Genomic DNA, 71,590 nt, shown 5'->3' on the forward strand with positions numbered 1-71,590 from the left:
AACTTTCTGTGAAGCAAAAGTCCCACATTTCTTGGTGTGTTCCAGGAAGTCCAATTTTTAGACTTGGAGGATTTGGCCATGAAGGAGCTGACTGATGTGTTTGGTGGAGGTGAAGGGACCCCAGCCCAGGGAGAAGCGCCTCCCCGATCTGGGATCTGCTGGCCTCAATGACCCTCAGATGCCATCGAAGTGGGTGAACACAGCCTGGAAGCTCAGGAGGCCTGAATGGAGGGGAGGGAATAGCGCTGCTCTAAGCTCTGACCTGCTGGTGGGGACAGGACCCACAAGGCTCAGCTCTTTGCCTCTGGGCAGGTTTGGAAAAGGTCCTTGGGATGGAGTGACTCTTATGACCTCTTCTGGGGACTCCAGTGTTTTTAGCATCTCCTCCATTGCCTCTTCTTGTTTGGAGATTTTGGACCTCTCCTCTTGCAGTTCTTGAACCAGGGAAGTTAATTATTTCATCAGCATCTAGTTGATCCTCTTCATCTTTCTGTAAGCATCTGTAAGGCTGGTTTTTTTTTTTTTTTTTTTTTTTTTTGAGACAGAGTCTCGCTCTGTCACCCAGGCTGGAGTGCAGTGGTGTGATCTCAGCTTACTGCAACCTCTGCCTCCTGGGTTCAAGCAATTCTCTGCCTCAGCCTCCTGAGTAGCTGGGATTATAGGCACCCACCACCACGCCCAGCTAATTTTTGTATTTTTAGTAGAAACGGGGTTTCACCATCTTGGCCAGGCTGGTCTTGAACTCCTGATCTTGTGATCCACCCACCTCGGCCTCCCAAAGTGCTGGGATTACAGGTGTGAGCCACCGCGCCCAGCCAAGGCTGGGTATTTTTAGAGATGCCTTCTCTAGCCTGGCATTCTCCAAAGATGCCTCCCTCTCTGCATACTCTTTTTTGGCAGCACTTGAGCTTGGCAAGTGTTGGCATTTCTCCTCAATCTGAGCAGCCAGGGCTTCCGCAAGCTGCTTTTCATGTCTTCCATAAAGTTGACTCCTAACAGACTGAACAAGTCTCAATAAAAACAGGAGACATGGCCAGTCATGGTGGCTCATGCCTGTAATTCAGCACTTTGGGAGGCCGAGGTGGGCGGATCACAAGGTCAGGAGATCAAGACCATCCTAGCTATCAAGCTGAAACCCCATCTCTACTAAAAATACAAAAAATTAGCCGGGCATGGTGGCACATGTCTGTAGTCCCAGCTACTCGGGAGGCTGAGGCAGGAGAATCACTTGAACCCGGGAGACGGAGTTTGCAGTGAGCCAAGATCACGCCACTGCACTCCAGCCTGGGCGACAGAGCGAGACTCCATCTCAAAAACAAAACAAACACAACACAGGAGACCCACCAATAAGCTGATGAGATGTGGACACACCAGTGTCGCCCCCTTGAGGCTGTGGAAAGTGAGTTGCAGACTCAGGTCATGGGGTAGCAGCTCCACCACCACCTTGCCCAGGTTTGCAAGGGTCAGCCCAGAACCCAGCTCCACAGAGGATCACAGCCCCTCCATGGCACTGCAGCCACCACAGGACTCTACCCAGTAACCTTGGATCCCAGTATTACAACAAATTCCAGATAACCCTCAACATTCTGCCTGGAACCCAGCCAGCAACAGGCATCCCGGATTGGTCCGTTATACAGCTTTCACTGGGCAGTGGGATTTGTAAATGCAATGTGCCTGCCTCCATTGCTGTGTAATCATTCTTCTCCCCCTCTTTCTTGTTCTTAATATGAAATTAAAAGATAGTGAAATGAGGCTGGGCCGTGGTGGCTCACACTTGTAATCCCAGCACTTTGGGAGGCTGAGGCAGGTGGATCACTTGAGACCAGGAGTTCGAGACCAGCCTGGCCAACATAGCGAAACCCTGTCTCTACTAAAAATACAAAAAATTAGCCGGGTGTGGTGGCACGCACCTGTAATCCCAGCTACTCGGGAGGCTGAGACAGGAGAATTGTTTGAACCAGGGACGCAGAGGTTGCAGTGAGCCGAGATTGTGCCACTGCACTCCAGCCTGGGGGACACAGTGAGACACTATCTCAAAAATAAAAAAAATAAAAATAAGAAAAAAAAAGTGAAATGTGTCCATCAACTGCAGGGCTTTACAGCTTTTTAAAACTTTATATACCCTGCAGCATATAACAGCACTATCAAACTATCAGTTATGTCCATTAACTCAGGAATCAGCCCCTTGGTAACTTGTCAATTAACACTCACCCACCCCTCCAAAGGCCGTGTCTGTTTCAATTTGTATTAACAAATTAATATATCAGTTTGTCCAGTTCTTCAACTTCACAAAAGTTCTTTTTCTTATTTTTTTGAGAGGAAGTCTCACTCTGTTGCCCAAGCTGGAGTGCAGTGGCAAGATCTCAGCTCACTACAACCTCCACCTCCCAGGTTCAAGCGATTCTGCTGCTTCAGCCTCCTGAGTAGCTGGGACTACAGGCATGGGCCACCATGCCTGGCTATTTTTTTTTTTTTTTGTAGTTAGTAGATACAGGGTTTCACTATGTTGGCCAGGCTGGTCTCGAACTCCTGACCTTGTGATCCGCCCGCCTTGGCCTCCCAAAGTGGTAGGATTACAAGCATGAGCCACCGCGCCTGGCCTCTTTTTCTTATCTCTTTTGAGACTGGGTCTCACCCAGGCTGAGTGCAGTGGCAGGATCACTGCTCACTGCAGCCTTGACCTCCGGGGCTCAAATGATCCTCCTGCCTCAACATCCCGAGTATCTGGGACTATGGGTGTGCGCCACCATGCCCAGCTAATTTTTTTATTTGTTTATTTTTTTTTGAGATGGAGTCTCACTCTGTTGTCTAGGCTGGAGTGCAGTGGCACCATCTCGGCTCACTGCAACCTCCGCCTCCTGGGTTCAAGCGAGTCTCCTGCCTCAGCCTCCTGAGTAGCTGGGACTACAGGCGTTCGCCACCATACCTGGCTAATTTTTGTAGTTTTAGTTGAGATGGGGTTTAGTTGAGATGGGCCAGGCTGGTCTCAAACTCCGGACCTTGTGATCCGCCTACCTTGACCTCCCAAAGTGCTGGGATTACAGGCATGAGCCACCGGGCCTGGCCTTTTTTTTTTTTTTTTTTTTTTGAGATGCAGTTTCACTCCTGTTGCCTAGGCTGGAGCGCAATGGTGCAATCTCGGCTCACTGCAACCTCTGCCTCCTAGGTTTAAGTGATTCTCCTGTCTCAGCCTCCTGAGTAGCTAGGATTACAGGTGCCTGCCACCACGCCCAGCTAATTTTTGTATTTTTAGTAGAGACAGGGTTTCACCATGTTGGCCAGGCTGGTCTCTACTCCTGACCTCAAGTGATCCATCCACCTTGGCCACCCAAAGTGCTGGGATTACAGGCATGACCTACTGTGCCCGGCCCAGCTAAATTTTTTTTTTTTTTTTTTTTTTTGTAGAGATGGTCTCCTTTGCCCAGGCTGGTCTCCAACTCCTGGATGCAGGCGATCTTCCTGCCTTGACCTCGCAAAGTGCTGGGATTACAGGTGTGCACCTGGCATGGTTATGGTTTAACATTATGAATATAATTCATGCCACAGAATGGTGCACTTAAAATGGATAAAATAAAATTTTGTATGAAAAACCCTTTAGCTCTATGAAACACCCAGTTAGGCTGGGCACGGTGGCTCATGCCTGTAATCTCAGCACTTTGGACGGCTGAGGTGGGAGGATCATTTGAGGTCAGGAGTTCCAGCCTGGCCAACATGGTAAAACCCCATCTCTACTAAAAATACAAAAATTAGCCGGGTGTGGCGGGTGACTGTAATCCCAGCTACTTGGGAGGCTGAGGCAGGAGAATTGCTTCAACCCAGGAGGTGGAGGTTGCAATGAGCTGAGATCGTGCCACTGCACTCCAGCCTGGGAAACAGTGAGACTCTGTCTCACAAAAAAAAAAAAAAAAAAAAAAAAAAGGAAAAAAGAAACACCCAGTTAAGATGATGAAATAAGCTCCTGAGTGGGAAACTATTTTCAAACTACACATACAGCAAAGAACTAGTATCTCGAATATATAGAAAAAACTGTCACCCTTGTTTAGAAACACAGACATCTAACAGTGATGTCACCATATATAATAAAGGGATTCTAGGTTTGAGCCACCACTCCTGACTCTTAAAGAGAATTTTGAAATGTAAAAAGCCATGGTATCTCCAAGGCAATCAAATTCCTATTCTCACTGGTATATTTAAGAAAAACAGGCCACATGCATTTGCTCACATCTGTGATCCCAACACTTAGGGAGGCCGATCGCTTGAGCCCAGGAGTTCAAGACCAGCCTGGGAAACATAGTGAAATCCCATCTTTATTAAAAATAAAAAAATTAGCAGGGTGTGGTCACCTGCTTCTGTAGTCTCAGCTACTCAGGAGGCTAACGTGAGAGGATTGCTTGAGCCAGAAGGTGAAGGCTGCAGTGGGCTATGATTGAGCCATTGCACTCCAGCCTTGGGGACAGGGTGAGACTGTCACCAAAAAAAAAAAAAAAGGCTGGGTGTGGTGGCTCATGCCTGTAATCCCAGTACTTTGGGAGGCCGAGGTGGGCGGATCACTTGCGATCAGGAGTTTGAGACCAGCCTGGCCAATATATTTGTTGAAACCCTGCTTCTACTAAAAATACAAAAGTTAGCCGGGCGTGGTGGTGCATGTCTGTAATCCCAGCTACTCAGGAGGCTGAGGCAGGAGAATCGCTTGAACCCGGGAGGTGGAGATTGCAGTGAGCCGGGATTGTGCCACTACACTCCAGCCTGGGCAACACAGCGAGACTGTCTCAAAAAAAAAAAGAAAAGAAAAAAGAAAAACAAAAAAGGGGTATGTAAATTTGGCATAAACCTGGAAACTCAATACTGTTAACAAATTGGACCAAAACTCCTAATGAATTTACTTATTTCAACCACTTTATTCAAATATGCATATCCTACACAATACACCCAGTTAAAGTGTATAATTCATAGGTATAGTATATTCACAGATACATGCAATCATCACCACAGTGGATTTGCATCACCTCAAAGAGAAACCCCTGTACCCTTTAGGTATCCACTCCCCCCATCCTCCCATCTTTTTTCCTCAACACCCAGCCCTAGGCAGTGAGCAATTGACTTTCTTTCTCTGCAGATTTCTCTGCTCTGGACTTTCATGTGAATGAAATCATACCATACAGGGAATTTTTAACTGGGTTTCATTTACTATAGTTTTTTGAAGGGATATCCATGTTGTAGTATGGTCCTGTACATCATTTAGATTTATGATGGAATTATTAATATTTTCCATTGTCTGGCTATTACATATTTTATCCATGCATTCAATGATGGATTGGTTTCTACCTTTTGGCTGTCATGAATAACACCACTATAAACGTTCATGCTCAAGGTCTTGTGTGGACATGTTTCCATTTATTTCTACCTACAACAAAAACTGATGTCATATGGAAATTCTGTTTAGTAGTTTCTTTCAAATTTAAAAGGTTTGAAGATTATTTTTTTTTTGTGGCAAAAACTCTTAAGACTAAATATAACGGCTGGGAATGGTGGCTCACGTCTGTCCCAGCACTTCGGGAGGCCGAGGCAGGTGGGTCACCTGAGGTCAGGAGTTCGAGACCAGCCTGGTCAACATGGCGAAACCCCATCTCTACTAAAAATACAAAAATTAGTTGGGCATGGTGGTGTGTGCCTGTAATTCCAGCTACTTGGAAGGCTGAGGCATGAGAATTGCTTGAATCTGGGAGGCAGAGGTTGTAGTGAGCCAAGATCACGCCACTGCACTCCAGCCTGAGCAACAAGAGCAAAACTCTGTCTGAAAGAAAAATTAAATATACCAAGTTAACCCCAAGTGTATAGGTCAGCAGTGTTAAGTCTATTCACACTGTTGGGCAACAGATCTTTAGACCTTTTCAATCTTGCAAAACCTAAAATCTATATCCATTAAACACTACTTCCAACTGCCCACCACCCCAGCCCCATTCTACAGCCCCCATCCTCAGCAACAACCTTGCTGCACTGTTTCTGCATTTTGACTACTTCAGCTAGTCCATATGAACGGAATCCTACAGCATTTATTGTTTGATGACTGCCTCATTTCACTCAGCCTAATGTCCTCAGGGTTCATCGGTGTTGTACCAACTGACAAAGTTTCTTTCTCTTTCTCTTCTCTTTGAGATCTTGTTGTGAAATCTTTGGGATACACACCCAGAAGTGGAATTACTGGATCATATGGTCATACTATTTTTCTTTTTTTTTTAAATTTATTTTTAGATGGAGTCTCACTCTGTCGCCAAGCTGGAGTGCAGTGACATGATCTCGGCGCACTGCAACCTCCATCTCCCGGGTTCAAGCCATTCTCCTGCCTCAGCCTCCTGAGTAGCTGGGATTACAGGTGCGCACCACCACACCCAGCTAATTTTTGTATTTTTAGTAGAGATGGGGTTTCACCATGTTGGCCAGGATGGTCTCGATTTCCTGACCTAGTGATCCACCCGCCTCGGCCTCCTAAAGTGCTGGGATTACAGGTATGAGCCACCATGCCTGGCCTTCATTTTTTTTACAACCTGTTCTTCACAATGCTGTTTTTCATAATGGCTACACCACTTTACAATCCCACCATCAATGCATAAGCACTCCAATATCTCTATGTCTTCACGAACACTTTTTATTTATTTATTTATTATTTATTGAGATGGAGTCTTGCTCTGTCGCCCAGGCTGGAGTGCAGCGGCACGATCGCAGCTCACTGCAACTGCCGCCTCCTGGGTTCAAGTGATTCTCCTGCGTCAGCCCCCGGAGCAGCTGGGATTACAGGCACGTGCCACCACACCCAGCTAATTTTTGTTTCACCATGTTGGTCAGGCTGGTCTTGAACTCGTGACCTCGTGATCTGCCTGCCTCGGCCTCCCAAAGTGCTGGGATTACAGGCGTGAGCCACCGCACCTGGCCTGCTATTCTGATGTTGGCCATTCTAATTGGTGTGAGGAAATACCTCATTATGCACTTTTTTTTTTTTAAAGACCGAGTTTCTTGTTGCCCAGGCTGGAGTGCAGTGGCGTGATCTCAGCTCGCTGCAACCTACGCCTCCTGGTTCAAGCGATTCTCCTGCCTCAGCCTCCCAAGCAGCTAGGATTACAGGCATGCACCACCATGTCCAGCTAATTTTGTATTTTTAGTAGAGACAGGGTTTCACCATGTTGGTCAGGCTGGTTTCGAACTACTGACCTCAGGTGACCCACCCGCCTCGGCTTTCCAAAGTGCTGAGATTACAGGCGTCAGCCACCATGCCCGACCTCATTATGCTTTTAATTTGCACTTCTCTTATGATCTCTGATGGTGAGTGTGTGTGTACAGATATTTCAATGGCATCCTTTTGTATTTTGCAAAAACAGGGAGTATATATATACTATTTTTGCAAAATAGCAGTTGAAATTTTGGTGTAGATTTTATTAAATCTGTAGATGACTTTGGGTAGTGGAGACATCTTAACAATATTAAGTCATCTGGGCTGGATGCAGTGGCTCACGCCTGTAATCCCAGCACTTTGGGAGGCCAAGGCCGGTAGATCACTTGAGGCCAGTTTGAGACTAGCCTGGCCAACATGGCAAAACCCTGTCTCTACTAAAAATACAAAAATTAGCCAGATGTGGTGGTGCATGCCTGTAATCCCAGCTACTCGGGAGGCTGAGGCAGGAGAATTGGTTGAACCCAGGAGGCTGAGGTTGCAGTGAGCTGAGATTGCGCCACTGCACTCTAGCCTGGGAGACACAGTGAGACTCTGTCTCAAAAAACAAAAAAACAATATAAAGTCATCCGATCTATGAGCATGGAATTCTCTGAGAATACAGAAAAACACAATAGTTCTTTTTCTTATTCTCAAACAATAACATGCAACACTTCTGCGACCAGATGTGGGGGGTCTTTCCACACACACCAAGCAAGCAATTCTGCAGAGCATTCCTCTCCAGCAGACACCAGGAGGCTGCCCCCTAACTGAACTAAATTCTGATGCTAGTTGGAGATAGCATCAGATTCCACAGGTTCAGGTCCCAGTGCCATAAGACTGCCCTCACCTCACGTGCCAGTTAATTACTTAATTAATTTTTTTGAGATGGAGTCTCGCTCTGTCACCAGGCTGGAGTGCAGTGGTGCGACCTTGGCTCACTGCAACCTCCACCTCCCACGTTCAAGCCATTCTCCTGCCTCAGCCTCCTGAGTAGCTGGGACTACAGGTGCCTGCCACCATGCCTGGCTAATTTTTGTATTTTTAGTAGAGTTGGGGTTTCACTGTGTTGGCCAGGATGGTCTCGATCTCTTGACCTTCTGATATGCCTGCCTCGGCTGCCCAAAGTGCTGGGATTACAGGCGTGAGCCACCGCGCCTGGCCTGGAATTCTTAACAGGACCATTAGGATTAAACAAATTTTACTGGGGGTCTGAAGAAATGATGTAATCAAGCGCCTGGCTTGATTACATCATTGGATATTGGTGATAGACTTAAACTTCAGCACATCTCTCCTCCAGGTGAGGCAGGGAACTTAAGGCCAATTCACGCTGACTTCCTAAAGCTGGGTCAAAGGAAAACACCAAGGTCTGGGGGCAGAGAATCTAAGGCCAATTAACGCCAACTGCCTAAAGCTAAACCAAAAGGAAAAACCCCACCTCCCCAAGCCTGGAGCAGCAAAGGATCAAAGGCTACTTTTCCTCCAGCCCTCCCATTTCCACCACATCTCAGATGGAAAGTGCCCCAGAATGGCTGCGGGCCAAGCACGGCCCATCCCTTCATCTTCAGAGGGCACCAATTCACCTCAGCCTTTAGCCACCAGCCAAATCTTTCATCCAGATAAGGGGTAACTGATGGGGACCTCGAAAGGAGTACTTAAAACCCAGAACACTTTGTAACTGGTCCCTTGAGCTGCTTGCTCGGGCCCACTTCCACCCTGTAATGTGCTTTCTCCCTTTAATAAATCCCTGCTTTTGCGGCTTCGGTCCTGGGTTTTGTTCCTTTGTGTGTTTTGTTCAGTTCTTTGTTCAAAAACTCCAAGGACCTGGACAACTCACACTCACGGCCTTCCTTCCAGTAACACAGGGGAGTCAGGGGTGAAGCAGAGTATCCCAACCATCTAATCACATGGTTGCTTCCCCTGGCAACCACCCCATCCTGAGGCTATGCACGGCCCGCAGTCACTAGTCACCTCAACATCACTTTGATTCCAAGGCTTTTAGGAGCTGTAGGCCAAGGAAACAGGAACGAACCAAAATAAATATTTCATAATATCACAGGTATCTTTCTAGGTATTTGTATCTTTCTTTTTTTTGAGATGGAGTCTCCCTCTTGTTGTCCAGGCTGGAGTGCAGTGGTGTGATCTCGTCTCACTGCAACCTCTTCCTCCTGGGTTGAAGTGATTCTCCTGCCTCAGCCTCCCTAGTAGCTGGGACTACATGCACGCACCACCACGCCCGGCTGATTTTTGAATTTTTAGTAGAGACGGGGCTTCACCATATTGGCCAGGCTGGTCTCAAACTCCTGACCTCAGGTGATCCACCTGCCTCGGCCTCCCAAAGTGCTGAGATTACAGGTGTGAGCCACTGCGCCCAGCCTCTTTAGTTTCTTTTAGCAATGCTTTGTAGCTTTCAGTGTAGAAGTCTTTTATTTTCTTGGTTACATTTATTCTCAAGTATTTGTTTGTTTTTGCGCCATTGTAAATGGGATTGTTTTCTTAATTTTCTTTTCTGCCTGGTCACCGCTAGTGTGTAGAAACACAATTCATTTTTTTTTTTTTTTCGCTGATTTTGTTTTTTTCGCCTTTGCTGAAATCCCATAGAGTCAGCCCTCCATATTCCTGGGTTCTGCATCCATGGATTCAACCAGCTACAAATTGATAATATTCAGAAAAAAATAGGATGGCTGTGTCTGTAATGAATATGTGCTTTTTTTCCCCCTTATTATCTCCTAAACGACTTATTATAAAAACTATTTACACAGCAGTTGCATTGTATTAGGTATTACAAATAACCTAGAGATGATTTAAAGGATACAGGAAGACGAGTGTAGGTTATGAGAAAAGAACTTTTATCGAAGAATGTGAGACTGTGGCAGGCCAGGTCTCACTAACGCAGGTCCATAACAACTGTTTCAGTACTGACTGAGTGGTTAAGTTAAATATTAAAAGCCAGCGCCCTCACATAAAGGCTGGGATGTAACAAAAGCCCACCAAAAAGTTTTTTCTAGGCCTTTCTTGGGCTTTAATGCATGACAAAAATAATGAAGGAATTTTTTTTTTTTTTTTTTGAGACGGAATCTCACACTGTTGCCCAGCTGCGGTCTCGGCTCACTGCATCCTCTGCCTCCCAGGTTCAAGCGATTCTCCCGCCTCAGCCTCCTGAGTAGCTGAGACTACAGGTGCCCGCCACCACACCTGGCTAATTTTTTGTATTTTTAGTAGAGATGGGGTTTCACCGTGTTAGCCAGGATGGTCTCAATTTCCTGACCTCATGATCCGCCCGCCTCGGCCTCCCAAAGTGCTGAGATTACAGGCGTGAGCCACCGCGCCCAGCCAAGTTGTTTTATCTTGTTTACTGCTGAAGGTGTCAGGGTGAGGGCGGCTTGGGTGGGCTGAAGCTTCCTCTTGCTTACAGCCCAGACAGTTGCCCGGACTAAGGAAGCCGACATCTTTGCTGTCCTGGTGCCCCGGTACCTCGAGCCAGAGCTCGGCTGCCTCAGCCTCTTTCCGTGGACATGGCGGGCGCATTCAGTTCAAAGAATTTTTAAATTTCCATCTTGATTTCATCCAACGCTCATCCAGAAACAGGTTGATCTTTAATTTTTTATTTAATTTCCATGTATTTAATTTCTAAAATTTATTTAATTTCCATGTATTTGCATGGTTTTGATGGTTCATTTGGAGTTGATTTTCACTTTTATTCCACTGTAGTCTGAGAGAGTAGTTGATATAATTTTGATTGTGTTAAATTTATTGAGACTTGTGGCCTATCATATGTCTATCTTGGAAAATGTTTCAAGTGCTGATGAATAAAATGTATATTCTGCAGTTCTTGGGTAGAATGTTCTGCAAATATTTTTTAAGTCCATTTGTTCCCGGATATAGTTTCAGTCCATTGTTTGCTGTTGTTGTTGTTGACTTTCTGTCTTGATGACTTGTCTACTGCTGTCAGTAGAGTACTGAAGTCCTTCATTATAACTGCGTTGTCATCTATTTCATTTCTTAGGTCTAATAGTAATTGTTTTATGAATTTGGGAGCTCCAGTGTTAGGTGCATATATATTTAGGATTGTGATGTTTTCCTGTTGGACTAGTCCTTTTATCATTATATAATGTCCCTCTTTGTCTTTTTTTTTTTTTAAACTGTTTTTGCTTTAAAGTCTGTTTTGTCTGATGTAAGAATGGCTACTACTACTTGCTTTTGGGGTGCATTTGCATGGAATACCTTTTTCCAACCCTTTACCTTAAGTTTAAGTGAGTCCTTATGTGTTGGGTGAGTCTCTTGAAGACAGCAGATATTTGGCTTGTAAAATCTTTTTTTTTTTGAGTTGGAGTTTAGTTCTTGTTGTCCAGGTTGGAGTGCAATGGCGTGATCTCAGCTCACCGCAACCTCCACCTCCTGGGTTCAAGCAATTCTGTTACCTCAGCCTCCTGAGTAGCTGGGATGACAGGCATTCACCACCATGTCTGGCTAATTTTTTTTTATTTTTAGTAGAGACAGGGTTTCTCCTTGTTGGTCAGGCCAGTCTCAAACTCCCAACCTCAGGTGATCCGCCCACCCCAGCCTCCCAAAGTGCTGGGATTACAGGCATGAGTCACTGCACCCGGTCTGGTAAACTCTTATCCATGCTGCCATTCTGTATCTTTTAAGTGGAGCATTTAGGCCACTAAATTAGTAGCATTTAGGCCAAGAATCACTATCAGTTATACCACCATACATTACAATGCCTGTCATTGAAAGGCTTGAACACGTTGTAATCCATTCATCTGTATTCAAGTTTGCAGTTATGGTGGAAACTTTGGCCTATTGATCATCCTGCTGATTAAATAGTCTGTCAAGAGAAAGCAGAGATGCATGAGCATCAACATGGAAAACAGTGACAATGGTAGTGTGCACCAGGATTCAGATATCTTCCTAGTATTGTTTTCCCCAAACCTCTTTATTCCCATTTAACCATTTGTTTTGTTACCATTGGGATATCCCCGTGGTAAGACCATTTGCTACAGACCAAGAGTTGGTATACAAGTGACAAATCCCTCTGGCCTCCTCTTGAATAGCTCAGAGGATGGCTACTAGTTCAGCTAACTGGCTGTTCCCACCCCTTTCTTCATCAGAAATGTTTATTTATTTTTTTTTTGAGACTGAGTCTCACTCTGTCCCCCAGGCTGGAGTGCAGTGGCGCCATCTCAGCTCACTACAAGCTCCGCCTCCTGGGTTCACGCCATTCTCCTGCCTCAGCCTCCCGAGTAGCTGGGACTACAGGTGCCCGCCACCACGCCTGGCTAATTTTTTTGTATTTTTTAGTAGAGACGGGGTTTCACCGTGTTAGCCAGGGTGGTCTCAATCTCCTGACCTCGTGATCCGCCCGCCTCGGCCTCCCAAAGTGCTGGGATTACAAGCGTGAGCCACCGCGCCTGGCCTAGAAATGTTTATGTTTTTAACAGGATTATAAGCCATGGCCTTTGAGCATCTGGTCCCACCAATGTATTTGGTGGATCCATTCCTAAACCAAGCATGTTTCTGATCCTCTGGGCGTAGTTCTTTAAAGGATTTGTCCCATTGGGCAGGGGAGGTTTCCTTCCCTATCTGTAGGACTTGCTCGGTGATTTCCTGAGCTGGGAAGTTTTGTACATCCTCATGTAAAAGTGATACCCCTTTGGTTTTGGCTTAGATGGAGGACTTGTATGTCACAAATAGCTGTAAATTAACCTACTAATGCTGCACCAGACACTATAACCCACGTCCTATAGCTTAACAATGGATAACCAATTACTAATCAATGTCATTTCTGTAAGCCAATGAGAATTCCTGACAAACAACTTTATACCAGCCACTCCCTGTACCCCATTTTGCCTTTAAAAACCTGCTTGTGGCCAGGTGTGGTGGCTCATGCCTGTAATCCTAGCACTTTGGGAGGCAGAGGCATGCAGATCACTTGAGGTCAGAAGTTTGAGACCAGCCTGGCCAACATGGTGAAACCCCGTCTCTACTAAAAATACAAAAATTACACGGTTGTGGTGGCAGGTGCCTGAAATCCCAACTACTCGGGAGGCTGAGGTGGGGGAATCGCTTGAACTCAGGAGGTGGAGGTTGCAGTGAGCCATGATTGCACCACTGCACTCTAGTCTGGGTGATAGAGTAAGACTCTGTTGCAAAAAACAAACAAACAAACAAAACACACCTGCTTGTAACAAAGGCAGAACGGAGTTCACATCCAAGGTCACTTGGGTCTGAGTCTCCCAGGAAGCTGTTCTCACTTTGGCTCAAGTAAACTTGTTAAATTATACTTGTGCCTCAGCCTCTTTCTTTTAGGTTGGCATTTTTTTTTCTTTTTTTTTTTTTGAGACAGTCTCACTCTGTCGCCCAGGCTGGAGTGCAGTGGTATGATCTCGGCTCACTGCAACCTCCGCCTCCTGGGTTCAAGCGATTCTCCTGCCTTAGCCTCCTGAGTAGCTGGGATTATAGGCGCATGCCACCACACCCGGCTAACTTTTGTAGTTTTAGTAGAGATGGTTGGTCATGCTGGTCTTGAACTCTTGACCTCATGATCCACCCACCTCGGCCTCCCAAAGTACTGGGATTACAGGTGTGGGCCACCGCGCCTGGCCTTAGGTTGACTTTTTTATAGAAATATTGTGCCATTTTATATAAGGGCCTTGAGTTTCCATAAATTTTGGTTCCAAGGGGTACACTGGAGCCAGTTCCCCAGGGATACTGAAGAACTACATTAATTTTAAGTTTTAAAAATGGAATCTTTCTTTTTTCTTTAGACAGGGTCTCATTCTGTCACCCAGGCTGGAGTGCAGTGGAGCAATCTTGGCTTACTGCAACCTCTGCCTCTGGGGCTCAAGCGATCCTCCTGCCTCAGCCCCCCAAGTAGCTGGGACTACAGTTATGAGCCACGACACTTGGTTGATTTTTGTATTTTTGTATGTATATATATATATACAAATATATATATATATATATATATTTTTTATAACTGTCTCTGTTGGCCAGGCTGGAGTACAGTGGTGCGATCTTGGCTCACTGCAACCTCTGCCTCCTGGGTTCAAGCAATTCTCATGTCTCAGCTTCCTGAGTAGCTGGGACTATAGGTGTGTGCCACCACGCCCAGCTAATTTTTGTATTATTAGTAGAGGCAGGGTTTCAGCACGTGGGCCAGGCTAGTCTCGAACTCCTGACCTCAAGTGATCTACCCACCTCGGCCTCCCAAAGTGCTGGGATTACAGGTGTGAGCCACTGTGCCTGGCCAAGTTTTGTATTTTTTGTAGAGACAGGGTTTCACCATGTTGCCTGGGCTGGTCTCGAACGCCTAAACTCAAGCAGTTTGCCCTCCTTGGCCTCACAAAGGGCTGGGATTACAGGCATGAGCCACCATGACTGGCCTAAAAATGGAATCTTTAGGGATTTATTCACAGGGATCTTGCCATTAACAAAAAGAGATAATTTTACGTATTCCTGTCCAATACGGATGCCTTTTTTTTTTAAAATTGTCTAATTGGTCTGCGAGGGCTGGTGGTGTGTCGAACAGAAGGAGTGTCCTTTTTCCGGATCTTAGAAGAAAAGCTTTGTCTTTTACTGCTGAATATGGTGTTAGCTGTGTTTTCAAATATGGCTTTTATTATGTTGGGTATTTTTCTTCTATTCCTAGTTTGTTAGGTTGTTCTTTTTTTAATCTAGAAAGGGGTGAATTTTGTCAGACGCTTTTAGTATACATTCCATTTCCAAATGGCTCAAATTATGGACTTTTGTTTCAGGTTTTGTTGTTGGAATAAAGAAAACAAAAATCTATTTTCCTTCCTTCACTGTTTTTTTTTTTTTTTTTGAGATGGAGTTTTGCTCTTGTTGCCCAGGCTGGAGTGCAATGGTGCGATCTTGGCTCACTGCAACCTCTGCCTCCCAGATTCAAGCGATTCTCCTGGCTCAGCCTCCCTAGCAGCTGGGAATATAGGCGCCCGCCACCAGGCCCAGATAATTTTTTTGTATTTTCAGTAGATACGGTGTTTCGGTATGTTGGCCAGGCTGATCTCGAACTCCTGACCTCAGATGATCCACCCACCTCAGCCTCCCAAAGTGCTGGGATTACAGGCGTGTGCCACCACGCCCAGCTCTCCTTCACTTTTTGTTTTCTGCTCACTGGAAATACTTTGGGGAGGGGAGGGCCCTCTCTACTACAGCATGTGTTATTTTTTTTCTCCAGAGATCTTCAAATAACTACTATCAGTTAGGGGCCTCCTGCATAGTGAGAGATGCTTTGTGTGGTTTAAGGACGCAGGGCTTTATTTAGGTCTGAACTAACATCTTTGCTGAGCTACAAGGATGCCATGAGGGTTATTTCTGACAACCTTGGAGGATCCAGGTCTTTGTTGCATTAGAGGCATGAGCAGCAGCAGCAACAGTAGCAGAGGTATTTAAGGGTCCTGGAGAGTGTGGACCTCAAGACACCATCTAATAGCAGCTTCCCAGTCCCCACTCTTTTTGTTCTTTCTGTTTTTCAGATGACTACTTTTTCAGGAATAACTACTTGATGGGCCCACAACTTGCACAGAAGAAAAAAAATCTCCCCACCAGCCTGCACCCTAGATGAAGGCCAATACCCAGCATGAGTCACAGCTTCATTCTAAAATACACAGCCACAGCTAGGCTGGGTGCAGTGGCTCACACCTGTAATCCCAGAATTCTGGGAGGCCGAGGTGGATGGATCACTTCAGGTCATAAATTTGAGACCAGCCTGGCCAACATGATGAAACCCCATCTCTACTAAAAATACAAAAATTAGCTGGGTGTGGTGGCATGCTCCTGTAATCCCTGCTATTCGGGAGGCTGAGGCAGGAGAATCGCTTGAACCTGGGAGGCAGAGGTTGCAGTAAGCCAAGAACCCGCCATTGCACTCCAGCCTGGGCGACACAGTGAGACTCTGTCTAAAAAAACAAAAACTAAAACAAAAACAAAAAAACCACAGCTAGGTCCCAGCCAAAACATATGACCCAGGATTGTGTAAAAGGGGCTGCAATCGGCCAGGCGCAGTGGCTCACGCCTGTAATCCCAGCACTTTGGGAGGCCGAGGCAGGTGAATCACCTGAGGTTGGGATTTTGAGATCAGCCTGACCAACATAGAGAAACCCCGTCTCTACTAAAAATACAAAAAATTAGCCAGGCGTGGTGGCACATGCCTGTAATTCCATCTACTTGAGAGGCTGAGGCAGGAGAATCGCTTGAACCTGGGAGGCGGAGGTTGCAGTGAGCAGAGATCATGCCATTGCACTCCAGCCTGGGCAAAAAGAGCGAAACTCCATCTCAAAAAAAAAAAAAGGGGGTGGGGGCGCTGCAATCCCATACTTCTGCTCCTCAATGTAAAGGAATTATGCAAACTGCTGACTTAGCTCAGCTGAATCTGGAACTGAGGCTGGCTAGGCCTCAGCATTGCAACACAGGGCAGCAAACAGCAGCTCAAAGTACACGCCGGCTGCCGGGCAGCAGAGCAGGTTAGCAACCCAGACGAGAGAACAGACCCGTGGCGTGGTGACCAGCATCTAGACATCTTGTTCACGGTGCCAGCTGCCAGTGTCGCCTGAAAACGCGTGGTTCTGATGTTGACATGCATGGCTATGTGGCAGACACACAGTGAGTGAGTATAAAAAGGCTTATTACATAATTGAGGTCTCAAGGCAGGGCTCACAAGCAGGTGTGAAATGGCTTGACAGCAAGGAAGATTGCATTAATTCCTATTGTGAACGGTGATACAGGAATCCTCAAATAAACACCAGCAAACCATAGGAAGCAACATATTAAAAGCATTACATAACATAGCCAAGTGAGATTTATTCTTTGAACATAAAAATGGTTCAAAATATGAAAACTGATCATTGTCATATACCACATTAGCAAAATGATGGAAAATGACAATTATCTCAATTGATGCCGTATATGAAAAACCTACATCATTTTGACGGTGAAAAACTGGATCAGGAACAAAAGGATGTATGCTCTAACAGGCTGTTTTTTTTTTTTTTTTTTTTTTTTTTTTTTGAGACAGAGTTCTCACTCTGTTGTCCAGGCTGGAGTGCAGTGGCACCATCTCAGCTCACTGCAGCCTCCACCTCCCAGAGGTTCAAGTGATTCTCCTGTCTCAGCCTCCCGAGTAGCTGGGACTACAGGCAGATGCCACCACACCCAGCTAATTTTTGTATTTTTAGTAGAGACGGGGTTTCACCATGTTGGTCAGGCTGGTCTCGAACTCCTGAACTCAAGTGGTCTGCCCGTTTGGCCGCCCAAAGTGCTGAGATTACAGGTGTGAGCTACTGCGCCCAGCCCTAACTAGTTTTACTCAATGTGTTAAGGGAGATGCTGTCAGGGAAATCAGGCAAGAAAATGAAATGAAAGCATTCTAGATTAAAAAATATATACACACAGCCCCCACAGCCTCCCAGACTAACATACAAGAGATCATAACCATTTTCACTGTACACACAGGTGGACATACCCAGAGACAGACACATAAACTCACAAACTCACAGATAAAAATGGCCCAGAGATACCAACAGATGCTTGCAGAGACACACAGACCCCAGGCCTGCCCCCTGTACTCCAGGTTTCTCTCCTTCCTGAGGAATAACCACTATGATCTACTGGATATTTTTGCTTATTCTCTTGTTTCTTCTCTTCTAGAATGTCAAGTTGGAGGAGACAGGGATATTAGTGTAGATTTGTTCATTACACCAACTAGAGAACCTGTTATATCAAGGAGATTAATACTTATTGAATTGGCTAGGTGCGGTGGCTCATGACTGTAATCCCAGCACTTTGGGCGGTGGAGGTGGGCGGATCACCTGAGGTCAGGAGTTTGAGACCAGCCTGGCCAACATGGTGAAACCCCATCTCTACTAAAAATATAAAAATTAGCCGGGCGTGGTGGTGCATGCCTGTAATCCCAGCTACTCCAGAGGCTGAGGCAGGAGAATTGCTTGAATCCGGGAGGTGGAGGTTGCAGTGAGCCAAGACCGCGCCATTGCATTCCCACCTGGGCAACAAGAGCGAAACTCAGTCTCAAAAAACAAAACAAAACAAAAAAACACTTATTGAATTGTAGGACTCAAACAGACACTCAAACAGGTTTTACACAAACCTCGCCATAAACTCACATACACTTAATCTTCAAAGACTGAATTGTTCTCACCCACATCCCATGTAGCAGAGAGGTGCTTCCAGCCCCCAAGCCTCTCACAAAAAGTGGCTCTTTAGCCCATCCTGATGGGGAAGACATTTTACACTACTTGAGCATATAGACTCTAAAAAGTGCTTTTCTGCAAAAGTAGAAAATGCGAGTTCAAGGATGCAAAAGTAAGGGTTGGAAATGGATTGATGCTGCTGCTCCAGCCCTTCAACTGTTATAAATTGTAGATGATTCCAGAAACATCCCTCATGACTTGACCATATGTCAGTTTGCTTTTCCACTGAGAGCACAGTGAGGGCAGCAAAGGCATGGATCTCATGGCTCAGCTGCATGCCCGCCTCTGAGCTCTTCCTGGTAGCCCTCACCTTCACTAAGGGCACATCTGCCAGCAGACGTCGCTCCAGATGGCCTCACGGGACCCCACCATGCTGAAGCCTTGCAAGGCTGCCCCCTGACCCACATCTGCTGTTGGGGTAGGATGGAGGCCTTCAAAACTCAGACTAAACATCTTGAAGCAGCAGAAATATCACTTCCGGTATCCAGGGAGAGACAGGAAGTTGTTGTGAGGTTGGATGGTGAGCTGGCTTCCCTCATTCCTGCCACATCTCTGGCAGGACACTCTGACTTGCTATCCAGGTAACAGTGGGCACTGCCTCCACTAAAGGAAGGGCCTGACACCTACCATGGCTGCACAGCTCAGCAAAGGAGGAACTCTTCGGTGCTGTCAGGACAGTTTCTTGGGAGTTTAGTACACCTTGCATTCTGGGAGTGACATGAAGCGAGTCGGCTCCATGGCCGGTGGCACCTCTCTGATATGGCAGCTTCCTGTATACCACAAGGCTGGAGTTCTACAGGGTGGGTTCTGTTCCACGAAGCAGTAAGTGCTGGCCTTGGAGGCAAGGCTATGAAACCAGCCCTGCAGCAGCACACATGTGACACGCACTGAGGAGAGAAGACCTTGTCATTGTCAGTGCCTAAGCCAGGTGGAATGTGTCAGAAAATCTGGGGTGGGCAAATTAGGGAAGGTAAAAAGTTTGTGTCCTGCAGTCTATGGCCATACTACCCTGAACGTGCCTGATCTCGTCTGACTGTGTTCTGTAGCTGGGACATGGTAGGGCATGTCTCTATGATGCCATGGTTGGTTTTGAGACTTCTGTGGTGGTTGGTGCAGAGCTGGTGGTTATGGGACAGTGGATCTTATATGGTCAAGGGGCATGACACATTCTGCCATGGCTTCTTCAGCCCTCACTTTAGAGCCACCTGGGTTGTCACAGAGAAATGGTCTAGTGTGAACTTTTATTTATTTATTTATTTATTTTTTCTCTTTTTCTTTTTTTTTTGAGACAGTCTGTCTGTGTCACCCAGGCTGGAGTGCAGTGGTGTGATCTTGGCTCACTGCAACCTCCGCGTCCTTGGTTGAAGCGATTCTTCTGCCTCAGCCTCCTGAGTAGCTGGGAGAACAGGCACGTGCCATCACGCCTGGCTAGTTTTTTGTATTTTTAGCAGAGATGGGGTTTCACCACGTTAGCCAGGATGGTCTCAATCTCCTGACCTTGTGAGCTGCCCGCCTTGACCTCCCCAAGTGCTGGGATTACAGGTATGAGCCACCGTGCCCGGCCTTAGTGTGAACTTTTAAACGCATTTACCAGCAAGAATCTACAGTGTGGGTTTGGATGGGAAACGGAGCTGGACGTGACCTCCAGATGGCCTTGGAATAACATGATGCTGACAGCCATGAATTAGGGTGTCCACAGGCAGATCCCACTGGAGAACTGTGGGATGTACCTTTGTTTTCAGAACCACAGCATCCCCAAAGATCTGACCCAAGGACACTGATGAAAAGTTCAAAGGCAGATTGTGGGAGCCCTCTCAATTCTGTGCAGTCACGTACGTGAGCTAAGGGCTGGGAGTGTTTCTTAACTTCAGACGGGGTTCCAAGAAAGGCCTGTTGGGACCCAAGTCCTTTCTCCTCAGTCCTTCAATTTGTCCTAAGGCGGTGGAAAGGGTTGCATATGTAATTGAAGACATTTCCATATTGCTTACATTCAAGAAGCTGCTCTTAAATGTGTGCATGGTTTCATGGTCTCAAAATGAACTAGGATGCACAAGAAACTCTTAGAAATGACAGAAAAGAAGTTAAATGAATATGAAGCTGAAGAGTTTAGTTTCCATGGATATTTAAAAACCAGTCAACTTGAAATGGATATTCAGATTAAAAAGATAAAACATAAGATTGATAATCTTACAGCAGAACTGGAAGGTGCATCCTCCAAATGTCTGTATCTGGCTGAAAACAATCAAGTTCTTCAACAGGAATTATTATCTATGAAAACGATACAACAAATATAAAGAATTTGAGAAGAATAAAAAGGTGTTGGAACAAGAAGTGAGAGGAGTTAGCTAGCTTGCCTTAGGGAAACAGCAAGGGAAGGGTTTTTGGAGAGCCCCCGACCCACTGGTTAGTGCCTTATTCCCACATATAACAAGTTCTCTGATTGGATTAAAAATAATAATAATTAGCACAGGGAGTCATGCCTAGAGATATGCCCACAGCTGCACAGATAGAACTTTTAGCCCACTCAGATAAGGAAACTTGCACAAACCTTTAGCCCACTTAAATAAAGGAACAAGGCCCAACATAGAAATGCCTTCGTCCTTTGTATAACTAGTGGGCTTCCAGGAAATAGCCTCTACTCCTTTTATGGGCATATACCTGGTGGGCTCTGGTGGGTTCTGGTGGGCACTTTCTTTTTTTAAACATTCTTTAGCCTCTATGAATCATCACTTCAGCCTCTGATTGGTCCCAGGCCAAGGTCCTGGGCCAGGCTGAATCATGCTTTGCCAAGACAGCCTTCAGACTAGTCAGCACATTTCTTCCCCTTTCCAGTCTATAAAAATCCCAGACCCAGCCTCATAGTGGGTAACCCATTTGGGCTCCACTCTCTGCTGCAGAGAGCTTTCTTTTTTTGCTTATTAAACTTTTGCTCCAATCTCACCCTTGTGTCTGCATTCCTTAATCTTCTTGGAAGTAAGACAAATAACTCCACATACTACCTCAGAAAACAAAAAACTGCTACACTGTGGTGCATTGGCAAGCCTGTAACAGAAGTAGTAAATCTGAAAAGTCACATGGAAATGAACATGATATAGAATATGTAGAGAAGTTTAAATGAGAGAATGAAGAAAGAGAAAGACAATAAAGAGAAAAATTAGAAGTCCATCTACAGAATGAATGAGGTACTAGCAGCAGTCTGCACCAAGCTTCTACAGACATAATGCGTCAAATGTTTACTCTCCATTTTTACTACAAGGCCAGTCCAAGAGTTACCTTGTGTTGAAAATCTTAATAGTGTAGGTCTCAACAGAGGACATATTATGAGAGAAAACTTAAGGATCCCTACCTCATACCCAGAGACCTCAAATAGCAGCATGAACTACTCAACCAAGACTCAGCCAGATTGGATAGAAAAAAATAACTACAGAAGTAAAAAATGTTGTTGCTGAATTGGAAATTAGCTCTCATATGGTTTCTTCTGTAGAATCCACTGAAGAATGAGTCATATCTAAATCAATATGTTCTTTGGAAAGCATAATGAGAATATGTTCCAATTTTAAAGAAAAATGTTATAATTTATAAGATCGTAAAATTTTATTACTGGGCTGTTTACGTGATACTTTCTTTCTCATTAAATATAAACTGACAATCTTTATTAAATGAAAATATTTTTGTATCATCAACAACAACAAAAGAACTAGGACGAAGAATTTCCCACATTCTCAATATTTATAGGGTTTCTCTCCAGTATACATTCTCATGTGTGCTCAAAAGGCTGTGTGAAGGTTTTCCCAAATTTCTTACATTTATAGACTTTCACCCCACTCTGAGTCCTTTCATATATTCACACTCTAGAGGACAGGTGAAGATTTTCCCACTTTTTTTTTTCTTGAGACAGTGTCTCATTCTGTCGCACAGGCTGGAATGCAGTGGCATGATCTCAGCTCACTGCAACCTCTGCCTCCAGGTTCAAGTGATTCTCCTGCCTTAGCCTCCCGAGTAGCTGGGATTAGAGGCATGCGCTACCATGCCTCGCTAATTTTTTTGTAATTTTTAGTAGAGATGGGGTTTCACCATGTTGACCAAGCTGGTCTCGAATTTCTGAACTCAGATGATCTGCCCACCTTGCACCTTGGCCTCCCAAAGTGCTGGGACTATAGGCATGAGCCAACAAGCTTGGCCTTTTTTTAAAAAAAAAAAAAAAAAAAAGATTTCACTGCAGCAGGAGTCCTGTCTTTGAAATGAATTAGGTCAACTGAAGGCTTAATCACAATGTTTACATTCATATGGTTTCTCACCAGTGGGACTTCTTTTGTGTTCAAAAGAAACTGGAACAATCAAGGGCTTTAGAACAATGTTTGTATTCACACAGCTTCAGTCCAGTATGAACTCTTTTGTGTATTCAGAAGGAGCTGGAACAACCAAAGGCTTCAGAATGTTGCTTATATTCTTAGACTTTTTCTCCCATATGAGTCCTTTCATGCAGTCGAAAGTGACTGGAAGAAATGAAGGCTTTTCCACATTGTTTGCATTCATAAGGTTTCTCTCCAGTGTGAGACCTTTCATGAATTCGAACAGAACTTGAAAATCTGAAGGCTTTCCCACATTGTTTACATCGATAGGGTTTCTCTCCCGTGTGAGTTCTCTCATGCATTCGAAATTTACTGGAAGAAATGAAGGCTTTTCCACATTGTTTACATTGATATGGTTTCTCTCCAGTATGAGTCCTTTCATGCAATCGAATTTGACTGGAACGAAGGAAGGCCTTACCACACTGCTTACATTCAAAAGGTTTATTCCCAGTGTGAATTTTTTCATGTTCTCGAAGGGAACTTGAAAAACTGAAGGTTTTACTGCATAGTTTACATTCATAGGGTTTCTCTCCAGTGTGTGTTCTTTCATGCAGTCGAAAGGAACTGGAACGAATGAAAACTTTTCCACACTGTTTACATTCATAGGGTTTCTCTCCAGTGTGTGACCTTTCATGAATTCGAAAATAACTTGAACACCTGAAGGCTTTCCCACACTGTTTACATTCATAGGGTTTCTCTGCATTGTGAGTCCTTTCATGTCTTTGAAGGGAACTTGAAAAACTGAAGGTTTTACCACATTGTTTACATTCATAGGGTTTCTCTCCAGTATGAGTTGTTTCGTGTTCTCGAAGGGAACTTGAAAAACTGAAGGTTTTATGACACTGTTTACATTCATAAGGTTTCTCTCCAGTATGAGTTCTTTCATGCAATCGAAGAGAAATGGACCAACTGAATGATTTGCCACATTGTTTACATTCATATGGTTTTTCTCCAATGTGAGTTCTTTCATGCACTCGACAGGAATTAGAAGAGTTGAAGGCTTTCCCACACTCTTTGCATTTATAAGGTCGAGCCCCAGTGTGTGTTATAACATGTGCTCGAAAGCTTGCAGAATAAAAGAAGGCTTTTCCACATTCTTTACATTCATAGGGTTTCTCTCCACTATGAGTCCTTTTATGCCTTCGAAAAGAACTGAGAAAACTGAAGGCTTTACCACATTCTTTACATTTGTAGGGTTTTTCTCCAGTGTGAGTTCTTTCATGAGTTCGAAAGTATGTGGGACAACTGAAAGCCTTACCACATTGCTTACATTCATAGGGTTTCTCTCCAGTGTGAGTCCTTTCATGTCTTTGAAAAGATTGGTAACATATAAAGGCTTTCCCACACTGTTTACATTCATAGGGTTTCTTTCCAGTATGAGCATGTTTTTGAAAAGACTGGTAGTATATAAAGGTTTTTCCACATTGCTTACATTCATAGGGTTTCTCTCCAGCATGAGTCCTTTCATGTCTTTGAAATGGCTGGTAATATATAAAGGCTTTCCCACACTGTTTACATTCATATGGCTTCACTCTAGTGTGAGTTCTTTCATGTTTGCGAAAGCAGTGGTGATAACTGAAGGTTTTCTCAACTGCTTTATGTTTACGTGGTTGCTTTTCACATTCCTGATACTCATTTGGTTTCTGTCCAGTGTGAGATCTCATGTGCCTATTAAGGGACGAATGATGCATGAAGTCTCTTCCACAAAAGCTGCATTCATGTGGTTTTGCTCCAGTAAAAGTTTCCTTGTTGATATTAACATTTGGCATCTGGCTAGTGGTTTCTCCACATTTGCTACCTTTTCTACTTTCACAGAGTCTCTCAACCATATGACATCTGTGAAAAATAAGCAGCACATTATTAGTGGCTTTTTAATTATTTTGTATTTATTAGTAGGTATGAGAATTACATTTTAACCATTTTCAGAAAAAGTGTAGGATATCTGCCCTGTCTGAATTGTTTGAAAGTTAATATATTCAATACTCTGGAAGAAGACTCAACCATAGTTAATGATCAAAACAGTCAATTTTTTTTGTTGTTGTTGTTTAAATAAGAGATGGAGTCTCATTCTCTCACCCAGGCTGGAGTGCAGTGGCATGATCACAGCTCACTGAAGCCTTGAATTCCTGGGCTCAACCAATCCTCCCATCTCAGCCTCCTGAGCAGCTGGGACTAGAGAGTGCCACCATGCCCGGCTAGTTTTTTTTTTCTTCGAGATGGAGTCTTGCTCTGTCGCCCAGGCTGGAGTGCAGTGGCACGATCTAGGCTCACTGCAGCTTCTGCCTCCCGGGTTCCAGCAATTTTCCTGCCTCAGCCTCCTGGGTAGCTGGGATTATAGGAGCATGCCACCATGGCTGGCTAATTTTTGAATTTTTAGTAGAGATGGGGTTTTGCTATGTTGGCCAAGCTGGTCTTGAACTGCTGACCTCAGGTGATCCGCCTGCCTTGGCCTCCCAAAGTGCTAGGATTACAGGCGTGAGCCACTGTGCCAGGCCTTTTTTTTTTTTTTTTTTTTTTTTTCCCCCAGATGAGGTCTTGCTATGTTACCCAGGCTGGTCTTGAATTCCAGGCCTCAAGTGATCCTCCTACCTCAGCCTCCCAAACTGCTGGGATTACCTACATGAACTATTGTGCCTGGCCAAAATAATAATAGTTATAGAAGGGGTTTCTAAATGCTATTTCAAAGTGATTTCTTTTTCACATCCTGAACATCTATGATGTTTTTAAGAAAACATTTTCAGTGAAAGTTTTCTAGGAATAAGTAAATTTGAAGCTGTGCTTAACTGTTTTGCTTGCTTTCTTTTGAAATCCCCCCACGGGCCACTATTTTTCTGTGGATGCAACTCACCTTCGATTTCTCCCCTGGTTTCTGTGGTCATCTTCAATGTCCTGGTCTTCCCACTTTTTTCCTAAAATGCACAGCCAGAAAGACCATTATAAATTATTAGAAATTATAGAAAACTGTTACAGTCTAGTTTCATGATTAGCTGTGACTCTGATTCAATCACCGAAAGATTCCCTTTCTACATTTCAAATCTTGGAACACAGCTGTTGAGCAAGAAACACTTGTTCTGTGTTCTATATTTAACTGAGGAAAGAAATGTTGATATCCTTACCTAGACAGACCAGGTTTTTGAAGGTCTCCTGCATCACATCCTCATAGAGCTTTTTCTGTGAAGAATCCAGCAAAGCCCACTCCTCCAGGGTGAAGTTCACGGCCACATCCTCAAAGGAGACTGAGTCCTGAAACATTCCACATATGTTTAGAGGAGGATGGGTAAGACTGGCAGTACTGGGGATCTATAATTGATTTGTAAGTTCCCATACAATTCTGTGTTCTCCAGACATTTGGTGTATGACTCGGCTGTCAGAACTACGACTGTCCACACTGACTTCCTCATAAAATTCATGCTGTCATGAACACACAGAAATTACTTCTATTTTTTCTTTTTCCTTTTTTTCTTTTTTTTTTTTTGAGACAGAGTCTTGATTTATTGCGCAGGCTGGAGTTCAGTGGTGTGATCTTGGCTCACTGTAACCTCCGCCTCTGGAGCTCAAATGATTCTCGTGCCTCAGCCTCCCAAGTAGCTGGGACTACAGGTGTTTACCATACCCAGCTAATTTTTTGTATTTTTAGTAGAGACGGGGTTTCACCACGTTGGCCAGGCTAGTCTCTAACTCCTGAGCTCAGGCAATTTGCCTGCCTTGGCCTCCCAAAGTGCTAGGATTACAGGCGTGAGCCACTGTGCCTGGTCAATTACTTCTAAATTCTTACTGTGATCATTTGAAACCTTATTGTTCTCTAAAGGTGGACTCAAGCTCACATTGGAAAAGTAAAAGAAATGCTATACAAATGAAACAAATTTTAAGACCACTTATCCCTTGTGAGAAAAACTCATTTCCTACCTTATTACACACCATATCACTCAGCATTTCATTACACATGGAATCAATCTGGATAAGGTTTTAATAAATAAATACACCTTCAAGAACTGTAGGCTTTTCTTTTATTCCCATCAACAAACGAGAGGCCAGGAGGCCTGTGGAAAGCTAAATTGTCACAAGGAGCTGCTGGCCATGTACTGAAGGACTCCGGGCCACTACTGCAGTGGGGTAATTAAGGAATCAGAGAGATTGAGGGGTTGAGGAGGAATTATTTAATTATTTAGGTGCACCGACCCAGTTGCATTAACATCCAAAGAACTGAGCCCCGAACAAAGAGTCAAGCTACCTTTTAAGCATTTCGTGGGGCAGGGGGAGATTTGTGCAGGGGGAAGTGTATTACTGAAGCGAGAAACAAAGACAGTTATTCAATTAAAACATGCATTACATTACTTCTTACTTTTCAAGGAACAACAACATGTTTTACGACTTGAGATAATCTGTTTAGTGACCTTGCAGCTGCACAGCTAGAGAAACGGTCTTCACAATGCCTGGGAAAGGGAGAGATAAGGCTCACTAGCCACAGAAAAACAGGCAGTCAATTTTTAAAGGACTTCAGATCTTTCTCTTCCTCAGGGGGAACTGGTTTTTCTTACATACAACTGAGTTTTTGCTTATACATTTTTAAAATTTCTTTTAATTCCTGTTCCACTATAAGTACTCAAATCCAGCTGGCTGAATGAAAATATTCCTTTGCAGAAGTATTAATTTCAACTTGTTTGTGTAATATTTATCACAGGCTCAGTTCTTCCTTTTTCTCTCTCTCACATTTCATGGATCTAGGAGGTTACTGGGAAGTTAGAGCTCAGGCCTGAGGAGGAACGTATGGCAACTTACACCTCTACAAAATCTGTATACCAGGAGAGGGTTTATTACGTGTTTACTTGAGACTTTGGGAAGAGTCAGGTAGGCTGGCTGGGGGTTTTCACTGAGCTTAGGGAGTGGGCTAGTGTGGGAGTTCAAGCATACAAGCAGGGGCTAATGTGGATTGAATGTCTCACCAGCACCAAATGAGGGTGACTCAGGCTTTCTTCCTACCACATCTGGATGTAGGGTACATAGTAGAAAAGGAGCAATGAGATTTTATTTTATTTATTTAATTTCATTTGTTTTGAGACCGAGTTTCACTGTTGCCCAGGTTGGAGTGCTGTAGCGTGATCTCGCCTCCCAGGTTCAAGCGATTCTTGTGCCTCAGCCTCCTGAATAGCTGGGATTACAGATGTGCACCACCACACCTGTCTAATTTTTGTGTTTTTAGTAGAGACAGGGTTTTGCCATGTTGGCCAGGCTGGGCTTGAACTCCCGGGCTCAAGTGATCTGCCTGCCTCCACCTCCCAAAGTGCTGGGATTATAGGTGTGAGGCTCCATGCCTGGCAATAATGAGATTTTAAAGCTATCATCCATCAAACATCACAAAAAAATGAAGTCAGAGACTTCCAATTTCTGGTCTTACAGGTAAGGAACGTAGAAATTGTTAATCCCAGCTGGGCAAGTAAACATCAAATCAATTACCCTTCTTCGATCCATTAAAGAATTGAGGGTCATAAGGCAAAGTTTTCTCTCTAAAATTTGAGAGACAAATAGGAAAAGTAACAATTTTGTAATATTCCCAGAACATAATGTTCTTCTTAAGAAGACCTGTTCTCAAAAAAATCCATTTCAACAAAAGCCCAACCTACTATGATTTTACCAAAGCCTATGTGACCTGGGGGCAGGGACACAGAATCATGTGTGAAGGTGAACCGTTTTTTGTCTTCCCAGCACCAATACAAGGTGTCTTTTCCAACACCATTCTCCAAATCTCTGACATTGACTGTGACCTAAAATTTAATTCAATTCTAAGTACCCAGAATTAGTCAGACTCCACAGGTTAAGGACTCAGTCACACAAGACTGCCCCCATGTCAGATGCAAGCCACACGGTGGGGTGCCCAGGCCACCCATGCTTCTACATGCCAACTACAAATCTGGAGTTCCCACACCACCCTTTATAGTTCAATAGTTCACTAGGGCCTCCCTCAGAAGTCAGGAGAGTGATTTACTTAGCATCACCGGTTTAATTACAAAACATACAACTCAGGAACAGCCAAGTGGAAGAGGCCCATTGGTAGGTATGCAGAGGAGGTGGGATGTTTCCATGCATTCCCTGGGTGTGCCATCCTCACAGCACCTCAGTATGTTCACCAACATGGAAGTTCTCGGAACCCCAATATTTATGAAGGTCCCAACGCACAGATATGATTGATTAGATCATTACACACTAATGATTAATTCAATCTCCAGCTCCTCTTTTCTCTTGTGAGGCTGGGGGCTAGGGCTGAAAGTTCAAGGGCGGGTCTTTCTGGTCACCAATCCTAATCCTAAAGTCATCTAGGATCTCCTAAGAGTGCCACTTTGCAAACAAGGAGGATCCTTTCACCCTTCTCACTTGTGAAATTCAAGGGATTTAGGAGCTCTGTGCTAGGAATCACATACAAAGACTAAGTATCTTTCTTATCATATCACAAAACATCGCAGCTCAGGGGCACAGGCTCACTAAAAGACTGAGATCAAATCATAGGACTATAAGATGTTTCCCTTCCACCTACACCTTATCACTATTGTCATTAGGGTTTCTGTTTAAAAACAGGTGACTGCAATGAAAGGATATTGCACTGTTTCTTTCTGCATGTTTCAGACTTTATTTAACAAGTGTCTAGAGAACCCCAAGATGACAGGAAAGAGAAAAGCAAGGACACCAAAGGAAATTTTAACCTCTGACATCTACAGCTACTGAAAACAGTAAACAGAGACAAAACCCAGTAGGATAAACCTAAAACCTCACACTCAAGGCCTATTTACCTCAGTTTCTTTTTCCCAGTACATCTTGTCCAGTTTTCAACAAAAATTATACGAAATACAAAAAGGTTTTAATAACAGAATTAGAATACAGAGGTCAAGCACCAGAACCAGATTAGGTAAAGAAGAGATGTTGGAATTGTCAGATCAGAAATTTAAACCAAATATGATTAATATACTAAGGGTTCTCATGGAAATGTTGAACAATATGCAAGAAAAAATAGACAATTTAAGCAGATATATAGAAATTCTAACAAAGAATCAAAAGGTAACGAAGGACATAAAATACACAGCAACAGAAATGAAGAACAGCCTTACAGGTTCATCAATACAGTGGAAATGTCTGAAGAGATGATGAGTGATCTTGAAGAACTGTCAGTATAACCCGTCAAACTGAAAAGGAGAAACAAGACATCAGAAGATCCAAAAACTGTCAGAAAATTGCAAAAAGTGGAACATACACATAATAGTACTAACTAAAGAAGAGAAAGAAACAGAAGAAATAACTGAGGCAATAATGACTGATAATTTCCCAAAATTAATGCTATACATGAAAGGACATATCCAGGAATGCCAAGCAACATAAATACCCCCAAATCCACACCTGGGTGTATCATATTCAAGGAGAAAATTAAATGACAAAGAAAAACCTTGAAAGAAGTTACAGGGGGAACAAACAACATCTTTGTTATAAAAACATAAAAGAATTAAGTCAGACTCTTTTTTTTGAGACATTGTCACACTCTGTTGCCCAGGCTGGAGTGCAGTGGCATGATCCTGGCCCACTGCAACCTCCACTTCCTGGGTTCAAGCGATTCTCCTGCCTCAGCCTCCGAGTAGCTGAGATTACAGGTATGCACCACCATGCCCAGATAATTTTTTGTATTTTCAGTAGAGATGGGGTTTTGCCATGTTGGCCAGGTGGGTGTCAAACTCCTGGCCCCAAGTGATCTGCCCACCTCGACCTCCCAAAGGGCTGGGATTACAGGCATGAGCCATTGGGACCAGCCCAAGACTCTTTACAGAAAGTGAAAGCAAGAAGAGACTGGAGTGAAATGTTTAAAACATTATAAGACAAAACCCCCGACCACATAGAATTCTGTATAGAGCAAGAATATCTCTCAAAATGGAAGAGAAATAAAAACTTTATGAGATAAGAAAAGATAATCTGTCACTAGCGTACCTGCCTTGAAAGAACTGTTAGAAAAAATTCCCTACAAAAAAGAAAAACGATAAAGAAGGGTATTAGAGAAAAAATAAATACAAGTAAAATACAATCTCTTTTTTGTAATCTGACAGATGAGTTTGTCCAAAACACTAACAGGAACAATATATTTGGTAAGTCCAGCTTATGGATAAACGATACCTATGGCAGCAATGTTACAAAGGACAGGAAAGGAGGAATTGGGAATACTTTTTCATGAGGTACTTGCACAACCAGTGAGGTACTACAGTGTTCTTTAAAAGAGGACTTGGGTTACTTGTAAGCATGTACTACAAACTCAAAGGCAATCACTAAATCTTAAAAAACAACAACAAACTATAATTGATGTGCTAAGTGGGGAGAAAAATGGCATCAGGTAAAATGCTTAATGAAAGCAAATAAGGTAGAAAAAGAATGGAAGATGGGAAAGGAAGAACAACAACAAATAGAAAAACATAAGAAGAAAAAGGGAGACATTAATACAATTAAATCAATAACATGTTAAACATCAATGGTCTAAATACAACAAATGGTGGACAGATACTGTCAATAATGGATCAAATATACGGTGTTGAAAAGAAACACACTTTAAATATACAGGTATAGATACATTAAAAATAAAGGAATGAAGAAAGATATGCCATGCTAACACTAAGAAAAAGAAAAGTAACATAGCTATGTTCATTTCAGACAAAGCTGACTTCACATCCTGGAAATCTCAGTGACACAGGGGCATTACGTAATAACAAAGTGATCAATTCACCAAGAAGACAAGGCAATCCTTAGTGTGTATGTGCATAAAAACAGAGTGGGAAAATAATGAGGCAAAACTGATGGAACTGCAGGGAGAACTGCATGGAGCCACGAAGTCTAGCTGGAGACTTCAACACCTCTCTAGCAGCAATAGCAGATCCAGCAGGCAGAAAATGAGGAAGGACATTGTTGAACTGAACAGTACCATCAAACAACTGGACTGAACTGAAAATCAAAACACTTAGACCAGCAATAGTAGGATATACATTCTTCTCAAGTTCACATGGAACATTCACCAAGATAGCCCACATTCTGGAACATAAAACATGTCTTTTTTTTTGAGATGGAGCCTCGCTCTTGTTGCCCAGGCTGGAGTGCAATGACACAATCTTGGGTCACTGCAACCTCTGCTTCCTGGGTTCAAGTGATTCTCCTGCCTCAGCTTTCCGAGTAACTGAAATAACAGGTGCCCGCCACCATGCCCGGCTAATTTTTTTGTATTTTTAGTAGAGACGGGGTTTTGCCATATTGGCCAGGCTGGTCTCAAGCTCCTGACCTCAAGTGATCTGTCTGCCTCGGCCTCCCAAAGTGCTGGGATTACAGGCATGAGCCACCATGCCCTGCCAGGAAATTGGGCAGCTGAATTTTCTAAGAGCTCCTAAAATAATTGGAAGCCCCTAAAATTAAAAATAATCAGGGAACTCATTTTACATCAAGGACTACACAAGTGACATCAGATCAATGAGATACACAGTGGAATTTCCACCTACCCTATAATCCCACAGCAGCAAGACGTATATAGAAATTAAACAGGCTACTAAAAAGAGAATTGAAAACCCTAGACAAAATGAGCACATCCCAAGAAGCTCTTAACCCAGCAAGTTTTAATTTAAATAAAAGAGAAAGAGTTCATAAGAACAACCTCCTACTCTTATTTGTTTTTATTTACTTATTTTTTTGAGACAGAGTCTTGCTCTGTCACTCAGGTTGCAGTGCAGTGGCGCGATCTTGGCTCACTGCAACCTCCACCTCCCAGGTTCAAGTGATTCTCCTGCCTCGGTCTCTCAAGTAGCTGGGATTACAGGCACGCACCACCATGCCTGGCTAATTTTTGTATTTTTAGTAGAGACGGGGTTTCACCATGTTAGTCAGGCTGGTCTCGAACTCCTGACCTCATGATCTGCCCGCCTTGGCCTCCCAAAGTGCTAAGATTACAGGCATGAGCCACCACCCCCGGCCCTTCCTACTCTTACTTTAATCAACCAACTTTGACAGTCACAAAGGATAAGGAAGACAATGATACAAAGATTATACCTTACAAGGGGGGCATTTGACTAAATGACAACACTATCTCCCAGCAGGACATCTTGGCCCATGGATATAAAAATACTTATTGACTACAGGTAAAAGAGGAGACTTAGAATTATGCAAAATCTCCAACTTTTCTCCAAATTCTCACTAGACCTAGATTTGTTACACCTTTTACAACAGTGGCACTACACTGTTTTCTTCAAGTCACTGATTGCATCAATATTTCCGTAAGAATAATTGAAGGTGTAATTCAATCCAGTTTTACTTGCCACTCACCTAGTATTTTTAACTTCAACATCACCTGTAGCCATCACTGGAATAACTCGTTTACTTGCTTAAGACCAACAACCTGGGCTTGGTGTGGTGGCTCATGCCTGTAATCCTAGCACTTTGGGAGGCTGAAGTGGGTGCATCACCTGAGGTCAGGAGTTCAAGACCAGCCTGATCAACATGGTGAAACCCTGTCTCTACTAAAAAATACAAAAATTAGCCAGGTATGGTGGCAGCCACCTGTAATCCCAGCTACTAGGGAGGTAGAGGCAGGAGAATTGCTTGAACCCAGGAGGCAGAGTTTGCAGTGAGCCAAGATCGCGCCATTGCCCTCCAGCCTGGGCGACAGAGCAAGACTCAGTCTCAAAAAAAAAAAAAAAAAAAAAAAAGAACCACCACCACCTGGCTACAAATTTGTGTAGCTTCTCAGTTGGTCTTAGCGCCTTTCTTATTCACCTCTGCTAGTCATCAGAGTGACTTTACTGTCTTGTTATTACTTAAATTCCAACCACATAAACTAGGGTAACACAAGCATACACACCACTGCAGACAAATGACAAATTACACCATCTGCTTGCCAAGCAAGTATCTGATTAATAATTTGCAGACTGACAGCAACAGTGCACTCCCAGCACGGAGACTTAGTTTCTCCAAGATCACCTTTAGCCTTTCTAAGATCTCCTATGTCTTACCTTATTCTACATATGGCTAGCCAGTTTTCCCAACACCATTTATTAGATAGGGAATCCTTTCCCCATTTCTTGTTTTTGTCAGGTTTGTCAAAGATCAGATGGTTGTAGATGTGTGGTATTATTTCTGAGGGCTCCGTTCTGTTCCATTGGTCTATATCTCTGTTTTGGTACCAGTACCATGGTGTTTTGGTTACTGTAGCCTTGTAGTATAGTTTGAAGTCAGGTAGCGTGATGCCTCCAGCTTTGTTCTTTTGGCTTAGGATTGTCTTTGCTATATGGGCTCTTTTTTGGTTCCATATGAACTTTAAAGTAGTTTTTTCCAATTCTGTGAAGAAAGTCATTGGTAGCTTGATGGGGATGGCATTGAATCTATAAATTACCTTCGGTAGTATGGCCATTTTCACTATATTGATTCTTCCTATCCATGAGCATGGAATGCTCTTCCATTTGTTTGTGTCCTCTTTTATTTCATTGAGCAGTGGTTTGTAGTTCTCCTGGAAGAGGTCCTTCACATCCCTTGTAAGTTGGATTCCTAGGTATTTTATTGTCTTTGTAGCAATTGTGAATGGGAGTTCACTCATGATTTGGCTCTCTGTTTGCCTGTTATTGGTATATAGGAATGCTTGTGATTTTTGCACATTGATTTTGTATCCTGAGACTTTGCTGAAGTTGCTTATCAGCTTAAGGAGATTTTGGGCTGAGACGATGGGTTTTCTAAATATACAATCTGCAAACAGGGACAATTTGACTTCCTCTTTTCCTAATTGAATACCTTTATTTCTTTCTCCTGCCTGATTGCCCTGGCCAGAACTTCCAACACTATGTTGAATAGGAGTGGTGAGAGAGGGCATCCCTGTCTTGTGCCAGTTTTCAAACGGAATGCTTCCAGTTTATGCCCATTCAGTATGATATTGGCTGTGGATTTGTCATAAATAGCTCTTATTATTTTGAGATACATCCAATCAATACCTAGTTTATTGAGAGTTTTTAGCATGAAGGGCTGTTGAATTTTGTCGAAGGCCTTTTCTGCATCTATTGAGATAATCATGTGGTTTTTGTCTTTGGTTCTGTTTATATGATGGATTACATTTATTGATTTGTGTATGGTGAACCAGCCTTGCATCCCAGGGATGAAGCCAACTTGATCATGGTGGATAAGCTTTTTGATGTGCTGCTGTTTTCAGTTTGCCAGTATTTTATTTAGGATTTTTGATTCGATATTCGTCAGGGATATTGGTCTAAAATTCTCTTTTTTTGTTGTGTCTCTGCCAGGCTTTGGTATCAGGATGATGCTGGCCTCATAAAATGAGTTAGGGAGGATTCCCTCTTTTTCTATTGATTGGAATAGTTTCAGAAGGAATGGTACCAGCTCCTCTTTGTACCTCTGGTAGAATTTGGCTGTGAATCTGTCTGGTCCTGGTCCTGGACTTTTTTTGGTTGGTAGGCTATTAATTGTTGCCTCAATTTCAGAGCCTGTTATTGGTCTATTCGGGGATTCAATTTCTTCCTGGTTTAGTCTTGGGAGGGTGTATGTCCAGGAATTTATCCATTTCTTCTAGATTTTCTAGTTTATTTGCATAGAGGTGTTCATAGTATTCTATGATGGTAGTTTGTATTTCTGTGGGATGGGTGGTGATATCCCCTTTATCATTTTTTATTGCATCTATTTGATTCTTCTCTCTTTTCTTTTTTATTAGTCTTGCTAGTGGTCTATCAATTTTGTTGATCTTTTCAAAAAACCAGCTCCCGGATTCATTGATTTTTTGAAGAGTTTTTTGTGTCTCTATCTCCTTCAGTTCTGCTCTGATCTTAGTTATTTCTTGCTTTCTGCTAGCTTTTGAATGTGTTTGCTCTTGCTTCTCTAGTTCTTTTAATTGTGATGTTAGGGTGTCAATTTTAGATCTTTCCTGCTTTCTCTTGTGGGCATTTAGTGCTATAAATTTCTCTCTACACACTGCTTTAAATGTGTTGCAGAGATTCTGGTATGTGTGTCTTTGTTCTCATTGGTTTCAAAGAACATGTTTATTTCTGCCTTCATTTTGTTATGTACCCAGTAGTCATTCAGGAGCAGGTTGCTCAGTTTCCATGCAGTTGAGCAGTTTTGAGTGAGTTTCTTAATCCTGAGTTCTAGTTTGATTGCACTGTGGTCTGAGAGAGTTTGTTATAATTTCTGTTCTTTTACATTTGCTGAGGAGTGCTTTACTTCCAACTATGTGGTCAATTTTGGAATAAGTGCGATGTGATACTGAGAAGAACGTATATTGTGTTGATTTGGGGTGGAGAGTTCTGTAGATGTCTGTTAGGTCCACTTGGTGCAGAGCTGAGTTCAATTCCTAGATATCCTTGTAAACTTTCTGTCTCGCTGATCTGTCTAATGTTGACAGTGGGGTGTTAAAGTCTCCCATTATTATTGTGTGGGAGTCTAAGTCTCTTTGTAGGTCTCTAAGGGCTTGCTTTATGAATCTGGGTGCTCCTGTATTGAGTGCATATATATTTAGGATAGTTAGCTTTTCTTGTTGAATTGATCCCTTTACCATTATGTAATGACCTTCTTTGTCTCTTTTGATCTTTGTTGGTTTAAAGTCTGTTTTATCAGAGACTAGGATTGCAACCCCTACTTTTTTTTGTTTCCATTTGGTTGGTAGATCTTCCTCTATCCCTTTATTTTGAGCCTATGTGTGTCTCTGCATGTGAGATAGGTCTCCTGAATACAGCACATTGATGGGTCTTGACTCTTTATCCAATTTGCCAGTCCGTGTCTTTTAATTGGAGCATGTAGCCCATTTACATTTAAGGTTAATATTGTTATGTGTGAATGTGATCCTGTCACTATGATGTTACCTGGTTATTTTGCTTGTTAGTTGATGCAGTTTCTTCCTAGCATCAATGGTCTTTACAATTTGGCATGTTTTTGCAGTGGCTGGTACCAGTTGTTCCTTTTCATGTTTAGTGCTTCCTTCAGGAGCTCTTGTAAGGCAGGCCTGGTGGTGACAAAATCTCTCAGCATTTGTTTGTAAAGAATTTTATTTCTCCTTCACTTATGAAGCTTAGTTTGGCTGGATATGAAATTCTGGGTTGAAAATTCTTTTCTTTAAGAATGTTGAATATTGGCCCCCACTCTCTTCTGGCTTGTAGAATTTCTGCCAAGAGATCTGCTGTTAGTCTGATGGGCTTTCCTTTGTGGGGAACATGACCTTTCTCTCTGGCTGCCCTTAACATTTTTTCCTTCATTTCAACTTTGGTAAATCTGACAATTATGTATCTTGGAGTTGCTCTTCTCGAGAAGTATCTTTGTGGCGTTCTCTGTATTTCCTGAATTTGAATGTTGGCCTGCCTTGCTAGGTTGGGGAAGTTCTCCTGGATGATATCCTGAAGAGTGTTTTCCAACTTGGTTCCATTCTCCCCGTCACTTTCAGGTATACCAATCAGACGTAGATTTGTATTTTCACATGGTCCCATATTTATTTCTTGGAGGCTTTGTTAATTTCTTTTTACTCTTTTTTCTCTAAACTTCTCACTTCATTTTTCATTCATTTGATCTTCAATCACTGATACCCTTTTTTCCACACGATCAAATCAGCTACTGAAGCTTGTGCATGCATCAAGTAGTTCTTGTGTCATGGTTATCAACTCCATCAGGTCATTTAAGGTCTTTTCTACACTGTTTATTCTAGTTAGCCATTCGTCTAATCTTTTTTCAAGGTTTTTAGCTTCTTTGCGATGGGTTCGAACATCCTCCTTTAGCTCAGAGAAGTTTGTTATTACCAGTCATCTGAAGCCTTCTTCTCTCAACTCATCAAAGTAATTCTCTCTGTCCAGCTTTGTTCCATTGCTGGTGAAGAGCTGCATTCCTTTGGAGGAGAAGAGGTGCTCTGATTTTTAGAATTTTCAGCTTTTCTGCTCTGGTTTCTTCCCATCTTTGTGGTTTTATCTACCTCTGGTCTTTGATGATGGTGACGTACAGATGGGGTTTTGGTGTGGATGTTCTTTCTGTTTGTTAGTTTTCCTCCTAACAGTCAGGACCCTCAGCTGCAGGTCGGTTGGAGTTTGCTGGAGGTCCACTCCAGACCCTGTTTGCCTGGATATTACCAGCGGAGGCTGCAGAACGGCAAATGTTGCTGCCTGATCCTTCCTCTGGAAGCTTCGTCTCAGAGGGGCACCTGGCTGTATGAGGTGTCAGTCGGCCCCTACTGGGAGATGTCTCCCAGCTAGGCTACTCAGGGGTCAGGGACCCATTTGAGGAGGCAGTCTGTCCGTTCTCAGATCTCAAAATCCATGCTGGGAGAACCACTACTCTCTTCAAAGCTGTCAGACAGGGATGTTTAAGTCTGCAGAAGTTTCTGCTGCCTTTTGTTCAGCTATGCCCTGCCCCCAGAGGTGGAGTCTACAGAGGCAGGCAGGCCTCCTTGAACTGTGGTGAGCTCCACCCAGTTCGAGCTTCCCGGCGGCTTTGTTTACCTACTCAAGCCTCAGCAATGGTGGATGCCCCTCCCCCAGCCTTGCTGCCGCCTTGCAGTTCGATCTCAGACTGCTGTGCTAGCAGTGAGAGAGGCACTGCGGGCGTAGGACCCTCCGAGCCAGGCATGGGATATAATCTCCTGGTGTGCCGTTTGCCAAGACTGTTGGAAAAGTGCAGTATTAGGGTGGGAGTGTCCCGATTTTCTAGATACCATCTGTCACGGCTTCCCTTGACTAGGAAAGGGAATTCCCCAACCCCTTGCACTTCCCAGGTGAGGCGATGCCCCGCCCTGCTCCGTGGGCTGCACCCACTGTCCACCAAGCCCCAGTGAGATGAACCCGGTACCTCAGTTGGAAACGCAGAAATCACCCATCTTCTGCATTGCTCATGCTGGGAGCTGTAGACTGGAGCTGTTCCCATTTGGCCATCTTGGAACCTCAAGGCCGAGTACTGTTATATCTTAGTTGTTACAGTGTTATGTTTAATCAGATACATATTACATATCCAATAATTAATATAAAACATAGGATTGACACAAATAGACTAAAATAGTTAATTTTTTTCTTTTTTGTAGCGATGGGGTCTCCCTATGTTGCTAGTCTCAAGCCATCCTCCTGCCTCGACCTCCCAAAGTGCTGGGATTATAGGTGTGAGGCAATGCATGCAGCCTAAAATATTTTAGAATATAAAAGGGATATAACAGATACAACAACTACTACTACTACTACTTCTGTTCCTACCACTCCTACTAAAGCCACCATAAAAATTCCTGAGCCTTGAATACATAGATATCCAACAATGCCAACTCATACCTAAAATCACACGATTACCAGAACACACTCCACATGTACTTGATGAAAATATATTATTTTTTGAGCAACTGCCAGAAAAATCAAGGGACTAATAATATGTAGTCTCAAACCATTTGAAATGAATGCCTAAAGAGTTTCTACACACACATCCAATCAATGCATCTTTATAGACGCTTGGCATGTATTCCCAAACACCCCTTAGAAGACCACATAAATGCGACTCAACCAATGTATGTAGCTATAATCAAGCATTCAATAACATCTCAAACCAATGGACAGCACACATAATAATAGAAAAATGCTACCAGAAACAGACATGCCAATCAAAACAGATCATTACCCATGGTGAAACTCTGTCTCTACTAAAAATACAAAAATTAGCCAGCATGGTGGCTCATGCCTATAATCCCAGCTACTCAGGAGGCTGAGGCAGGAGAATCGCTTGAACCCGGGATGTGGAGGTTGCAGTGAGACTAGATTGCACCACTGCACTCCAGCCTGGGCAACACAGTGAGACTCTGTCTCAAACAAAACAAAACAAAACAAACAAACAAAAAACAAAACAAAACAGATCATTAGATAAAAGCAATCTGTCAGACCAAACACCAATCCCAGTACCACAGTCAAACCATATACTGGGGCCAGGCGCAGTGGCTCACGCCTGTAATCCCAGCACTTTGAGAGGCCGTGGTGGGTGGATCACAAGGTCAGGAGTTCGAGACCAGCCTGGCCAACATGGTGAAATCCCGACTCTACTAAAAATACAAAAATTAGCTGGGCATGGTGGCGGGCACCTGTAATCCCAGCTACTCAGGAGGCTGAGGCAGGAGAATCACTTGAAACTGGAAGGCAGAGGTTGCAGTGAGCCAAGATCGAGCCACTGCACTCCAGACTATGCGAAAGAGCGAAACTCCATCTCAAAAACAAACAAACAAACAAAAATATACTGGAAGAACTAACATGACAAGCTTAAATATTATATATACTCCTACGAGTCATTTGTTGATACTTGATATGAATTCTGGTACCAACCCGGACTTGAAGTAAAGATTATGATTACAAAGCAGATCTAAAAGATGGTACAACACCAGACACAGCTATCACACCAATCATTCATATTACATATACCCAACTTTCAGACCTCCACGGGAAAAAATACCAATGCCACTGGGATACCCATTGGACTGTGATATACAATAGAAGAGGATAAGACATACTATAATGGTTCTCTAACTTTCCACTTTCGGGAAATTTTGCCTTCCCCAACCTTGTTATAATTATGCCAAAAGTCAAACTTATTTGACAGAACCACAATTCTTTGACAGAACTAAAAAAATCCTCATTAGTAGAATTAGATTGGAAACAAAGATTACACCCAGTAATCTTTCTCCCCGCAACAAGATGGAGTCTTGCTCTGTCGCCCAGGCTGGAGTACAGCGGCGCGATCTCAGCTCATTGCAACCTCCGCCTCCCAGGTTCATGCGATTCTCCTGCCTCAGCCTCCCAAGTAGCTGGGATTAAAGGCACCCACCACCACACCCAGCTAATTTTTGTATTTTTTAGTAGAGACAGGGTTTTACCATGTTGGCCACGCTGGTCTGGAACTCCTAACCTCTTGATCCACCCACCTTGGCCACCCAAAGTGCTGGGATTACAGGTGTGGGCCATTGTGCCTGGCCCACCCAATAATCTTAACTGATCCTGATCACTTTACACACACAATTTTTTTTTTTTTTTTTTTGAGACAGAGTCTTGCTCTGTCATCCAGGCTGGAGTGCAATGGCGCAATCTCAGCTCACTGCAACCTCAGCCTCCTGGGTTCAAGGAATTCTCCTGCCTCAGCCTCCTGAGTAGCTGGAATTACAGGCGCCCGCCACCACATCCAGCTAATTTTTTGTATTTTCAGGAGAGACGGAGTTTCACCATGTTGGCCAGGCTGGTCTCGAACTCCTAACTCAGGTGATTCACTCACCTCGGTTTCTCAAAGTGCTGGGATTACAGGCATGAGCCACCACGCCTGACCTACACACACGACTTCTGAAACACATGCTAAAACAACAGAAGATTATGTAGACAGAGTTGTCCTAAATATACTTGTTTTCAAGGGTTGGTACCCTGAAACACCACAACTGAGAAACTTATAAAAAAAAATGTACAGAATCAACACCACCCAATGAGACATATATTTTAAGGGACAACCAACATTAATATGCTTCCACCTTAACATGTATTAGAGCTATATTTCATCATCCTACAGGTGAAAAACCTTACCCTCACCCATTTTTCAATATAATTTACTAAAATGGCTACACATACCTAGACCAACAAGCTTTACAAATCAAACTGAATGAATAGACACAGCACCATTCAGAATCTGACATAATTCAACACATACTAAATTCACATTCATGGCAAACTTGGCTACAATATATGCAAACTACCTTTATTTATTTAGTTAGTTTTTTTTGAGACAGAGTCTCAAGGCTGGAGTGCTGTGGCATTAGCTCACTGCAACCTCCGCCTCCTGGGTTCAAGCAATTCTAATTCTCCTGCCTAAACCTCCTGAGTAGCTGATATTACAGGTGTGCGCCACCACACTCAGCTAATTTTTTTTTGTATTTTTGGTAGAGACGGATTTCACTATGTTGGTCAGGGTGGTCTTGAACTCCTGACCTCAGGTGATCCGCCCGCCTCAGCCTCCCAAAGTGCTGGGATTACAGGCATGATCCACCGTGCCCAGCCCGCAGTTTTATTTCTTAAGAGCAGGGTTTGATTTTAAACACAAACTTAACTCCCAAATGTCAACTACCACTTTCATACTCTCCTCTATCTCACAGACAATGAAATACAATCAATGATGACTCACATAAATGACCTCACAGAATATCAAAAGGTGTTTAATTACAATATCAATTACAAGGTAGGCATCTTAAAAACCAATCTATTTACATTAAGAAACTTGACGGTGAAAGACTGACTGCAAACCCAATGTACTAAGTGAAGTACTTTACTAACTCAGACTTGGAATAACATAAGAAACCCAATACAGGCCGGGTGCAGTGGCTCATGCCTGTAATCCCAGCACTATGGGAAGCTGAGGCGGGCGGATCACCTGAGGTTTGGAGTTCGAGACCAGCTTGACCAACATGGAGAAACCCCGTCTCTACTAAAAATACAAAATTAGCTGGGCGTGGTGGCGCATGCCTGTAATCCCAGCTACTAGGAAGGCTGAGGAAGGAGAATCGCTTGAGCCTGGGAGGCGGAGGTTGCGGTGAGCCAAGATCACGCCATTGCACTCCAGCCTGGGCAACAAGAGTGAAACTCCATCTCAAAAAAAGAAAGAAAATATAAAAAAAGAAACCCAATACAATCAGGAAAATTATTTACAAAACACTGGCATAAAGCAGCTGTAGTTCAACTGGATACATCCAAACCATCAGGATGTGAAGATTCAAGGTAACATATATTAAGCCTACTTGAATTAAGATGAGGAGACTCACCACTAGCTTTTGACCCAAGTACACAGACAGATAAAAGATATAATCTACAAATAACCACCTTAGAAAAACCATTATTTATTGATGATTATTTTATACAAAAATAATTAGTATTCCAATTCTGAAAAACTATATACTACACCTTTCAGGATATAGTACCCAAACTAGATATGGTACCCAAACTGACATATCAGCATCAAAAGAATACCCACCGTCAGCCAGGTGCGGTAGCTCATGCCTGTAATCCCAGCACTTTGGGAGGTTGAGGCAGGCAGATCACTTGAGGTCAGGAGTTCAAGACCAGCCTGGCCAACGTGGTGAAACCCCATCTCTGCTAAAAAATAAAAGAATTAGCCGGGCGTGGTGGTGGGCGCCTGTAATCCCAACTATGCAGGAGGCTGAAGCAGGAGAATTGCTTGAACCAGGGAGGCAGAGGTTGCAGTGAGCTGTGATCACGCCATTGCACTCCGGCCTGGGCGACAGAATGAGATTCCATCTCAAAAAAAAGAAAAAAAAAAAAAAAACTACCCACAATGACTCTAGACTCAGGAACCTTCCACTGGATAACTCCTCAGAGAAAAACACACTGACCTATTACAACCACACGAGGAAAGAAAAAATCACAACATACACGTACAATCAAATGTATCAAAGTGGTGTATGTCATAAACATCACTCTCACAAACACCTCAAAGCTTACCACTTAGCCGGGCGCAGTGGCTCACGCCTGTAATCTCAGCACTTTGGGAGGCCGAGGCGGGCAGATCACAAGGTCAGGAGATCGAGATCATCCTGGCTAACACGGTGAAACCCCGTCTCTACTAAAAATACAAAAAATTAGCTGGGCGTGGTGGCGGGCGCCTGTAGTCCCAGCTACTGGGAAGGCTGAGGCAGGAGAATGGCTTGAACCTGGGAGGCGGAGCTTGCAGTGAGCCGAGATCGCGCCACTGCACTCCATCCTGGGCGACAGAGCGAGACTCCGTCACACACACACACACACACACACACACACGCTTACCACTTATATATGGAACAAATGACATACAGAGATTTTGCATCATCATGGCACTCCAACATAGGCGAAATCTCTTGGGTAGAAACCACACAGATAAACACACACAAACAAGAAAATTTAAAAGAACCGGAACAAGCTCACAATAAATTCCATCCAGAAGCCAAAGAAACTAAAAATCGCACACATTCACGCAAGGGAACAAAATTACCCAGAGCGAAGGGAAACTGGAATTAAGGGTGGCTAGAATTAATATTTGATCAAGGAGTCCAAAGGGAAGAAACATAAACTTTCTGATCAGTTAAGATAAGGAGTCCCCTTCCCCGCAGTTCGAAAAGAAAGCCCACATTCAGAAGGTCAAAAACACCCCCAGGCTTGAGTGCTGGGAGCACTAGAGGGGGTCAGTCCCTGGTGATGAGGGCAGGGGCGTTTGAACAGCCTCAGGAACCTGACCCCGGCAGCAAGGACCTCCCCAGGCTTCGGTTCTCACAAGTGAGGAAACGCGCCCGTGGATTCATCGTAAGGTTTCCAGCCAAGTGGATTCTTAAACGCACAAACCCCACAGACCGAGATGGGATCTCCCCAGGACCCTCCCGCTGTCACCGAACAATCCGGGGAGACGCGGGGCTGCGGGCGCAGAGCTTCCCACAGAGGGCTCCAGGGCCGGGGGCCGAGGTCGCCCCGCGGGGACGGGATAGGACGCTGGGGCTCCCGGCTGCCGGTCCAGCTCCCACGGAGAGGACTGAGGGCCGAACTGCGCCCGCGGTGGCCCCCGGGTCTGCAGAGCCCGGAGTTGACTGCAAGGAGGTCCCCGGCCTCGGCCACAGACGGTTCCAACCAGAAACCTCCCCTCGGACACTGGCCCCGCACACTCACCATTTCCCAGCGTCCGGGAAGTCACGGTGTCCTCCCTACGGAGCTGTCAGTACCTGCAGGTCACGGCTCGACAAACGATGCGCTAGAGCCACCTTCGGCCTTCAGGAGCAGGTGAAACGCAATCTTCCCCTGGGCCAGGAATGGCGACGTCTGCACTGCGCAGGCGCAGCGTGGCGCCGCTCACATCTTTTCAGCTGAGGTCCTGATTGGACAGATCCAATGGCGCCGCCTCTTTATCACTGAGTGACAGCGGAGCAGGAAGGGGCGTGGTTGAGCTAGCCTGGCTTCAGTCTGGCTTGTCCCCGCCAGGACGTTTGCGTTTAAACCTAATGTGTTCTTTGCCTTCCATCCATTTTAAGTGTTCTCTTCAGTACTGTTAAATACATTCACATTGTGAAGCCAATTTCCAGAGTTGTTTTCATCTTGCAACACTGAAATCTGTCTCGTTGCACAACTCCCAGTGCACCTCTTCCCTCAGGGTCTTTTGCAACCTCCATTCCATTGTCTGAGTTCGTGAATTTGACTGTGGGAATCTCATGTAAATGGCATCATAAAGTATTTGTCCTTTTCTGACGTGCTTAGTTCACTTAGCATAATGTCCTCGAGCTTCACCTTGTAGTATGTTAGGATTTATTTCTTCTTCTTTTTTTTTTTTTGAGACGGAGTCTCGCTCTGTCGCCCAGGCTGTAGTGCAGTGGCGCATCTCGGCTCACTGCAAGCTCCGCCTCCCGGGTTCACGCCATTCTCCTGCCTCAGCCTCACAAGTAGCTGGGAATACAGGCGCCCACCACCACGCCCAGCTAATTTTTTGTGTTTTTTTAATAGAGATGGGGTTTCACTGTGTTAGCCAGGATGGTCTCGATCTCCTGACCTCGTGATCCGCCCGCCTCGGCCTCCCAAAGCGTTGGGATTACAGGCGTGAGCCACCGCGCGCGGCCTCTTCTTTTTTTTTTTTTTTTTTTTTTTTTTTTAAGAGACAGGGTTTTGCTCTGTGGCCCAGGCTGAAGTGCAGTGGCGTGATCATTGCTCAGTGCAGTCTTCAACTCCTGGATTCAAGCAAGCCTCCAACCTGAGCCTCCTAAATATCTGGGACCACAGGCACGCACCACCAGGCCTGGCTAATTGTTTTAATTTTAATTTTAATTTTTTGTAGAGATGTGCGTCTCCTTCTGTTGCCCAGGCTGGTCTCGAACTCCTAGGTTCAAGCAATCCTCCTGCCTCGACCTCTCAAAGTGTTGGGATTACAGGTGTGAGCCACTGCCACCGGCCAATTTACTTCTTTTTTTTTCTTTGGAGATGGAGTTTCACTCTCGTTGCCCAGGCTGGAGTGCAGTGGCGCTCAGCCACCGCAACCTCTGCCTCCCAGGTTCAAGTGATTCTCCTGCCTCAGCTTCCTGAGTAGCTGGGATTACAGGCGCCCGCCACCACTACTCCCAGCTAATTTTTGTATTTTAGTAGACATAGAGTTTCACCATGTTGGCCAGGCTGGTCTCGAACTCCTGACCTCAGGTGATCCGCCCTCTTTGGCCTCCCAAAATGCTGGGAGTTTGAGCCACCTCGCCTGTCCCCAATTTACTTCTTTTTAATTCTGAATTATATTCTATTGTATGTAGATATCAAATTTCTGGATTTTTCTGGATCTATTTATTTTTATTTTTTTTTTGAGACAGACTCTTGCTCTGTTGCTCAGACTGGAGCACAATGGCATGATCTCGGCTCACTGCACTCCACCTCCTGGGCTCAAGGAGTCCTCGTACCTCAGCCTCCAGAGTAGCTGGGGTTACAGGTGTGTGTGCCAATATGCCCAGCTAATTTTTGTAATTTTAGCAGAAATGGGGTTTTACCATGTTGCCCAGGCTAGTCTCAAACTCCTGGGGTCAAGAGATCTGCCCACCTTGGCCTCCCAAAGTGCTGGGATTACAGGCATGAGCCACCTCGCCCGGCCTTATTTATCCTTTCATGGACACCTAGGTTGCTTCTACCTTTGGCTATGGTAAATAATATGCCTATGAACATGGGTGAACAAATATGTGAGTTGCTGCTTTCAGTTTTTTAGGGTATGCTCAGAAGTGGACTTCCTGGATCATATGATTACTTTGTATTTATTATTTATTTAAGGAATGGCCATACTTTTTCCTAGCAGACATAGCATTTTCCATTCCCACCAACAGTGCACAAGGACCCCAAAAGATGTTCTCACTTTTTTGGTGGTGTCCTTTGAAATACAAAAGTTATCAATTTTGCTGGGCATGGTGGTTCACGCTTGTAATCCCAGTACTTTGGGAGGCTGAGGCAGGAGGATCGCTTGAGGCCAGAAGTTTGAGACCAGCCTAGGCCAACATTCCAAGACCCTGTCTCTACAAAAAATAAAAAAATTAGTTGAGTGTGGTGGTGCACACCTGTAGTCCCAGCTACTCAGGAGGCAGAGTCAGGAGGATCACTGGGGGCTGGGAGGTTGAGGCTGCAGTGAGCCATGATTGTGCCACCGAACTCCAGCCTGGGTGACAGCGCAAGACCCTGTCTCACACACACAAAAAAAGATTCATTGTATACTAGGCATTGATATTTTATTTATTGTTTTATTTTTTGAGAAGGGTCACGCTCTGAGATCACGCCTGAGCTGAGACTTAGAGTGAGGTTAGCCAACTCTTAGAGTGAGGTAAGACTAGCTCTCCAACTTTAGCCCTTTTCCCTTTTTGCCTTTCTCTCTGCCATTACTGAACTGCTGGTCATGCCCTCCTCACCAATTTCTCTCTCTCCCCCCTTTTTTTTTTTTTTGACAGAGTCTCGCTCTGTTGCCCAGGCTGGAGTGCAGTGGTGCAATCTTGGCTCACTGCAACCTCCACCTCCCGGGTTTAAGCGATTCTCCTGCCTCAGCTTCCCGAGTAGCTGGGATCACAGGCACGTGCCACCACACCTGGCTTACTTTTGTATTTTTAGTAGAGACAGGGTTTCCCTGTGTTGGCCAGGCTGGTCTCGAACTCCTGACCTCAAGTGATCCTCTCGCCAAGGCCTCCCAAAGTGCTGGGATTACAGGCATGAGCCATCGTGCCTGGCCGATTTAGAAACTCTTTTAAAAATGTTTAAATAAAGCATTTTTGTATTGTCTTTTTTTTTTTTCTTGAGGCAGAGTCTTGCTCTGTTGCCCAGGCTGGAGTGCAGTGGTGCGATCTCGGCTCACTGCAATCTCTGCCCCCCAGGTTCAAGCGATTCTCCTGCCTCAGCCTCCCGAGTAGCTGGGATTACAGGCATGCACCACCACGCCTGGCTAATTTTTGTATTTTTAGTAGAGATGGGGTTTCACCATGTTGCCCACACTGGTCTTGAACTCCTGGCTTCAAGTGATCCACGCGCTTCAGCCTCCCAAAGTGCTGGGATACAGTACAGGTGTGAGCCACCATGCCCAGCCAATTTAGGAACTCTTTCTAAATGTGGTAATACAGATACCTCAAAGCTAAAATAATATTCCTAAGCCTTTAACTTTTTATGTGATGGAACATTGTGTCTCAGCAGAATATTGAGTTGCCTTTCTTGTTTTGTTTTTTTGAGATGGAGTCTCACTCTGTTGCCCAGGCTGGAGTGTAGTGCTGCAATCTCGGCTCACTGCAACCTCCACCTCCCCGGTTCAAGTGATTATCCTGCCTCAGCCTCCCTAATAGCTGGGATTACAGCCACGCACCACCATGCCCAGCTAATTTTTGTATTTTTAGTAGAGACGAGCTTTCACCATGTGGGCCAGACTGGTCTCCAACCCCTGACCTCAGATGATCCACCCGCTTCGGCCTCCCAAAGTGTTGGGATTATAGGTGTGAGCCACTGCGCCCGGCTCACACTAAAAATAGGCCTTGTTTGCATCACCATGGCCGTGCCGGTCTACTCTGTATTTTAATTCAAATCAAACTATCATAATAGTTATGCTAATAACACATAAGGTAAAGACAGGGTTTAATAAATTTGTTTATTATATCAGTTATGTGATCTATATAATTTCTCTTGTCTCACTTCATTTTATGTTCTTAGCCAAATGCCCAGTAGTGGTTTTATCCTTTTAAAGTGTGAGATAATCTCCCCACTTCTTCCAGTTCTTCTTTCTTCTTTCGCTCTTTTTTTGTTTTATTTTTATTTTTATTTTTTTAGAAAGGGTCTCCCTCTGTCACCCGGGTTGGAGTGCAGCAGTGTGATCGTAGCTCATTGCAACCTCGCCTCAAGCAGTCCTCCTCCCTCAGCCTCCTGAGTAGCTGGGGCCACAGGCCCGTGCTCCCACGCCTGGCTAATTTTTTCATTTTTGTAGAGATGGTGTCTTGCTATGTTGGCTAGGTCTCAAACTCCTGGCCTCAAGTGATCCCCCCGCCTCTGCCTCCCAAAGTTCTGGGATTACAGGCATGAGCCACTTTACCTGGCCCCAAATGATGGCTTTCTTATTATTTCATTCCTTCAACGTGGATAAAGAACTAAAACAAAACAAAACCAACAAAGAGGGGAGAAGGGAAGGAAAGCATGTTAATTTGCTGCTCAAATGCCCCCCGATGTGGTGGCCATGTCAAGCTGACTTAATGTGTTTTTGATCTGTCACTGGTTTCCTTTGAGCACTTCCCTACTTTCTGGCCTAACAAGATGATGAACATGAGATGTTCCAAGCTTATCTTGTATTTCCTCTGCTCCAGCCCTGGAACCAGCCATTTTTCTTAGAAGCAGGGGTGGAGAGCACCCTCCCCCCGTGCACCTTCACTAGGCCCCAGTGGGAAGAACTGCCGCCCATCTGCTCAGGTGTGGTGAAACTAGCAAAGGGTCTCCTGGCTGCGTGGGGAGAGTCTCTGTATGTGGTCCTCAGCCCAGCCTGGGGGCTCCTGGGCTGGCTACCATGCTGCCTCTACTGTGTCTCTAGATCCAGGCTCTGCTGGAAGAGCCCTGGGAGGCCCAGCAGAAGGGGGATCCTGGTCTGACAAACATCCCTCTGTTCCTCTGGCTCCAAGGCTCAGGAATAGGGCCAGGTGACATGTCCAGGTGGTGCCAGGACCCCCTCACTGTCCCCTTGGAGATGGGCCCAGAGAGCCTTGTGGGGGTACCTGGAGCCTGAGGCTGACCGTCCCTCCCTGTGTCCTGGATGAGGAGCCCTGTCCTGAGAAGACCCCCAGGGTCTGGCCTGCGGGCACAGCCACAGGAAGGAGAGGGTCTGTGGGCTGAGTTGGGGGGCGGGCACTGGTAGAGGACTTTGGGCACTGCGTGTCAGTGGTCTGATCAGCGGGGGCCTTGTCATTAGGAACCTGGTCAGGGGATGGGTGTGGTGGCTCATGCCTGTAATCCCAGCACTTTGGGAGGCCCAAGCGGGAGGATCGCTTGAGCTCAGGAGTTCTAGACCAGCCTGGGCAACATGGTGAAACCCCCTCTCTACTAAAAATACAAAAAGTAGCTGGGTGTGGTGGTGGCACCTATAGTCCCAGCTACTCAGGAGGTGGAGGTGGGAGAATTGCTTGAGCCCAGGAGGTCAGCTCTGCAGTGAGCCAAGATTGTGCCACTGCACTCCAGTCTGGGCGACAGAGTGAGCCCTGTCTCAAAAAAAAAAAAAGTAAAGTCCAAAAAAAAAAACAAAACAGGAACCTGGTCTGGGGGGATTGGTCAACAGGGACTTGGTCATCCAAGGCCTGGTCAGTGGGGGCCTTGTCATTGGGGAACTGGTCAGTGGTACCTGGTCAGCAGGGACTGGGTCAGTGGGGCCTGGTCAGCTGGCTGCTGGGTGACCTCAGGTAAACAGTTTGTCCCTGATGCCTCCTTGCCTCCATCCCTGAGTCACAGCCCCCTAGACATCTACTGGGAGGAGGAGGTGAGAAGGTGAGTTGAATCCAGACCTGTCTCTCAGACCTAGCACTTTACATACTACCTGAGTCCCCCCAGGGAAGGGGCCAGCTCTCTGCCCTCTGCCCTCAGCCCTCTGCCCCCACTCTGTCTGCATCCCCAGGACAGACCCATGTGGAGACGGCAGAGACTGAGGAGCACCCATGGATGCTCTGAGGCTGACCATGGGCCCTAGGGTGACAGTGATGAGGACGTGGGTGTGCACGTGAGTGAGTGTGACACACACACTCACACATGTGTTCACCCATGTGGGATGCTCACATGCACAGACACATCACACATACTGAGGTTGACAGTTCAGGGGGTGGAGGACGCTGCCTCTGGGCCCCTTGTGGGTGCCGTGACCCCAAAATATCACCATGCTAAATGCCCACCTGCCTGCCTCTGTGTCATGGAGCAGTCAGAGGCACATTGGTGTCTGTGAGTGTTGTGCACGTAGGGCTCTTTTCTAGGCGAGAGGCACATTGGTGTCTGTGAGCGTTGTGCACGTAGGGTTCTTTTCTAGGCGAGAGGCACATTGGTGTCTGTGAGTGTTGTGCACGTAGGGCTCTTTTCTAGGCGAGAGGCACATTGGTGTCTGTGAGTGTTGTGCGCGTAGGGCTCTTTTCTAGGCGAGAGGCACATTGGTGTCTGTGAGTGTTGTGCGCGTAGGGCTCTTTTCTAGGCGAGAGGCACATTGGTGTCTGTGAGTGTTGTGCGCGTAGGGCTCTTTTCTAGGCGAGAGGCACATCTCAGAACAGCTGCCAGATCTGACTTGAGAGCATGACCTGCTCTCTTCCTTCCCTGCTGACTTGGGGACAGTCACTACCTGGTGGGTGATGCTGGTCTCTGGGCAGCTGCCAAAGAGGGTCATTCCTGGGCACTCACCAGTGCTTGCTCTGTGCTGACCATGTACACGATTGTCTTGTTCATCCTCGTGGTGACTCCAGGGGGTGGGTGCTGTTGCCAAGTATACCCATTTGACAGGTGAGACATCTGAGGTTATAGGGGCGGTCACTGGTCCAGGAACCCAGACGTGACCCTGGGCCACGCTCTCACCCCTGCCCTGTGCTGTGTGGGACTCACTCCCTTACGCGATGCCCCTTATGCCCTCGATCCCAAATCTTTCCAAAATTTTTGACAGCAATAGGACAGAGCCTGGCCTTGGAAGAGTCCCTGTGGGTGGGGTGGAGGGTGGTCTTCCATCCAGGTCTGTGTCCTAAGGTGGGTCCCTGCAAGAGAAGATCTCATCAACACAGACTTCGGGTGCAGTCAGTGGGGGTCGCTGTGGGACCCACTGGACATATGGGGTTTCTTGTCTGGGAGTGGGGTGGGGAGCCCTCTGTCCTTGGGCAGTTGTGGAAAATGATGGCGCCCCAGAGGGTTGGCCGGAGGGTGATGATTGTTCCTCCTCTTCACCGGGGACTGGGGCTCTTCCCCACAAGGCCCTTTCTCTGTCTGTTCCTCTACAGGCCTGGCACTTTCTTTGTTCCTAATGTTCATGGGAAGGGGCCCTCTGGGGTTCTCCAGGATCAAGTCCTCAGAGTTCTCATTCTTTCTCAATAACCCTGGAACACGAGGCTCCTTCCTGTATTGACAGCTCAGAAGTTGGGATCCACTGTCCCTCCACCTGAGACATCTTCATGAACAGAGAGGCTGCGTTGACCCCAAACCAAGCACTCTCCTGTTTGGCTGGTGTTATTCTTGAAGCAGCATCACTGGCCAGAAGGAGTGGAGATGGGGGTGAAATGGAGCAGTCACGAGGTGTCTTGTTCCCTGTAAGAAACTGGGCATCTTCATGGCCCCTGCGTGATCCCAGGAGGCTGAGCATATGGAGCTCTCTGATCTCTGACCCCAGTCTACCTACAGGTGTCTGAAATAGCACACCACAGGCCCCTCACCCTTGGCAGATGGACACCGTTCCTCCCGTATGTGCCTGATTCAGGGCATTTGGGGACAATGGGCCTCTGTGTCCAGGTCCCCCTGTTCTCAAATCCTCAGGAAGAAGCCCACCTCTGGCTGGGGCAGGGACTCCAGAGACCCCAGCAGGCATGGAGACCCTAGGTCTGGCCCCTTTTCACCCAGAGCAGTGGTGGCATGGGGTTCACCTGGCCGGCGGCGTCTCAGAGTTGGGTGGAGGCGGTTTGGGTGTTCTCTGAAGCACCCAGGTGGAGTGTGGCCTTTGGACAATGTTGTCTCGCAGGATGGACATGGAAAAGGATTACAGTTGCCCTGCCCACACAGGAGCGGGACATGATTGACAAGTGTGAGCAGGTCTGGGTCGGGCTGTTCCCTCGAGGGAGGCGAGGCCACCCGTCTCCAGCTGTATCCTGGTTGGAGTGTCCTGGGCTCCCTCTGGATGCAGGGCCAGGACCAGCTGCTGGGAACTTCATGCCCCCACACCCCTCACCTCGGCCCCCTCACCCTGAATCCCCTCTGGGTCACAGGGATGCTGAGCGGAGGCGCCTGCAGACGCGGGGCCTGAGGATATTGACAGCTACAAAGTCACCGATCACCTCGGGATTCCGCAGTGAGTCCTCTGTTCCCACCCTCACCACCCAGGGATGGGTTTTGTTTTTAGAAAGGCCTCACTGACGCAGGACACATCTCCCCAGCTCGTGCCAACCTCCTTTCTAGCGTAGAAACTCCTCCCCTGTTAAAGTCCTTTAAATGCTCAAACTGCCTGCTTTGGATTCCTATTGAACTTACACTCCACCCTGTGGTACAGGGGCTAATATGCTGGGCTTTTACGACTTCAGCCCAGGTTCGATTCCTGGTCAGGGAACCAGTGCCACTTGTCTTAAATTATTTGCTTGACTCTTTACCCTTTGAGAGGTGAACCCAGAAAATCTGCGACAGGTCTCAGTTAATTTAGAAAGTTTATTTCGCCAAGGTTGAGGATGTGCCCATGATGGTCTCAGGAAGTCCTGACGACATGTGCCCAAAGTGGTTGGGACACAGCTTTTTTTTTTTTTTTTTTTTTTTTTTGAGACGGAGTCTCACACTGTCACCTGGGCTGGAGTGCAGTGGTGCGATCTCAGTTCACTGCAACCTCTGCCTCCCAGGTTCAAGCAATTCTCATGCCTCAGCCTCCTGAGAAGCTGGGATTACAGGCACCCGCCACCATGCCCAGATAATTTTTTGTTTTGTTTTGTGTTTTTGAGACGGAGTCTCTCTGTGTTGCCCAGGCTGGAGTGCAGTGGTGCGATCTCGGCTCACTGCAAGCTTCCCGGGTTCACGCCATTCTCCTGCCTCAGCCTCCCAGGTAGCTGGGACTACAGGTGCCCGCCACCACGCCTGGCTAATTTTTTGTATTTTTTAGTAGAGACGGGGTTTCTCTGTGTTAGCCGGGATGGTCTTGTTCTCCTAACCTCGTGATCCACCAGCCTCGGCCACCCACAGTGCTGGGATTACAGGCGTGAGCCAGTGCGCCTGGCCCACAGCTTGCTTTTATACATTTTAAGGAGACACGAGACATCAATCAGTATATGTAAGAAGTACATTAGTTCTATCTAGAAAGGTGGGGACAACTCAAAGCAAGCCCCCACCCCCCGGGGGAGGTAGATGGAGGCTGGGAGATCAGACCTTGTGGGGCACTTGGGGACATCAGGTGGGACAGGCCCCAGGTGCACCCTCAGTGCACTGGGCAGGTCTCAGGATTCTGGCCTGGTAATGTGGTCACTCCCTCGAGGACTGCTTTTGGGGCCCAGTCACCCACCCTGGGCCATACACGTCGTTTCTCAGGACTGGACATTCTCAGCTCCTGCAGAGGGCACTGCCTCTAGCCCAGGAGGGGCAGCCCCATTGTGTAGCCCAAGCCCATGCTCTACAGGACCCTAGTGGTCCCTGCCCCACCCACACACCCCTCTTCTCCCAGGTCATGTCCCTTCACAGGCGTCAGCCCACAGGGAGACCCTCTTCCTACCTTCCCTGTGTGTCTCCTGGGCTGAGACCAGGGATGGGGCGGGGAGAGACATGGCTGGTCCTTCCCTAGGACCGCTAGGGGAGGAGGAGGACAGCTCCCGGCCCAGCACAGGCCCTCAGCTCTGTCTGGGTTGCCTTACAGTGAGACAAAGCTGCCATCAATGAGTGCCCTGGAGGCAAAGGTAAGACCTGCTGCCTGAGAGGCTGGTCCAGGGACAGGAGGACTTGGCAGGTGGTCAGCAGCCCATGGGCACCAGCAATGGTGAGTGGGAGAGACAAGCTGTCCCTGGGAGGGGTGGCAGTTCCTGCTGGACCTGACTCCAAGACTCTGTCCCCATTGGTGGTTTGACCAAACTCCAAACTGAGAACTGTAGTCACGGCTTGGGGGTTGCTGTCTGCTTGCACCAGGACCCCACCTGGAGGCTGGTACTTGACCAAAGTCCGGCGTCTGTGGCCTGAGGATGGCATGTCCCAGGTCATGAGGCCAGGTCACGGACGCCTGTTCAGTCAGAGGGTCTCAGTCCCCGGGGCCTGCCCTTTCCTGGTTCTTTTTGTGGTTCAGTCCCATCAGGGCCTTGGAGCCCAGGATGCAGCATCCAAAGGCTGCTTCAGGAAGCCTTGGCTGCTCTGCTAACTTCTTGTCATCATAGTTGACAGCAAAGACGTCAGGAGATGAGAGGCACAGAGAAATGGCTCCAGATGCTTCAAGACAGGCAGGGATATAGGAGTGGCAAGGAGGTGACATGGGGAGGGAGGGCCCCCATGACCGCTCTCTACAGAGTCAGGGGGATGGGCTCCCATGGCTGGGTCCTGGCACTGCCTGCCTCTCAGAGGGTGGGTGACACACTGTCCTCACCCAGGACAGCAGGTCTGGTCACCAGCTTTCCTGTTTGTCCCTGCAAACCTCAACTTGCTGGAGACAGTGTGATGCCAGGGCATGAGCCAGCACTATCTCAGGGATAGGGACACCCCTGGCAAACCGAAGGAAGGAATAGGTCAAGATGAGAATTCGTAACTCTGAATCGTGGGAGGGAGGCCTGGTCCTAGATAGACCGCACCTCTCCTGAAAAACCAACAAGTCAAAGGCTGGAGACTTCCAGAATCCTCAGGCTCCAGTCCTCCCTGGGGCTGCCCCAGAGCCTGTTTCTTCAGAGTGTTCTGTCCCAAGTTGACAGACAGCATCTATAAAGGCATTCTCCATAGATGTGGGGCCAAGTGTGGTCACACTTCCTGGACGTCGAGAAGGTGAAGGCCGAGAACTGGTGGAAATACGAGGTATGACCCTTCCGAAGTCAGCCAGAGCAGGACAAACAGGCCAGGCTGTATTGGGAGCCCAAGCCTCCAGCTGGAGGGAACGCAGAGCCTGAGTTGAAGGTGGACATCCTGGGCAGAGACGGTGATGCCAGCACCAAAGGTGAGCTGAGCTCCAGGACTAGTTGGATTGTAAGGAACCAAGCCAGAGGAGGAGCTTTCTGCAGAAGGAAACCAACCAACCTTCCTTCCTTCCTTCCTTCCTTCCTTAAGGGCTGCCTGTGGATGACTGCCATGTGGGGCAGCGAGTCTTCTCTCTGTTCAGAGGCTGCTTCCTCTTCTTGGCCCTGCCCTGGAGGTCATGAAGATGAAGGGAAAGAGGTCCCCCCGGGAACTTCCACCAGATCAACCTGGATGTCAGCCGTACACTAAGAAAGCACATGATGTTTCGGTCACAATACAGTGTCAAGTAAGGCTTGCAGGGCTGGAGAGTCCCTGGGGAGATGGCGTGAAACAAAGGGATGCGAGCTTCACCAGAGCAGAGGCAGGGGTCACCCAGGAGGGGTGACAGAGCCACCAAAAGCTTTCCAGGCCCAGGGAGCAGCTAGCACCAGGGACTGAGTGCCTTCCTGGCTCCAAGCCCTGGGTCTGGCTGGGATATGTGGGGCCAGAGCCCAAATGGCTGCCAAGGAGACAGAGAGCAATGAACAAAATCATGAGAAATGGTGGAAAGTTCAGTGACCTTTGGGAGGGCGGCAGGATGAGGGGCTCGGGAGCCTTCCTAAGCAACACTGACGACACCAAATGCTGGGACGATGTGCGGCCCCGGGGACCCTTGTCCCTGCCAGGTGGGAATGCGACAGGGCACAGCCCCTTTGGGAACCCATGGGGTGGCTCTTCACGAACTCAGTGGACTCACACCACATGTCCCAGAAGATTCTCAGAGACAGATCCCACTGATTTGAAAACTGATGGCCATGTAAAATCTGCATGCCACGTCCACAGCTTGATTCACCGTCACTCACAGTTGAAGGCCACCAAGACAATCTTCAACATGGGAACAGTAAAATCCACTTTCACCAAAACATTTCATAAAACTCAATGACCCTGAAGAGCTCACTGCTTATTCCACGCATCATCTGGACCTGGAATTGGATTCCTTGTTGGAACAAGATAGAGAGAACAAAACAGCATCCGTGTGAACCCAAACCCTCTTTTCTGTCTTTCCTAGGCTGCAGCATGTCTTTCTTGTCCTGGTGGCATATTCTGCATCTAATCCCGTGAGTATTCCCAGGCAACAATATTCCCGGGTCACATTCCCATATTCATAGGCATGGGTGTCTTTGGTAGGGGGTGTCATTGCTTCTTTAAAATTCAGTATCTGACACCTACCAAGACGCAGCGGGTAGGACTCAAGTTCGCTGCTGGCTTGAACATTCAAGCAAGGCAGGGAGGGAGGGTCTCAGAGGGGTCACGCTGAGATGGAGAGGGCTCAGGCACAGACTCCTGGTCTGACCTGAGCCTGACCCCCAATCTCAGAACAAGAAATGACACCTGCCTTCTGGTCTTGCCCCAAGGCCCAGGAGCTGGTCAGTGTCCCAAAATGGTCCTCCCAGGAGGCATTTTTGACAAGTTGCCAAAGTACCTGATGGACGTCGCTCTTGTCACGAAATGAGTGTGGATCCCATGGAAGCTGTTTCTTCATTGGAAAACTGGCAGGGATCCAATGTCCCCTCCGCCCGATCCCCACTGGAGAGCAGCAGACAGGGAGGGGGTTCCCGAAGTGCCTGCTCCCACTGTGCCCCCAGTTTCCAGATCACTCCTGGAGGGACAGCCACGGAGGGACAGCTCCATGGGCTGCACACACAGGGTCTGGACCCAGCCTCCCTCTCATACCTGGCAGGCAGCCCATGGGTCTTCCCAGGACCCTGTATGCGGTGGGCCCCCAGCCCGCCCTGTTGGCCAGCCTAGCTCACAGATGCTGTCCCAGGCCTGGCACGGTGGCCTCCCTGGCCTGGCATCTGAGGGGGAGGGACATCCATGGTCATTTCCTATGTCCTCTCGGGCCACGTGGGCTTGGACGCTCGCTACAGGAGTCTCTCTGGACTCCTTGTCAACTGAGACGTGCGTGACCTGCTCAGTCCTGACACCCAGTGTCAGGAGAGGGGTGAACAGGCTGCACCCCAAATCCCCCAGGGCCTGTGGCAAGCCTCCTCAATGACATCAGTCCTCTCAGGTGACCTCAGCCCTCCCAGGTGACATCCTTCCATGGTGACTCTGGCTCTTGCAGGAGCTGGGCTACTGCAGGGCCATGAGCTGCATCACTGCCACTCTCCTCTATCTGCCTGGAAAAGACACCTTCTGAGTGCTGACTCAGCTGCTGGCTAGTGAGAGACACTCCTTGCAGGATAGGTGGACAGCTGCCCACGGGGACTTACACAGCCAGGCCTGGGGACGGTCACCCTGGCTAGGTGATCCCAGCTTCCAGGCAAGGAGCCTTCCTTGTGTCCCCAGCTCGTTTGGAGCCTCTAGGATGTTGCCTGCTGTGGGTCATGCAGGAGCCTGGGACTGGATAGGGACCCCCACACCCTGAGTTAGACGCCTCTCATCCCCATCAGCAGAGGGCATCGCAGCCTCCCTGAGGCTGCCTTCTGTATCCCGGAGCCTCGGTCCTCCAGCCCTGACTTTGCGCAGGCAACGCTCACCTCCCTGAGGGTCCCCCTGCCTCCTGGTGGCTGACCGTGCTCCTAGCCGTCCTCGCCACCCTCGGACAGGCAGATGAAACCCAGACAGTAATGCTTCCTCATTGCATGTCCCCTAGCCTGACCCCATGAATGTCCAGAAGACAGTAATGCACCCCCAACACCCACCCTGCTCACCCTGCTGGCCCCTGCCTGCCACGTTCCTCCCTCTCGGCCTCCACGGCAGGCCTCTCCTCCTAATACCTCAGCTCAGGGCCCCGCTGGGCAGCTTCTCCCGCCAGGATCCAGTGGACATTCCTGTCCCTCCTCCCCTGGGCCAAGGCTGCATGCTGGAGGGGCCAGATGAGAGGGTGGGAGGCCTGGGGGTCTGAGGACCCCTGCCAGTGCCAGCTCTTGCAGCTGACGGCTCCACATCTTGGGAGCAGGCTTTGATTTTGTGATAGGTTGTGGGCTCTCAGGATTCTGCAGTTCAAATAGTGCCAGGCTCCAGAGACTCTAAGCCCACCCGGGACACGTGTTATGCACATCATCCCCGAAGCTTCTGAGGACTTGGTGAGGAGACGGTCCCCTCGGCTCTTCCCCAGAGGCTTGGGGATCAGGGGTAGAGGGAGGTTCTGGCTCCTCCTCATGGTGGGTGAGAGGTCGACTCCCAGCAGGGGCCAGACCTGGGATGTGGGGTTCTCCGTGGGATTGTACCTGGGATGTGGGGTTCTCCATGGGATTGTAGTTGGGTTTCCTTTTTCTGCTCTGGAGCAGGCAGAGGCTCTGGGACGGGGACTGGGCTCTGGCTGAGCTGGGCTAAGGGAAGCGTGTCCACCGAAGGTCCATGCCAGGGGGCAGGTGTGGCGGGGCGCCCTGGGGACCGCCCAGTGTTCTGCCCCTCAGGGAAGGGCTGCAGAGGGGCCTGAAATAGGGATGTTTTGGGGGCAGCCCAAGGGGCCCTGAGCACCTCTGCTCCTCCCATCAGGACAAGGATGAGCTGCGTGCCCAGAATTCCACGTTTACACTGGCTCCTCTGGTGCTTTAAATGGGGGTAATGAGGCACTGGAAGCTCCCAGCCCAGAGACCCTCCTGCCCCGCACTGCTTGGCTCCCCCAGCCCAGGGGTCCGGCTTCCCCAGGAGGACCTGGCTTACTCCCACCCAGCAGGAGGCACAGGCGGGTCTCCACAGGGCACACGAGCCAGGCAACACCCGAGAGGGGGCATCCCACGGCAGAGGCCAGGTCAGAATGGGCCAGGTCTTCACTTGGAAGAGCCCAGGGAAGTCCAAGCCCCTCCCTCCAGGAGCCACATCCCTGCTGAGATGAGTCCCCTCCATGAGGAGCTGCAAGACCTCTTCTGACCCAGCCTCACGGTGGCAGCTCATCCCATGGGGACGGGTCCCTGGCACTCCAGGGCACTGAAACCACAGTGGGCCCTGCTTGGGCCACCAGCTCCCAGCCTGGAAGGGCCAGGTCCTCTCACACCTGCTGTCCCCACAGATCCCCTTCGGGTTCAGCCTGAAGATGAAGCATGCAATAATGGCAATGGCGCCCACAGCCTTCAGGGTTCACAGAAGCAAGTCCCCCTGTGTCTGAGGTTTCCTGGGGAGGTCACGGGACAGAGCCTGGCTGGCCTGAGGCCACTGTCCCCATGACCTTCTGCTCTCATCAGAAGGGATGGCCAGGGATGGCCAGGCCTGGCCTGTAGGGCTGGGCAGGGCATAGTGAGTTCTCCCAGACCCTGAGCCCACCCTTGAAATGAGTGACCCACGTGAAAGGTGGGAGTGTGGTGGGCACCGCCCTGCCCGGGCCCCCCCGGCCATGGCCTCTTGTGCACAGCTGGACCCCAGGGGTGGCCACAGAGGGACCCAGTGCTGCCCAGTGAGAGGTGGCAGTGTTGGAAACGGGGTGTGGGCACCAACCCCTTCCAGGAACCCCTCCTGGCTTGATGCCCTTCCTGTCCCTTGAGCGACCATGAACCTGTCCCAGTCCAGCCTGTGGGAGGGAGTTCTTTCAGGACCAGTTCTCCGAGGCCTGGGCCCTGGAGGATGCCACAGTACTCAGGCACTTTGAAGCTTTTGTGGGAGAACTGATGAGCCAGTGCTGCGATCTGCCACCCCCTCGTGGGCTCCAGCACCAGGTCCCCTCCCAAGTCATCCTCTGGAGCGTTCGATAGTGGAGAGGGCCCCGGCCCCACCAGTCCTACTACCTGGCCCTTCCTCCCGCACCTCTTTTTCTGCCTTTTCCTCCTCTACACTAAGCAGCTTCTGGGCAGGTGCTGAGTGCATATGTACTGGACATGCTGCTCAGACAGGCAGGGGCTGGAGAAAGACCCCTCAACGCCCCCTATGCTTTTTACATCCTCTCTCCTCTGTGCGAGCTCCCTGAACCACCATCCCAACATCAACAGATGCTGAGAGGAGCAGGGGCCGCTTACTCCAGAATGCCCCTCCAAGGACATCAGGGCAATAAGTCTTGAGCCAGGGGAACAAGAGAATCAGTGTCACTGACCCAGAGGACTCGGGGAGAGGACACGGATACGAGCCCTGGCCGGAGCCAGATCCAAGAGTTCAGCCAGGTGCAGGTGTGGGAATGGTCCAGTCCAGGCATGGAGTGGACAGTTCTGGAGGGCAAAGGGGGCCCCGTGCCTGGGACCATCTTACCCACTGTGGAGACAGTGTCTTGTGTGAGGTGGCAAGGGGGCTAGGTGACAGCCAAGGCCTCTCCCACCTGGTTCTGAATCAGGGCTACTACCCAGGCCGCACAGCCCTGGGATGAGGAGGTGAAGGAGGAAGTCTGGAGCCAGCCTGAATCCTAAGCCACTGCCCCAGGAGTGACGTGAGGTGCCCCAACAGCTCCCCGTGCCCTGAGGGATCCACACACCCCTTGCTCTGTGATCAGCAGCCTGCAGGGGTGTCCTCAGAGTCAGACTCAAGAAGCCACACAGGGATGCTGAGGACACCAGAGACCCAGGTCTGTGGGGCCCAGCCTTGTAAGGACTTAATGGACTTGGAGGAGAAGCTGACCGCTTGCATCTGCTATTTTTTCAGCCAAACCCGATCGACGGTCCTTGGCACCCAGGCGTCTGTGAGCATACCCCGGCATTGAGCCCCTCTGCAAGGGAGATGGGCTGGCCCACCCCTGCCTACCAGCTTAGCTCCAGGGGCCCATGCAGCCGGCCCCCTACCCTGGAATGCAACCCTGGTCTTCTCCCACCCTGGCCTGGCTGGCAGTCTCCAAGACTGAGGCCCAGGGGCACGAAGGAGCTTCCAGAAAGCTCAGGGCAGCAGGTTGCTCTCTGGGGATCCTGAGGGTTCAGAATGGACCCATGCATTTTCTGAACTCCCTCCCGAAGCTGCCCAGAGACTTGGCTGTCAGAGGCCCGTGGTTCCCATTGTAAAATTTTGAACAGGGATGCTGCGCTCCATCCCTTCCACATCCACCCTACACAGCCCTAGGACCATCAGTGGGGCCCAGCCCTGCAACCCTATCTTGGCCACAACACCAGGCCCTGCTGGGCCCCGTGAGAACTGAGAGGCAGGTCCAGAGATAAGTCCCTTGCAGGGGGGCACTGGCATCGGTCCCGTCTTGGTGGGCAATGACTAGCATGGCATGGAAGGAGCCAGGGCGGCTCCCAGCCAGTTGCTCTGCAGCCCCAGATGGCTCCTGGGCCTTATGAAGTCCTTCTCAACAGGGAAGCTGGTCCCTTTCAGGCTGCCAGAGGGAGGGGTGAACGTGGTGTCTTCCTAGCCCTGGCCAGCCAGGAGCATGCCCTATGGCCTCTGATTTGACTTGTTGGACAGAGTCCCCTCCCAGGGCACAAGCCCTCGGTCCAGAGGGGCCTGGCCTCAACCCCAGCCCTACTTAGTAGGGGAGGGCACCAGGGGTGCCATGGGCCTTTAGTTGCAGCACGGATGGCCACACAGGGGATATGGCACACCTCACCCGGTTGTTGTACCATTTCAGGTCAGAGAACCCTGGCAAGAACTTGCTGCAGGAACATGAGGTGCTGAGCCTGTGCGGGAGCAGGACATCAAGGGCTGCTCAAGAGCGTCCATGGCTACAGTGACTGTCACCTCTTCCCAGCCTCGTCTGTGCCGGGCAGGTGATCTATGACTCCAAGTTGGGACTGGCAGGTGATGGTGGCCCCAGCATCTCAGCCACGCTGCCAACATGCTGGCGGGAGGCTTTGAGGCCATGCCCGGTATGCTGCCCACCTCCTTGAGACCCCTTCCTGACACTTTCCAGCCAGTGCTACAGCCGCAGCACGTGCCACCACTGAATACCTTTCAGCAGCCAGTGCAGGCTTCAGACGGCAGGCGTGCCCGACAGCCGTGGCCTCAGCAGCTCTTTCGTGGCAACCAGGACAGTCAGGGCAGTGATGAAGTGATGATGCCTAGGACGACAAGTGGGATGGCAGATCCATGATGGTGGATGAGCCTAGTGGCGGTTCACACCTGGTCCTCAGTGGCTCCCTGGGCCCCTGTGGTGGCAACAGCTTGGCCACCATGAGGCGCAGTCTCAACCGCTTCCCCACCTGTCAAGTCAGGCAGGGAGGCCTGGTGCTTGGCGAGGCGTTGGGCTCTGTGAAGGACGGGGACAAGCTGTGCGTGGCTCTGTGGCTCTATGGCCTCAAGTGGCAGGAGAACCCCCACTCCTTCCAGTGCACTACCAGCGACACCGCTCAGTAGAACAAGTTCAAGGGCATGAATAGCGTCCTCTCCTGCAAGCTGGTGACCTTGCACAGGCAGGTCCCAGTGCACGGTGCAACAAGCACTTGGACTGGCTGGATGCGTGTCTGGTGACATTCCTGGCTATGTCTGTGCCCCACCTACCTGAGAAGTGGGCCACGAGCTGCTTCCAGGAGGACTTCGTCTCCAAGCACAAGAAGAGCACGATCTGCGGGATGAGCTACATGGCCGGCCGCCCAGTGCTGGCGCAGTGCCACGTCCTCCAGCACTTCCTGATGTGCCTTAGCAGCACCGAGAGAAGGCCTGGAAACAAGGCAAGAGGAAGGCCTTCTGTATGGCACAGCACCTCTTGAGGAAAGAAAATAAGAAAACTGCCTCCGATCCAAGCAGAGCAGGTCAGCGAGAAGGTGGGCATCACTTGGGGGAGTGGATGTGGGTATCGAAGATGAACACTGGATACGTGGCCTGGTCATGGGAGGTGGGTGGTGCGAGAAAGGTGACATGGTGGGTGCCAGCTCATTCCTGACCCTGAGCACTCCACCACCACTGCCCTCGACCTGCAGGAGGCGGAGAGCATGATTGACAGCTTCATATGCTTTCTCAAGAAGGTGGATGAAGGCGCTGCTGCTCAGCCACAGGGCATGGAGTTCACGGCAAGCAGGTGAGGGGCTTTGAGAAGGAGCATCAGCAGGAGGCCAGCCCTCCCGTGGCCTCAGCCAGGCTTTGGAGTGGGCACAGCAGGCTTTCTGGGTGGGCCTGAACCAGCCCATCACCTTCACCGGCGGTGCCTACGATACCATCGTCAAGCTCTTCCCAGATTGGCCCAGGCAGGACCTGGATTCTGTCTCGGACCTGTTACTGCTGTCCAAGCAGCAATGCATCAAATTCCCAGACATCCTCCACGTTCACAGAGGAGCTCTTACCAAAGTCACAGGGAGCAGGAGACTCGTGGGAGGAAGAATGATGGAGGTGCGGGGGCTGATGGCATTCAAGAGCGCGGGACACGAGTTCTTTGGCCACTTTGGCTGAAATTCACCATCTCCATCCAATTCGAGGGAGAGATTTCAGATCACAGATGCAGCACTTTTTACCAGAGCAATACATATTTTTCCAAAAATCGATCTAGAATTTGGAAGCAGCTCTTTATAAAGATGAGAGTGTTGAGTGACTGGATGTTGGATTGGGGACTTTTTCCAGTTCAAGGATAATTTCTACAGCAGAATAAAAACTGCTATCAAAGAGCCATGGCCAACTATTTGTGGTAGTACAAGGATGGTTTTGTGCTCAACTGAGGCCAATTTAGAATAGAGAATTATGTGGGAAATAAACAGAGAACATGGCGATGGAACCACGTGTTGTAACTTCATAGGCATCCATACTATGGAAGTTCCTTCCTTCTCTCCTTCCTGCTGTCTGTGCCTCCTCCCAGCATCGGGCATCCCCACGTCCTGGGCCTGTGCCGGGAGAGATATAAAGGACACCATTGGCTATAGGCTGGAGGACTGGCACGGTCAGGGGAGCCCGTGAAGTCAGAGTGGCCCCTGAGGACCAGTCCTGGGATGACTGGGTCCAACTGACCAGGCCCCTGCTGACCTCTGCCATGACCTGGCCCTCACTGAATGGGCCCTGATGAGCAGGACCCCACTGAAGAGTCCCCCCTGATGAGGCCCCACTGACCAGGCCTTAGTGACTGGGCTCCCCCTGACTAGGCCCCGGCTGACCAGGCCCCACTGGCAGCTGCTCTACCCCCCAGCCAAGCCAGGCCGCCACTGATTGGGTCCAATGATCAGTCAGCCAGTGGCCACAGCTGCATCGACCAGGTCCCCGCTGATCAGTTACTTATTAACCAAGCTCCTGAAAACCAGGTTCGCACTGAGCAGGCACAAGACCCCACTGACTAGGTCTTCGTGACAAGGCCCTCACTGCCCGGACTCCACTAACTAGGCCTCATGAATGAGACTTACACTGATAATGTCTTTGCTGGTTATGCTTCCACTGTCCAGGCTTCTAGTCATCATGTCCCCTTGGGCCACGTCCCTCCTGACTGAACAGGCCCACACTTGAACAGGCCCCCAGTGTCTATTCCCCGCACTGACTAGGCCTTCACATCCAAGTCCCACTGACCAGATATTCTGGCCAGGTTTTCACCGACTAGGTCCCACTGCCAGACTCTAAGAACTAGGCCCCACTGGCCAGGCCCCCTCTGACCAGGTTTCTGCTGACAAGAACCTGCTGAAATGTGTTCGCTGATTAGGTCAGTCCTAACCAGATCATCCATGATCAGGTCCCCACTGATCGTGTTTCCACTGACCAGGCCCAAAAGGACTAGGCCCCAATGACCAGGCCCATCACTGAGCAGGCGCTGCTGACAAGGTGCCCATGGAACAGGCCCCCACTGTCAGGCCCCAATGACTATGTTTCAGCTGACTATGACTATGACTAGGCCACAATGACTATGTTTCAGCTGACCAGGCCCTGATCATTAGGTTTAATGGACAAAACCCTTGTTGACCAGGTCCCACTGGCCAGGTCCTCACCGACCAGTTCCCCACAGATGAGACCCTGAGTTACCAGGACCCCACTGACCAGACCTCTACAGACTAGGCCCCAGTAACCAAGACCCACTGACCAGGCCCTCACTCACCGGGCTCCAACTGATGAGATTCTGACTGACCAGGTCCTTAATGACCAGACTAGGTCATTTATTGACTAGGCCCCACTACCCAGGACCCCAATTACCAAGCCCCCACTAACCAGGTCCCAAGTCACCAGACCCCCACTAACTGTCCCAACTGACAAGGCCCCCACTGCTGAGGCTTCCACTGACCAGGTCCACACTGATCAGGCCTCAAGAGATGAGGCCCGACTTACCAAGAACCCACTGACCAGAGAGACCTCCACTGACTAGGCCCAACTGACAAGGGCCCCACCGACAGGGACCAACTAACAAGGTTCCAACTGACCATGTTTCTACTGACCAGACTTTACTGAACAGGCTCCACAGCTCAGTATCCAGTGACCAGACCCTCACTGACTAGGTCTTACTGTAAGGCCTCAAGTGACCAGGCATCCCTATCCAGGACACACTCATGAGGCTTCCACTGCCAGGCTCCCACTGATGGAGGCCCTCACTGACTAGGTCCTTAACTGATGAGGTTCCAACTGACCAGGTCCTTAGTGACCAGACCTTTACTGACCAGCCCCTGCTAAACAGGACCCCACTGAACAGGTCCCCACTGACAAGATCCCAGTTGATCATGTCCCCAGTGTCCAGGTTTCACTGACTAGGCCCCACCAACCTGGTCCCCTGACAAGCCTCCAAGTGACCAGGTCCCCACTGACTGGGACCCAACTTACGAGGCCCATTAGCCAAGCCTCACTGACCAGGACTCCACTGACTGGGCCCCATCTGATGAGGTTCTGATTGATCAGGTCCTTAATGACCAGGCCTTTACTGACCAGGCCCCACTACCCATGACCCCAGTGACCAGACCCTCACTGACCAGGTTCCACGGCCAGGCCTCCAGTGACCAGGCCTCACTATCCAGAACCCATGGATGAGGCTTCCGCTGCCAGGCTGACTGGGCCCAACTGACGAGTTGCCAACTGACCACTTCCTTCACTGATGAGGTCCCAACTGACCATGTCCTTAACTGACAAGGTTCCACCTGCCCAAGTTCTTAACTGATGAGGTCCCAACTGACCAGGTCCTTAACTGATGAGGTTCTGACTGGCCAGGTCTTTAATAACCAGACCTTTACTGACCCATTAACCAGGACCCCAATGACCCAGAACTTTACTGACCAGGCCCCACTAGCCAGGACCCCAATGATCAGGCCCCACTGACCAGGCCTCAATTGATGAGGCCTCAACTTACCAGGACCCCAGACCAACACTGACTAGACCCCACTAGCCAGGACCCCCTGATGAGGCCTCCACTTCTAGGCCGCCACTGACTGGGCCATACTGACAAAACCCCCAATCAGACCTCCAGTGACCAGGCCTCACTGTCCAGGACCGACGGATGAGGCTTCCACTGCCAGATCCCCACTGACTGGGCCCAACTGACAAGGCCCCCTCTGTAAACGTCTCCACTGACTGGGCCTTAAATGATGGGGTTCTGACTGACCAGGTCCTTACTGAACAGACCTTTACTGACCAGGCCCCACTAATGAGGACTCCAAAGACCAGGCCCCCACTGACTGGGCCTCAACTAATGAGGCCCCAACTGACAAGACCACAGTTGATTATGCTCCCAGTGGCCACGTTTCACTGACTAGGCCCCACTGACAAGTCCCTCACTCACCAGGTCCCCATTGACCAGGCCCCAACTGATGAGGCCTCAACTTACTAGGACCCCACTGACCAGACCTCCACTGAGTAGGCCTCACTAGCCAGGCCCCACTGATAGGCCCCCCAATTCCAGACCCCACTGCCAAGCTCCCCACTGCCCATGTCCCTCCACTGACTGATGAGGTTCCCACTGACCAGGTCCTTAATGACCAGAACTTTACTGGCTAGGCCCCACTACCCAGGACCCCAGTAGCCAGGTCCCCACTGACCATGTCCCTACTGAACAGACCCCCACTGACTGGGCCCCCACTGCCAGATTTCCACTGACTGGGGCTCAATGACCAGGTTTCCACTGACCAGGACCCCAATAACCAGGTCATACTCACCAGGCCCCCACTGACCAGATTTCAGCTGACCAGGCCCATGCTGACCAGGACACACTGGTGTAGCCCCAAGTGACCAGACCCTCTGACCAGTCCCCTCTGACCAGGTCCCCTCAGACCAGGTCCTCACTGACCAGGCACCTACTCACCAGGCTTCCTCTGACTAGGTCTCCAATGACTGTGTCCCCATTGACCAGGCCCCCACTGACCAAGTGCTATTGACCAGGCTGCTGCTGACCAGGTCAGCACCGACCAGACCCCCACTCACAAGGACCTATTCACCAGGCCCTGCTGACCAGGTCCCACATGACCAGGTCCCACACGACTCCACTGAATAGGTTCCACTGATGTGGCCCCAATAACTCAGCTGTATTAGTGTGTTCTTGCATTGCCATAAAAAAACACCTGAGACTTGGAAATTTATAAAGAAAAGAGGTTTAATTGGCTCATGGTTCTAAAGGCTGTACAGGAAGCATGATGCTGGTATCTATTCGGCTTCTGGAGAGGCCTTAGGAAACTTTCAATCATGGTGGAAGGTGAAAGGGTAGCAGGCACGTCTTTGTTTTTTTTTTGAGACAGAGTCTCGCTCTTTCGCCCAGGCTGGAGTGCAGTGGCGCGATCTCGGCTCACTGCAAGCTCTGCCTCCCAGGTTCTCGCCATTCTCCTGCCTCAGCCTCCCAAGTAGCTGGGACTACAGGCGCCCGCCACCGTGCCCAGCTAATTTTTTGTATTTTTAGTAGAGACGGGGTTTCACCGTGTTAACCAGGATGGTCTCGATCTCCTGATCTCGTGATCCGTCCACCTCGGCCTCCCAAAGTGCTGGGATTACAGGCGTGAGCCACCGCGCCCGGCCACAGGCATGTCTTACATGGCTGGAGCAGAAGGAAGTGTGGGGGGAGGTGCTACACACTTTTAAACAACCAGATGTCATGCAAACTCTATCCCAAGAACAGCACTAAGGGGATAGTGCTAAACCATTAATGAGAAACCGCCCCATGATGCAATCACTTTCCACCAGGCCCTACCTCCAACACTGGGGATTCCAATTCAACATGAGATTTGGGCGGGGACACAGATTCAAACCATATTGTTCCACCTCTGGTCTCTCCCAAATCTCATGTCCTTCTCATATTTCAAAATACTACTGGCCGGGTGCAGTGGTTCACGCCTGTAATCCCAGCACTTTGGGTGGCTGAGGCAGGCGGATCACAAGGTCAGGAGATCGAGACCATCCTGGCCAACAAGGTGAAACCTCATCTCTACTAAAATACAAAAAATTAGCCAGGCATGGTGATGGAGGCCTGTAGTCCCAGCTACTGGGGAGGCTGAGGCAGGGGAATCATCTGAACCCGGGAGACGGAGATTGCAGTGAGCTGCGATCGCGCCACTGCACTCCAGCCTGGTGACAGAGGGAGACTCTGTCTCAAAACAAACAAACAAACAAACAACCAAACAACCATGCTTTCTCAACAGTCCTGCAAATATTTAACTCATTCCAGCATTAACTCAAAAGTCCACAGTCCAAAGTCTTATCTGAGACAAGGCTATGTCTCAGATAAGACTTATCTGAGACAAGTCTTATCTGAGACAAGTCCCTTCTGCCTATGACCCTGTAAAACAAGAAGCAAGTTTGTTACTTCCAAGATACAATGGGGGTATAGACATTGGATCAACATTCCCATTCTAAAAGGAAGAAATTGGACAAAAGAAAGGGGCTACAAGCCTACACAAGTCCAAAACCCAGCAGAGCAGTCATTAAATCTTAAAGCTCCAAAATAACTTCCTTTGACTTTATATCCCACATCAAGGGCGTGCTGGTACAAGGGGTGGGCTCCCAAAGCCTTGGGCATCAACCACACTTGTGGCTTTCCAGGGTTTAGCACCTGTAGATGCTCTCAAGGGCTGGCCTTGAGTACTTGTAGCTTTTTCAGGCTGAGAGTGCAAGCTGCCAGTGGATCTACCATTTTGATGTCAGGAGGACAGTGGTTCTCTTCTCATAGCTCCACTAGGAAGTGCTCCAGTGGGACTCTGTGTGGGGCCTTTAACCCCACATTTCCCCTCCACACTGCCCTGGTAGAGATTCTCCATGAGGGTTCCACTTGTGCAGCAGGCTTCTGCATGGACATCCAGACTTTTCCATGAACCTTCCTAAATCTAGGTGAAGGTTTCCAAGCTTCAACTCTTGCACTTTGCACTGCAATGGTAGTGCAGGTCCACTGAACCTTCAAAGACCAGGTACATGCCTCTGCCTGGTGTTCTCAACTCATCCACCAGTGTGGAGCTGTCATCCCACTTTTCATTACAGAGTCATCATCACTGCCCTGGCTGGCCTGGCTGCCACCAGAGTTGCTGAGGCGATGACTGCAGGTTCCCCAATCCCCAGCTCTGGAAAGCCTGCACTGGCAGCTGGAAGGCCCCTGGTGGTGGCACTTGTTGTGGCTGCAGCAGCAGCTAGAGGGCTTTGGGAGGCAGCTTCGAGGAGGTGGGTACCATGGTGAGGAGGGCCTCGAAGCCTCTGGGTGACACGTTGCCCTAGCAGGCTGGGGCACCAGGGCTGTTGTCACTCACCAGGCCTGGCCTAGGGGCAATGGAGTGAGGCCTTGTCTCTAAGAAGAAGCATCTGCATGACAGAAAACATTTGTATACTATACGTCTGATAATGCATTAATATCACAAATGTATAAAAACTCAAACAATCCAACAGCAAGAAAACAAATACTATAAAATATTAGCAAAGGACTTGATACAGACATTTCTCAAAGGAGGCACGCATATGAGCAACAAGTACATGAACAAAAGCCCAAGTTCAATAATCATCAGAGAAATGCAAATTAAAACTAGAATGAGATGTCACCTCACATCTGTTAGAAGAGCTATTTCAAAAAGTTTGAAATGCACTGAGTCTGGATCTTTAATATCTTTATTTCACTACTTCTTCTAATGTAAGGATTTGGTTTGTTAGTCTTCGATGTGTCTTTTTTTTTTTTTTTGAGATGGAGTCTCACTCTGTTGCCCAGGCTGGAGTGCAGTGGTGTGCTCTTGGCTCACTGCAACCTCTGCCTCCCGGGTTCAAGCGATTCTCCTGCCTCAGCCTCCCAAGTAGCTGGGACTACAGACGCACACCACCACGCCCAGCCAACTTTTGTATTTTTGCTAGAGACGGGGTTTCACCATGCTGGCCAGGATGGTCTGAATCTCTTGACCTCATGATCCGCCCACCTTGGCCTCCCAAAGTATTGGGATTACAGGCGTGAGCCACCATGCCCAGCCTCAATGTGTCTTTTTATGGTTTTCAGTAAAGTTTTATGGTTTCACATAGGCTTGGGAATGTCTTCTAAATCGATTTCATGGCACGTTTGCTAATGTGGATGGAGGCTGATTCTTTGTTATTGTTACTATGTGTTTATTATTAGTATGAAAGATTCAAGGTTTATTATATGTACAATGTGCATTTGCTCAATTTCCTGAATGTTGTTAAACAGTTTTTGTTCTGAAAGTTGAAATCGATTACCCTGCTTTTCTATTTGTACTCATGGCCTCTGTGGATAACTACAGTTCAAATTCTTTGACTTACATTCTTTCCTGTTTCCTCCTCTTCTCTCTTCTGGTCCAGGCTCAGGCATCCCTCACAGTGATAAATGGGAAAGGCCTGGCCGGCCCTTGTCTTAGACTTTTCTTTATTGAAACACTTCTGATGTTTGCTGTTGATTATGATGTTTGTACAAATATCTTTGCTTAATAAGAACTTTATTTTTGCCTTTTCCCTTCCCTCCCTCCCTCCCTCCCTTCTTTCTTTCCGAAACATGATCTCAGATGTTTCTCAGGCTGGAGTGCAGTGGCTAGTCACAGGTGGAATCATGGCTCACTGCAGCCTCAAACTCCTGGGCTCAAGCGATTCTCTCACCTCAGCCTCCTAAGTAGCTGGAACTGCAGTCATGTGCCACCATGCCCAGCCAGAAGTTTCTATTATCCTATTTGGTATTCTTAATCATCACATATTTTATTCAAGGACATACTAAAGTGATTACATATTTTTTCTACTTTAGTCTTTTGATCAAATAAAGAACCTAAATAATTTATT

General features: G+C 47.8%; 1 protein-coding gene and 1 long non-coding RNA gene across 4 annotated transcripts in view; both read right to left on the reverse strand.

The window, feature by feature from the left end:
* Positions 1–3,882, reverse strand: part of LOC134760633 (uncharacterized) — a 7,885-nt gene extending 4,003 nt beyond the window's left edge. The window contains exons 1-2 of one of the 2 annotated variants that reach the window (XR_010138449.1): positions 1,345–3,882; positions 1–490 (exon numbers count right to left, since the gene is read on the reverse strand). The exon at positions 1–490 is cut by the window's left edge and continues 4,003 nt beyond it. This is a non-coding gene — a long non-coding RNA (uncharacterized LOC134760633). Of the gene's footprint in view, positions 509–1,344 lie in introns of both variants that reach the window. The other variant, XR_010138448.1, reaches the window with a different exon arrangement.
* Positions 3,883–11,293: 7,411 nt separating this feature from the next.
* Positions 11,294–44,619, reverse strand: ZNF14 (zinc finger protein 14). 2 transcript variants are annotated; one of them, XM_063719132.1, is made up of 5 exons: positions 44,453–44,619; positions 25,904–26,030; positions 25,636–25,696; positions 19,063–19,322; positions 11,294–12,035 (listed from the first exon to the last, which is right to left on the reverse strand). In XM_063719132.1, exons 1-4 carry the CDS (start codon positions 44,453–44,455, stop codon positions 19,283–19,285), a joined length of 231 nt encoding a protein of 76 aa, XP_063575202.1. In that variant the 5' UTR covers positions 44,456–44,619; the 3' UTR covers positions 11,294–12,035; positions 19,063–19,282.
* Between the last annotated feature and the right edge of the window lie 26,971 nt (positions 44,620–71,590).

This window comes from Pongo abelii, chromosome 20 (assembly GCF_028885655.2).
Source record: "Pongo abelii isolate AG06213 chromosome 20, NHGRI_mPonAbe1-v2.0_pri, whole genome shotgun sequence".
In the NCBI taxonomy this organism is placed as follows: Eukaryota; Metazoa; Chordata; class Mammalia; order Primates; family Hominidae; genus Pongo; species Pongo abelii.

Coding starts and splice junctions, on each gene's coding strand:
- ZNF14 (XM_063719132.1), bottom strand. Junction 25,697..25,903: donor CAAAAACCTGGTCTGTCTAG/GTAAGGATATCA, acceptor TGTGCATTTTAG/GAAAAAAGTGGGAAGACCAG. Junction 19,323..25,635: donor AACCAGGGGAGAAATCGAAG/GTGAGTTGCATC, acceptor TTCTCTCCTCAG/TGCGTGTCACATGTGTGCTG.